We start from the raw sequence: 71,826 nt of genomic DNA, 5'->3' as shown, positions 1-71,826 counted from the left end.
CACAGGGCGCAGAAGCTCTTCTTACAATCACAGCAGATGTGCTGCAGAGGGGAGAGGAGCACAAAAGACACATGTGATCTGCAAATCTTCTCCTTCTGACAGAAACAATCAAACTTGTTCATGAAGTTATGTTTTAAGAAGCTATATTCTCTTTCTAAATAAGAGATAATGACTGACTTCTGTTAGCATAGTAAACTGTTTACCCTTCACTTTTGATAAGTAAAGGAACCATCTGGAAAGGATTTGTATGATTGGAGCTCTGAAAAATGGGACGACTGATGGAAGAGAAGCTGTTTTAATTTGTAAAACATAAGTAGGTTTATAAATACAGATATTGAGATCAGTCATATCCTTAGGATCTATTGTTAATTAAAATGCATTCGTCATAGAAATTCACCCAGAGTCACAAAGTAAAATCTCATAAACAAGCAACAAAACATTTCTTCTGAGACAGTCCTCCTTCATGTCGAGGATACAGTAAAGAGAAGAGAATTAAACCATCTCTAGCTCCTAGTGATGTTTGACATTTTAAAGGCTTCACGCCGTCTCCTGATACAGAGCAGCCGAGTAGATTGACACTTCAAATGGTTAGGAAAGCAGGTCGGCCACGGCTGTAAACATTTCCTTATCGCGTGCGCGCAAACGTGCTCCCGGTCCACCAGAAGCACACTTCCACCGTAACAGACACTTTTCTTCAATCGCTTGTCGTTCATTTCCCCCGGCGGGGCCCTTTTTCACGCTACGAAAATATCACGCTGACACTCAAATGGGAGTCGACCCGCCGTCGGAAAAAAAGGCTACTGGTGTGTGTGTGGATGACGACGGAGAGATCTGAAGCTTCGGCGGCGTTTTCATCCCTGCGTCTCACTGCCGGGCAGATGTACTCTGGCGCTAAACCGTGCGGAGACACGCCGCCGTGAAATAGCGTGTATGATGGGGAAACCTATCCTGTAAAAATACAGGCTGGATGAATAGACATCTGGTTGACCTTCAGGTTGTCCTTCATGATTGGCATGTTCACCAGCACACAATTTAGAGACCTTCCAGAAACAAATAAACTCTTAAGTTGTCCATTTAAAAAAAGCAAAATATAACCTTTAGAGCTGAGAAAAGAATCCCACCAATTTAATACTGCACTGGTGGATGATATCACATCGACATTTTGCTTTAAAAAGGTCTCTATGCGGAAAGAGACTCTGTGACTTTGGATGTCAGTGTATCTTTGGATGCATCATGAAGGAAAAGTCGCTGCTCACAACTGCACGCAATGATTACATAATTCTGACCAATAGAAAAAGCTGACTAAATGTTGTCCGCGGAGGATTACTTAAGTCCCAAGCACAGCTCCTGCTTTTGTACATGCCTGCTTCACTGTCATGTCTTACTGGGACAGCCACCTACGGCAAAATAAAACAAAAAGGTCTGCTTCTTCATGCTCACCTTGCGCCTGAAGACGGAGAAGGCCAGTCCGCAGGCCTTGCACAGCTGCCCGGCACTCCCTGAGCTGGTGGGGGGGTACGTGGAGTACCCGGCGCTGGGGGCAAAGCGGAAAGGCCCCGCCCCTGCTCCGAACCCTGGCTGCTGCGCCCGCACCGTGCCAGTGCCCATCACCTCGTTCAGCAGCCCACAGCATGACGCCCACATGGACGATGCCCCCGCCTGTGGAGAGGAACAGAAAAACACATCATATTAAAGTTATTAACTCTATTGTGGCTGCACATCTCCATCACATCTTTTTATACACATTACCCCTAAATTCAGCCGACATGCATCGATCAGGCATAACATTATGACCACCTTCCTAATATTGTGTAGGTCTACCTTGTGCCTCCAACTGTTGTGACTCATCAGGGAATGGACATGGGTCTTCTGAGGGTGTCCTGTGGTGTCTGGCAACAGGATGTTGTTAGTGGGGGCCTTTGGGTCCTATGGGTTGAGGGGAGGGTCCTCTGTGGATCATCCCACAGATACTTGATTAGTTTGGGATCTAGTGAATTTGGAGGCCAGGTCAACACCTTTTGTTGCTGTTTTTCAAGTTTCATGTCAGGCTGCATCCTGCTGGGGATGGCTGCTGCCATCAAGGAGTGTCATTGCTATGGGGTGGGGGTGCCTGGTCTGGTCTAGGTGGGTGCTACATGTCTAAGTAACATCCACATGAATGCCAGGTCCAAACGTTTCCCAGCAGAACAATGAACTGTCACAAGATGGTCTGTGTTATTCACTTCTCCTGTCAGTGGTTTTAATGTTGTGGCTGAGCGGTGTGTGTGTGTATATATATACATATATATATATATATATAATAGACATGTTGATCAACTTCCACTGTAGGAGGGTCTCTTAAAGAGCAGACTTCCTGTGTTTAAACCACTGACTGTATCTAAAGATGGACGTCACCCTGTAGGATATCTGAAGAGTGGTTTTGAAGCTCAGTGTGGTTGGCTCGGGCCGGTGCCATCTTGGCAGCACCTAACTCCTCCTAACAACAAGCTAATTAAACAAAAAGGTAAAAGATTTGGAGCGTGAGCGGAGCCATGACAGGCGGGTGATGCCTAGGCATACACATAACCTGTGACAGCACCCACCTGTTACCTCAAAGTACCCACACTTCCATCCCTTAAAGCCATGATATAATTTAAACATGTTATAGAAAACTCCACCTCCTTATAGCTGAACCGAACAGAGAAATTAACTAGAGTTATTCCACAGGCTTACTCTTTAACTCTAAAACAATATTTGAGTTATGGAGAATAAGTATAGGAACTAATATAATGAAACTACCCAAATAAAGAAGGATACTTGAGTAAATGCACTCACTTAAGTAGATAGTTTCCCTTGGTACGGGTTAAGGGAGAAAAATGAGAACGATCAATGGATGGGAGAGAGACACTGGGCAGTACATTATTGAGAGTGCTCTTGGAGGTTAGAGATAATTAGACAGAAAGAAGTCGACTCTAAAATCTCTAATTAATGACGTCTTCCAAAGAGCACTGTGGGTTGAATTTCACAATCGCTGCATTATTTTAAGCCACGATGAGTTTTGCAAGATAATGTCCTCTCCGAATGTCCCGAGGAAAACATCCTAAGTAGCCGGAGCCACCGCACGAGAGCCCACGCAGAAAGTCGGAGGGAGTTTATTCATGACAAGACGGCCCGGGAGCAAAGATGGCGTGATGGGAGCCACGGCTCCTTGGAGCATACTGATGAGAGGAAGAGGGAGGGGGAGGACGAGCGAGGAGAGAATATGTCTTCTGTTGTTCCCCGGGCCTGCAGAATCAATAGCTGACATGAGCATAATGTAAGCCCTCTGTGGTTCCCGGCTCCACGCGGGGAACAATGGAATTCACGGGGTCCTGCCACCTCCCTTCTTTTAAGGCGGCGCTCTCCTCCGACTTGTCACAAACACCCTGTGATCTGACCTCGCCCATCTGCTTAGGGATTCGTTATGTAATCTTAGAAAGGAGGCACTATATGTGGAGTCAGGCCGAGGAGGAGAAAGCCACACAGTCGGGACTGATCTCCAAAGTTCAAACGGCTAATTTCATTAACTTAATAGTTTCTAGTAGAATCTATTGATCTTTCCGCCTTGAGGCCCGTCTGTCGATGCATCTATCATCACACTGATGAACTCAAATTTGGACGATTTCAGTTTATATTTTGAGCTAATTTCACAATCCATTAATCCCATAATTATTTTCCAGCGAACTGATCAATTGTTTAGTCTGTAAAATGGAGAGTCTATTGCAATTACTCACAGCCCAAGGTGATATAATTTAAATAGCCTAATTTGTCAGTCTAATAACTGAAAACAATCAGTTTGCGGTGATGTAAAACTGAGAAAAGCAGCACCTGAGACGCAGTGAAGGTTTGGGATTAATGGCTTTATCAGGACCGTCAGTCCACTAATATCTCGTGAATTATCCATGTTGTCCTCGGCGAAATCCTCAGCCGACTTTGTCAAGATATACTCCTGATGCATAACAACATTACTTGCCCGTGGCATAAACTTGACCTGGTGTTCAGCCGCTAAAAAGTCTCCCTGGTTAGATGCAGCCTCCCTCGTATAAAAGAAGAGCCACTAAAAAAATAAATAAATAAAAAATGGTATATTTACCGCCGCAGCCTGGCCGTGAAATCAGTGTTATTTGGCTTTGAGCCAGCAGAGCGAGATCCCTCTGTCACTTCAATTAGCACACTGTAAGCTCTGCACACGGGGAGTCCCGCACGAAAGAGTGACAAACAAAAAGTGCAATCATCGCACGTAGTGTATCGTATCATTTTTTTGCTTGTTTGTTTTAGCGTCTGAATCACCTCTGGGAATACTGCATTGTAATAATGTATTTCCGGACACTCTGAATCTAATTTCCTGGGTGAGTTATTGAAATATTCCTCACACAGCTGCCAGAATACGATCGGAGAACAATCTATCCAGAGCGTGCAGGCAAACGTAAAGCAGCAGTAGATGCACAGATTTAAGGCCCAGAAGAGACGCGTGGATGAACAGTGATCTGACCTCATAAGACAAGCTTTTCCTGATCAAAACTAAAAAAAAAAAAAACTAAAAAAATATTGCATCAACCAGTGCAACCATATGGGATGGAAATCTGGATGAAGGCTAAATGGGTCAGACACAGACTGGAGAGTTTAACAAGAACTGATATGAGCCAGATACCAATAGAAGAGGGCTTTGACCTTAATTTAAACTACGTGAAGCAACTAATGTGAATAATTATTTTATTTAATAGCTAATTTAAATTTTGAAAGAATACACCTAATGACAACAGAACGTGTTTAAGTTGCATTAAGGATAAAAGTAGGTGTATTTTTGGAAGTTAACCCATACCAGAGATTCAAAGTCACAACATTCTAGCTGACTTTTTAAATCCGTCTCATTTTGTCTCGCAGTTTTATTGAAGTTCAGTGCAAAAACTTCTGGATAACCCCTTTTAAAAAGTAAAAAGAAATATCATTAATGCCACAGATATATTGTGTATTGTTCTGTTTTCTGTTTTTGCACGTCATGCGGCTCACACGTGCCTTAAATTACCACCCGGGGACAAACACACTTTTCTGAATCTGAGAATACACTGTATATATTTTTAGATGCATGCGTGCAAATGCAATGAATTTTAAACAGCGAGCGCCTCTCTGCACAACAGCAAAATTCGCAATAGGTTTACTCTGCTGCAAGACATAACCCCATCTCTCTACCTCCATGTTTCCTGTCTCTCCACACCATCACGCTCAGATAAAGCAATAACGCAAAAAAAAAGTAAATGGTACTTTAAATTGCATTAGACTGATGGAAGCCTTGTAAAATAGCAGCATAAATCAGTCCTGCGCAGTGATTTGCCACGCAGACATTAAAGAGATTACATCAAAGTGTGTTTACAGGTCCACTGCTGCATATGTGATAAAAGCCCCGAATAAAGCCTTGAGTTGCTCCAAAGGGAGCCCGCAAAGCCTCCCTCCACGGTCCGATAAATTCCTCGTCTGGGCCCGAAAAAATACACAGAGCTACATTAGCCGCTGCAAGCGTCACACAACCTGACTCTAAGAACTAAAAGAGGGTGACGCAGGTGGACGATGGAGAACGTAGGCTCCAGGATTGACTGTTATGTGGAGTTGGAAAATGTTAACAAAGATCCACGGCTCCATAAACGTTACAAATTTCAGGTGAAAATTATTGCATGCCGTCACGTCTTTGAGAATATTATAGCCATCAGTTTACAGATATGTACCAATCAGAAAGATGGCTTTCAGAATAAACTGTGCACCGTCCTGCACATTGCAGACAGGGCATCACTCTATTTCCATCATCCACCATCTCTCTCTCTCTCCCTCTCTCGCTTTTCATTTCCTCTTTCTCATTTTTTCCCCTCTTGCATCAACTGGAAATGTCACTCACACTGTGAAAAGTGAATGCAGCTGGCTGACTGTTTACACCAGCGATAATACCGTCAGAGAAAACAAACTGATCAATTTAATGCCTTTCTGCATTTGTCTGAAAACCCCGTAATGTTTCATTTAAATTACGCATTACCAAAACAGATTCAGTAATGTCTGCCTGCTGGAGCCTGCAGATGTCAAATCTGCTCAAGACTGGAGGGATATGCACATAAATCTCAAGCTGCTACCAGCAAAGTTTGCAAAACAGCAGACTTTCTAGCCTTTGGTGCAGCAATATATAAATGGACACTGGTCGTCCTGCAATATTAAAATAAGCCTGGACTGGTTTGCAACCATCAGCAGAAATCTGCCGTGCCCCCTGGACTCTTTGTCTACTTTAGAGGTCAGCCCTAAGTGAGTTTAACCTGATTTGGAATAAACTGTGATCCACTGTGCTACATCAGCGTCACATCTTATCATTTCAGCAGAGATTAGTGAATATCTGCTGCCATAATGTCCGGTGAGAGGATTTTGAATGGAAACCGAACATAAATAAAACATGGCTGTCGAAATATCGCAGATCCAGCCCAAAAATGGCCGTGGTGGCACATACTGTACTGTCCCCGCTTTGATGTACGCTTTAACATTCCAGCCAGAGGCGTCCCTTCCACAGGGGCAGAAAAGCTGCTTTTCAATTTAAACCAGATTAGTCAATAAAACATCACATCCATTTTGTTTGCCTGGGACACAGTGAGCGATGACGTGCCTTAGGAAAATTAACTTCACAGAGTTAAGCCCTCTGTTCTCTTATCTTCTAACACATTTTGATAAACAGGGGTGAAGGAAAGTATTGATAAAATGTACTAAAAGTAGCAGAAAATCTTAGATACTGGTTGTGAGGAACAGGTCCTATCAATAATATATTGATTATTGATGCAATGTGTTTTGACTGAGCAACACAATATCATGTCCTCTGACTTCACTCAACCTATAAATCACTATAGTAACTCTAAAAGCTCAGTTTCATTGCTTTCTTTGCTTATTTTCTAGCAACATCATATATTTTATGAGCTCAGGTTTTGCATGCAAGCCCGTGCAATTTAAAAGTAACAGGTAATGAATTTTTATGCAGTGCATTTGGGCGAGTCCCCCAGATCTGTGCACACACAAATGAGAGGATTAGTTGGCGGGAGGATGTTTATTTTCTGCTGCTGTCATTTTTAACCTATTAAAGGCAACTAAATAAATGCCAAACGGCGAACGGAGACCTCGGCGCTACCAAAAATGAGCATCTCATGCGTTGCACTGCTAAGCCGGCGATCTTTTGGGACTTTTCCAGCCGTGCAAGTCCAGAAGTTGGGATTGATGATGCACACCCGAGCTGCGAAGCTGTGTGGCTGCTGCTAGGGCAGCCTATAGCGGGTGGCCGTGCAGAGCTCAGTGCACTGAAAGGCAAATACAGACAAAACACGAGCAATGGAGACGTCTTCTATAGCCCTTATAAACTCTTTTAAAGCAAAGCTTACAAAGTGAGAAATACAGGAATATTCCAAGCTAAATGTACGTTGGTTTATGTCTACATGTTTCCATTGCACGATTATTTTATTTCATAGTTCGCTTTAGACTGTTAGTTTGCAGGTTTCTGTATCTGTAAGCAGCAGTGTCGTGGCCTCTCAGGGTCATAATGGAGACCATCGATCCTGCAAGCAACATACAGTATTGGATTTGACTATATTTCAGAAAACGACACACTACTTGTTATTCAGAGGTATGTTCATGTGAAATCTTGTTATTTTGCCCCTCTATCAACAACACAGACATAGGACATTCACCCTTTAAAGTCACCCTGATTCATGCTGTGAGATAGAACTGAAAAACCCTCCACTCAGCTACAGTATAAACGCAATAACATGTGGTAAACTGCCAGCAGCCTCCAGCAGCAGCAGCAGCTCATTAGTCATGTTGTGTGTTTTCACAGTACTGTCTGATGCTGCTGCTGATGGTAATGAAGAAGATGACTGCTTGTAGTGTCAGTCCTGCCTCCGCTTCACCTTTCACCGCGGCTGTCACCAGAAACCTGCCGCCACCGGAGCACCAATGACATCATCGCCATCATCTTCATCATTATCAGTCCAGCGCTCCGGCTGCCAGACAGCATCATCACCTTTCCTTCCTGTGCTGCAGCCCGATCGCCGCAACAGCAAACACATACACATATACACACACACGCTCCAGAGAGGAAGGAGACTCCTGGCACAGCTTGGACCTGAGAGGTGTTCCTCTGTCCTCTCTCGGCATCCCGAGACGTCTCCGAAACATCCCCGCACCGACTCCCTCGCTGACCGCATCTCTATCTCATTAGAGCGGATTAAAGCCTGACGATGAATGGACGTCGCAGCGGACGCTTTAGTCCACTGAACTATCACACCGGGGTCAAAGCAGGCTCATTAAAAGGCTGCACACTGTTCCCACTGTTTGTGGGGACGACTGGACGCGCAGGGGACGCGAATCCAGGCTTGCACTTTAGACCGGAAAAATTAAAAATTAAAAAAAAAAATTAAAAAATAAAAACAGACCGGCAGCGGCGAGCTGCAACTAAACAGTGAACGCTGCATTTAGAAGCCTGGTGACTATAAATGCATCTAAGTGCACACGAACGAAATTAATTAACGTTAAGACGGGGGTATTCCCTGTCACTCGGTGCAGCATCGTGAGCAAACCGCACAGAAAACAATCGGCCTCGCGAATGCATCCACGTCCTAAACTAGTCCCAGGTGAGATCACGTACCTTCATTGCACCTCCCGTTTGAGGAAATTGCCGAGTAATGTCAGGACGACGACCATTGCAAGTGCACAGGGAATCAAACCATTACGTCTTCCCTCTCTCCAGCTGCCAGTGTGTGTGGAGTAAGCATAACGTAATGGCCAAGAGGAGCGCGGCCAATCACAGAGCGCGCACAGGCGCTGGTATCTTTAGCAGCCAATCCGCCTTAACACGTCGCCAGTGGGCGTCCTGTGCCGTGCGTAAAGACGCATGTGAGAGTCTGACAGACGCATCATGCTATTTTCACAGGATTGGTTTATTCCAGTGAATTTGCTTCACCCCCCCTCTCACCATAAACAAATAGGATACTCAGATCTAATACCCCCTCCCCCTTACAAATTTTGCACATTTTTATTTTTTTTAAATCACAAAATAACCTGCATTATTAGTTTCGAACGAAAAAATACAAAAACATAAAGGTTATAGTTGTTTTTTTTGTTTTTGTTTGAAAAAAAATGAGTTAATATTATGCACTGGCACATGCTGTGCTATTTCTGATTGTTTTGTACCCAAACTAAACGCGGCTACAATCTTATTTACCGCCATATTTAGCCAGTGTGCATGTGTGTGCATGTGTGTGTGTGTGTGTGTCCGTGTGTGTGTGTGCTTGTCTGTGCCTGGCTCGGATGCGTGCACACGCCAGGCTGCTGTCTGCAGTAAGGTGATTAGCGAGGTTCTTCTTGCATCACCCAGTACCCACCGAGAGCCCGCAGGGGGCAGCAGATAGCTCTGCCACTTCATTAATATCATTCAGCACGTCCATGCTGTTCTTACTGTATGATGCTCCCAAATCATGCTGGAATGATAAGTTGTGCAGCAGTGGAGACACAACAGTGAGTCTACATTGGAAACGTCGCTATGCACAGTGTGTGCAGTGCTGAGTCTCTTGAAATTCCCTGCCATCCTCAGCACGTCAAGCTGTGACCCTATGTTGATTTCGTTTCATTTCACACAACCGCATTAAAAGATATGTGGAGGCCTTCGGGCCAGCGGTGACACACTTTAGAGCTTCAGACTTGGCCTAAATATTCTTGCACTTCGAAGTTTAAACAGGAAACGGCGCAACTCTTCCTCACAAACTATACCGCAAAGTAGGGGCAGATGTGGATGTGAGTCTAAAAAGTCGATTAATCTAAATGATGGCAGTGTTTTTATTTTTTTTAGATACTTTTTGGGCGTATCTGTTAGAATCATTACTCATAAAGATTAATGAGATTATGCACTGGTATTGACAGACGTCCAACAACAACTTTCAGCAGCTGTATTTACCACTGTCTGTTTAAGCCACAGGGCTTCATGATGACTACTTCAGTAGTTCTAAAGAAAAGAATGAGACATTTCTCCTTATTTATTTAGTGACATAACAAAACGTAATGTCTCCTGTTTCCAGCACAGTTGTGACACACCACAGTGTGGGAGTTTTGTTTGCTTCATCTCATGTTTGCTTATTGAGAGTTTCAGTTTCCTCTCAGGCTGCTCAGAAGATGAAGTCTTCTTCCATGTCACTGGCTTATTAACATCTGATGAGCACGCTGATTTTATGTGACAACGAAGGCCCCAAAGAAAAGTGAAAGGATTTTGGTTGGAGTAATAATTTGGTTATTTCACAACAGCAAAAGCAGTAGGACGGTTATGATGCTACAATGTCCTCCTTATGTGCTCAGAGAAACTTTCTACCTCTCTCCTCTTCTGATAGCAAAGACTTGTTGGCATTTTTCCTCAATCAGTTACTTAAACACTTGCTTAAAGTGTCAAGACTGTCATTGATTCATGTTTTTAACATAATCAATCATGTGGAGTTTCAGCTCACTGAACTCTATACTCACACATTAAGCTTAAATACTCTTCCGCCCACTCTTCTCTCAGCTGCATACCGTGTTCATCCAGTTGCACAACAGTTTATACAAGCATTCACTCTGGTAACACTTTTGCAGGTCATGATTTAGATGACCAGGATGATCAAACTGATAAAAAAATCATGTTTACCAGAATACATGTCTTCTAAGGAATGTCTAACTTCTTTTTCTTTTAACTGTGCAACAAACAAAAATGGACATAACATCTCAGTGGAGGTTCATTTTAAAGCCTGGTTTTTGGTCAGTTATTTTATAGCTTTGGATATGAACCAGAAAACAAGTTCAAACTCTGCATGAGGTTTTCCTGAAACTCTGGGAGTTTTGCCAATTGGCAAAAAAAGAAAAAAGAAAAACTCTCTAGGATTGTGAAATCTGTGAAACAAAGTGAGACTAAATGATCACATGATCAATCATCTCAGAAAGCCCTTCTATCTCACACACACACAAGCACACACAAGATGTATTGACTGTAATCAAACTCATGAACAAACATGATCTCAATCAGTGTTTCAGACCTAAGTCCTTCTCATGCTACGGCTTATTTATATGACTTCATTTAAAACTCCTCGAAACTGAACTGAATCATCCTTCCAGTGAAGAACTCCTCATGTGTGTTCAATTTATTCAAGAGAGGAGATAAGAAAAGAAAAGCAGCTCATTGTTTCTCAAGATTCCCGCAAACATGGTCAGAGCATTTCCTGTCAACATCTACCATAATTAAGGATAATTAAGTTTACTCAGCTGAGATGAATCAAGCTGAATTTAAGTCCACTTGAAAACAAAACAACCCTCAGATGCTTTTTGTACAATACACAACAAGCCACACATTGAGCAGAGCTCCTGAGCTGCTCTGTGCAGCCAACAAGTGCCACTAGATGGAGCATGTACGCTGCTCAAAAGAGAGCGAGCCCCAGGTCGTTGCAAGTTTTCACTGGAAATGTGCATTTCTGGAGAAGTTAAACCGAGTTCAACTAGGATTGGGAAAATCCTTAGCAGTGTAATCTCTTATCTGTGCATCATTGCAGCACCATCTATTTCCACTTTATAATAGACCTTTGCTTACCAGAAACCGTTATCTTTTCCAAAGCAGTTTGAGATGTAAGTAGCTTTTGAACTGCCATGCAGAGCTACTGCAAACTGCAATACATTTACTTTAGTGTGTCTTTATTTCTATTATTTCTAAATCTGTGTATGTTTCATCTGATAACCCTACATCTTTAAATAAAATACACTTTCATATTGCGTTAGAAAAAAGCTCTGTTCTGAGCTTCATATCCCATTTTTTTTTTATTAAAAGCCTGAGTTGATTGCATATCTGCCAGAGACAACCTTCTCTTAACTTCTCAGAGATGTTCTTCTATGTCCATAATCCATGAAAAGCAAACATCTGGGACAGTTTTAGTTATTGACATAGTCAGGTTTTTGCCATACGTTCTTAAACTTCAAACTATGTGTAAAGAAGATAAAACTAGCTCCACTACAAACAGCAGCATCAATTATCTATTAATTTTCTATCCACTAAGATACATTTGAACTTGTATTGGAGTATTTTAGCAATGTGGAATTCAGTTGCTTGTACTTTCACTTCAGTAGTACTACTTCAGCTATCGTGCAGATGACAAGACACAGACTCTACTGTCTGCTGAGCCACCAAGAGAGCTCCTATCATAAGAGGGAAAATGTCAGATAGCGCGTTCTGGGGTGAAACCACAGGAAGTATGAAACAGAGGGAGGAATGAATAAAAACATCCCCTCTGCCTCCTACATGTTTGTAGTTCAGCGTGTGCTAACCTATGGCCTGTTGCTACAAACAAAGCCATGGCTGAGAAGAGCCAGTGCCATGAATAATTAGCTGGACTGTTGGCTTAGGAAACAGGGAGTGTTATCTGTCTAAAAAAATGTGTGCAAAAACTTTGCGAAGCCGGTACGTAACGACACGGTGTCAGTAGTCGTGCGTTCAAAAGCTCAAAAGTTGAATTATTCATAAAGCAGCATTTTAATGTTACTGCTCATGCAGATGGTTGAGTTATTCATTACTGTTTGTTAGTTTACACTCAGGCAATCCACCGATTTACATAGAGAGCCACATTAATGTCGTTTTGGGGATTAAATCAAATCAGTTCACTTGTAGAATCACATGCTCAGAGGAGCTTCCTGCAGAAAATATCACCTTTAACATGTCACAATATACACCAAGCAGACGTGATACACGATTGACTTCTATTTTGAAAGTACTTCCCTGTTTCTGAAGTTGATGTTTATGTTTCACAAAGTGTACGGACATGAATCATGTCTGCATCCGCAGTGTTTTAGTGTCCACCACAAGCCAGAACACTATCTTCTGTTATTTGACACTCCTCCGTTTCCTTCAGCGGTACGAACAGGGATCAGAGATGGATGGCCTCGGGCTCTGCCCCTGCGAACATGAAAATGCCTTGCAAGCAGAGCAGGATGTTGTTGCCATTCTGCCTCTGACAGGCTCATGCAGGGAGTCGCTCCCATCCACACATAAAATGCTGACATGGAAACCAGCTGCTGAAACCTGAGCCACCAGAGTATGTGTAAAGCGTCCCTGAGGCAAGAGAGCAATTTTCATGACTTTATATATTGTCCAGAGAGTGTAATTGACTTACATGTACCTATAGGGAATAATATTATCTTTGTCAATATTTAATGTAAGCTCAAGCTGCAGTTGTCTTAGATTTGATTCTGATCTTTTCAGGCAGCATGCTCATTTTCAGAAAGAATACCGTCCAAACCAAAGTACAGAGTAAATCTGAAAAACTCAGTAGGCTTCTATAAAGCGTTAAACTAAATTTACCAATTCTTGCGAGCCTAAATTATTAAAGCTTCACTATTGATATTGTAATATTAACAATAATCTAACAAAGCAAGTTGCCAAAGAGCAGACAGACAAAGCTGGCGACTATACAGCTTAAGACACTATATTTACATCACTAGCTGGTGGAGACCAAAAACGGAACAAAAAGACAGTAAATATAGACTAATGCTGCCTTTGTGTTCACCATGTTCACTAGAAAAAGTCAAAAGGTCCACTCGTGTGGTATTCACAACCACATAAGTGGACGTTTTAGGTGAGGGCCAAGTTCAGGAGTTGTGAAGTTGACATTTACAGAGTTAGGGAAAGTGGATGGTGAGTTAAAAGGGAACTACCGTTTTTTACAACCTGGACCTTATTTCTGGCATAAAATACAATTGTTTACTCACTCATATAACTTTGGTGTCATTTGTAGTCGTTTGGGAGATATTTAGATTTGCATATATCCATACAGTGGGAGTGACTGGGGCACCGAAACGCAGCCTCTAAATAACACATTATCTGCGGCGAAACTCGTACATTTCACCAATATTTCGTTATGATACGCTAGTGCTATTCCCCGTTGAGTCTGGACATACCTCTGTTGTCATAGACGAACAATGCATTATTTAGGGGGTGGGTTTCGGTGCCCCAGTCACTCCCACTATATGGATATATGCGGAGCTCCGCTGGAGCTAAATATCTTCCAAAGGACTAAAAATGACACCAAACTATATGGGTGAGTAAACGATCGTATTTTATGCCAGAAATAAGGTCCAGGTTGTAAAAAACAGTAGTTCCCCTTTAATATTTTGTAATTTAGTCGCATAAAGAGTTTCACTCCTTATTCTATGTCTGAGGAAAACGTTGATATTCACAACGACCTCAAGTTTTCATTGTGTCTTCACATGTCCTACAATCAGTTACCCGCTAGTTGGCTTGTGAAACTTAGCTAGTCTCGCTGGCATGCTAACAGTTGCCTAGCAGCGTCAGTCACTGTTATTATTTAAATGCCAAACATCCTGTGTGAACACACCTTGCCATGTTGAAACCAGGAGCTCAGTAGTTCCATTTGAATGCACAATGTTTGTCTTTAAAGATGCTAATATGCCAGGTTTATTATCACAGCTTGTTGAGCTGCTGCTAATACAAATTTAAAAACTTTATCAGTTCGTTAAGTAACACAATCTTTCGTTTAATAAATACAAAAGTGATTATTGAATTCATCTCCATCTGCTGTTTACCATTACTTTACTTCAGTGCCACTGTTGGTGGAAAATTGTGTCTCAGTTATTACAAAAGGTCACAAAGGGGCAAGTGTTATTCAAATTATGTTTATTACTGAAGCAACCGCAGGCAAACATCACTTTCACCTTAAAAACGAGGGAGGATTTCATGAGCAAAAATCAAAAATGAGGAAATATACAAATGAGTTTAACCCAACCGTGATTTGCATGGTGGCTGATGATTTATCCATCAAATCAAAAAGCCAACGTACAGCGTTTATTTTAGGATGTGTGTCTTTCAGTTGCTGCTTTTCTGTGTTAGCAACAAACCAGAGCTTGTGTATTCGGGGACCGACTCGTCCTTAAAGTGCAAATGAGTAAACATTTCATTTCTGCGATCAAAGGTAGTAATTTTCTCTGCATGTCCGCAACACACACTGGAACACGCTGTAATTATCCTCACATAAACACACACACACACACACAAACCTAGCATCCTGTTCATTAATATGCCCGTAAACACAAAATAAACAGATTTTCCTGAATAACACCAAGGATAGACAGCATTAATGTCTGTAGGCAGGATAAAGTGGGGGCTGTTGTAGAGTCGTGTTCGCCGGCAGCAATTTTTATCTTCAATTTCCTCCCAAAGAAATCTCAAATTTACAGGAAAACGAAAGCACATGTAAACGCGCTCGCCGTCTGTGGGATCATATGTGGCGCTACAATAAACAGTCATGCCCATTAGTTATAACCAATACAAAAGGGTGACATATACACATATAAAAAGTAAATTTGCTCATGCCACAACAAAGTCTTGGTGGTTTCAGTGGGAATTCTGCAAACACACTTGTAGTCTGGTCTGACAGAAGCAGTTCATCAGCACCTTGCGTGTTGTCCGCGTGTACATGAACACCTGCGGCATCAGTCTATCAAGACTCATTGAAGCGTCTTTGCTGGAAATGTGAATGAATACGGATTCAGCATGTGTTACTGGCGTACCACGGCAGACCATTTATTTTTAAATAATTCCTGAATTAATGCCGCGTCCCTGCTGGAAAAGCTGGAAGCATATTTCATGTGAACAGACATTACTTTAATTGAGTTGGCTGAAGACTTATATATCATAGCAAAAACACCAGTGGAAATTAAACTGATCAATCTCTTACTTACACTGACATATTTTCACAGAAACGGGGCAGCAGGAGTGAAGCCAAAGAGGCCAAACCTGCTAGAAAAACAAAAAAAAGTGCAAATTTGTAACAATCCTCCCTTCCTCAGCAGCTACTGATGAGGTGCCCTTGTGCAAGGCACTTAATCCCCCAGTAGCTCTAGATAATGGGAAGCTTCTGGGTGAGAAAGCACAGAAACACTGTTAAACTGTGGACGTCTGTGCAGCTAAAATTCCTCTAAATAAATGAATCCCCCCTCTCCTCCCCCCCGCAAATATATTCTTACTGACTGTACAACCACAGAGCCGTCTGCATCACATTGAGTTTCCGTAGTCAGGATCAGCATCCAGAGGGACACACAACACAGCTACTTGTTTTGAAGTTATTTTCAGATACGTGTGGGTCACAGTAAGCATCTTCTGCCACGCTGACACCAGCTAACACGGGAGGCTAGACTTAGGGTGAGGTGATACCAGGGGGGGATATAAGAGGCTGCCGGTCTAGAAGAAAGAAGCGCTGGGCGATCACCTCCCACAGAAGTGGAGTGGCAAATTTTTTGACACGTTTTCTTCTCCAAAGCCCCACGCTTGAAGCTCCAGTCTGTCCTCCTCCTCCTCTCTGCCATCTTCCTCTATGTCTCCCTCTTCGTAGAGACTGGGCTCCTCCACAGAAGTCTCCAAGTTTGGGTTGTAGCTACTGAATGCCTGCGCCTCCCTGTACTCATAAATGGTGGGGAGGCTGCTGCGTAAGCCAAAGCGTCGCCGCAGGGCCACGAGCAGCGGCTGCGGGACGGTGAAGATGTCGACGTTGTTGCCCAGGTCGATCCAGGCCAGGCTGGGGAACTTCTTGGGGTCCTTCACCGCGTCTGATAGGTCTTTCAGGATGGCCACTGTCAGGCGGTTGCCGTTGACTGCTAGTATGGTGAGTTTTGGCAGGGAGCTGAGGTAGGGCAGGAGCAGCCGTAAGCTCTCATCCTGGAGCTCGGTGAAGCTCAGGTCCACCGTCGACACCGCGTCGCTGCTGCTCTGAAGGTAGAAGGCCACGCGGTGGACGTCCCGGCCAGACAGAGGGATTCCTGACAGGTTCACCACGTCACCTGACAGTTTCTTCTTCAGGGTGGTCTTCAGACTGAAAGATAACAACAAAGAAAGTTTATCATTTTGTTTACAAGTTGGATCTGTAAGCCCCAAAATGGCCGCTTGCTGCAGACTGTATTAAACAGGCCAAACTGGCAGTCAATTATCCAAAGACAATCAATCTTTACTTAATGATACCGAGGTCACTGATTTAAAAAAGGCTCCGTAATGTTGTACCACGCCGTCCCGAAAGTAGAGGGGAACTGCAAAGTGCGCAAAAAAGAAACAAGCATCCGCCGGTGTAGAGTTTAGCAATCAATAACGTGGAAGAAGAGAATTTGCATTTAAATGCGTCTCGGTCCCTCAAGCAACAAATTCTGTCTCCTGGGCTGAATGTTATCTATGGACAGGCACCAGCTGTTTTGGGTGTCATTTTTTTCCCCCCATATCTCTAATTTAAAAGCATCCATCAGCGACAATGAATAAATAAATTTATGATTAGAAAACCAAGTGAATAAAGCAAAGTTGTAGGGCTTCCGTCGCCAGATAGAAACAAAAGCGTCCCCTTGTTCTGAGCGGGGGATGTAGTTTCAAGGGTACGGTCACGGGTTAACAAGGCACTTAATCTTTTTGGTCTAATATTGAAGCATTCAAAACAAAACAATTGAACTTGCTTGAGTTTCTTGAAGGCATTTCGCCACTTATCCGAAAGACTTCTTTTTTTCCTTCTTTCTAATGCTGCAGCCAGTCAGCGGGGAGTAGAACAATCAAAAAGGAGCATTAACATGCATCACTCTCTTGCAGCAGGTTTCGTAAGAAAGCATAAAAAAAATACTTATAGCGAGTGTCCTCAGTTTACAGGCCCTGCTAAGCAGACTTTATTACCTTTGGACAGAGGCAGGAAAGCTGAATCCCCATTTCTTGAAAGTTAACAACCATGCGCTGGCAGTAGATTTATGTTTAGCATACACACTTGAGAGTTGTAGCAGTCTTCTTGTGTAACTCTCAGCAAGAAGTCAAATAGGTGTCCCGGAACTTTCTCTTTGTGTTTAGTCAAGATCTGATAAAGGTCTATTGAGCAGAACGGACATAAGAAACAGTCGATGAATGTTCTGTAGAGGCGAACGGACAAAAACTGCTAAAGGCAAGGCCTCGCCATCTATTTCAGTCTGAATTACTTCAGACAACAGGTATTAGGTGAATCTGCTATAAGTTTCCAAGTGTCAGATCGGGTCGTTGTATCCCTGAGTGCCTCTGCTCGCACTGGGCAACAAAATGTTCTCTCTATATCCGAATGTGTTTAAATATGCATAGGAGAGCTATATGGCGGCGACATGCATGGCAGGGCAGAAGCGTTGAGAGGGAGCCCTGCTGCAGTGCGTTACACTTCTTTGTTTTTACTGGCATTTGGACTTGGAAGAAGTCAGAGGAAAGACGTCTGCCAAACGAACGACACTGCGGCAGAAGCGTGGGAGAGCTGCTTTTAAAAAAAGCCGACAAACATGTTCTGTTTAAGTGGCCTAAGGTTTATTCCCTCTTTGTCTTAGTGCTGTTTGCCTTTCCTCGTCCTCCCCTGCCTCCTCAGGCACAGCGAGGATTATTCCAACATGTCTCTCTCTCTCTCTCTCTCTGCTCCCTGCTCTGTCTGGAAGCCTCATAAATCGGCAGGCTGTGCTCTTTACATCTGTCACCCTCTCTGCTCGGTTAAGGGAAAGAAAAAGATCTGTAGCACACCGGGGCTGTGATTCGCAAGATTATTGATTCCAGGAGCAGAGTATAATTCATCTCTCCCTCCCTCATATCCTCACTCCTGCTCTCTGCCTCTCACTTTCTGTTTTCTTGGCCTCTTTTTCGCTTTCTTTCGCGTGCATTCTCGGCGTCTCTCTTGTTCTAAATTTGAAGCAAATGTATGCAGGCTTTCATTTTGTTCTCTCTTGAATGGCTTACGTCAAAGTTTAAGGAATTCAAATTCTCATCTGGCCACCCACAACTCGTTTGATTGTTGGCAGACTGAAATATCAGGAGATCAAGACATCATGGGAAAATGCTTCTTGTATTTATTATAGACAGAGTTTTTATATTGGTTATATTATTGTTGTAATCTTTACCACATGCTTGTGAACACAATTTACTCAAACACTAAAAAGCATTTAAATGAAACAAGCTGCACCACTTGTCCATACACTGTTCTACCTTTATAGAGAGCAGCTGTAAAGCTATTCCATTTAAAAGTGTATAAACAGACAATATTTACACGTTTGGCTTTTGTTGCTTGGAAAATTCATTGAACTGTTAAACTGGTATTGATTCGTTTAATCTCATTTTGACTAATAGATGTATTGAATAATGGTTTCAGCATCTGGCGTCTTAAAAAGCAGGGAAAGCTGAATGCATCTTCTTGGCACACTCCGGAGCCTATGTGCTTTATTGTAATGCATCCGACTATTGTTTGCTCTGACTTATTTATAGGAAGGTTTCCCTGCCTCGGCTGGGGCTCTTCCCTCTCACCTGCCCATGTTTATGTAGGAAGAGCTACTCTGGGAGACGGGCAGGGTACACTTTAGTCGTGCGGAGAGAGGGCATTAATGCGCTTTTAATGAGACAGAGTAAAGACGACTTCCTTCCAGATCTGCTGCCTCCGGCTCCGTGGGCACAGATGCACCCACAGGCTGCTCGGCTGGCCCCTGGCCCAGGGGCGCAGCTAGCATTTCCCAAGCCGCGGTGTACACCCGAGTCCATCAGCGTGAAGCGATAACAACATAAACAGCAAAATGCCTCGTCTCGCTCTCTCTGATGCGGCTGCCACGCTCGTAGGCAGCAGTGCACATCCTCCCGGACCGGCGCAGACAGAAACATCTTCAAAGGATAGTCTGCCCGCACAAACATAACGCGAGCAAGTGCGTCCCCCCGCTCCGAGACTGATTTAAAAGCAAATAACTGAGGGAAATCCATTTATTGACATCCACGGGAGCAACTGATACAACGGCAGTGTGGGAATCTAATAAGAGCTCCAGTCTCATGTGTCAAACTATCGGCTGCTTAAATGAGGGTTCAGGCAGACTGTCTAATTGCTTTTCATAGCATGTCTTTCCTCGGGGATGTTGTTAACTTTTACGCACTGAACAAGGGTCCTTGGTGTTCTGTAGTTATGTAAACCCCAGAGGTGGAAAGTAAAACATCTGGGGTTTGTGATGTTGAAATCGAGTGCAGGCAAAGAAAATCGAGCGCACGAAGAAGGTCAGAACAAAATGAGAGACAGTGTCTTGTAATGAAACGCTGGATTCAAGCTGTCTTTAAACTTCAATGGACAGAGCTAATATTGGATAACAGCTTGATCTATTGCCACAGTCGGCTGAAAGATTTCCTCAGACAGCCTCAGCTGCCCAGAGATAACTGTAGCGAGCGCGTGCACGTCTGCTCCAGCTGGCTTTTTACATAAAACGACGTGTTTCATCATCTTATATTTGAAACCCTGATTTTGAAATTTCTAAAACTGTGACTCTACGTTCCCCGTATCACGTTGAAGTGTCTCCATCGAGGGTCATGGAAGATGCATTGATTTCTCTATTGACACCATTTTTCTAGCCCCCATTTGCTTCCACTCAATACCAGGTTAGTCTCCGCTCAGTCTAGCTGCCTCTACTGACGTAACAAAAGTTAAGTGCTTGTCATTAGTCCACAGCTCCCCTCCCCTGGCCCTGCCTCGCTATCCCGTTAATCAATTTCCGCTCGAACGCAACCAAAACGCTCTCACTACACTGAACCCGAAAGAGACCTGGGGGGCTGGAGGGAGGAACATTTTAAAAAAACGACCCCAAAGGTTTGTCCTAAATTTAAAAAAAAACTACAAGGAAAACTCAACAGTCTGCCACTGGGGTTGCAGTTAAAAGCAAATAGCAGCAGAAACTTGTTATTTGTCTTCCCACATAGAATACACGTTCCCCTTCATTGACTCTCATGAATCAGTAATACATCAGGGGACGGGGTGGGGGGGGATTTAATATAACAAATGGGTGGTGAGCGTTTTACTGCTGTACTGGGTGAAATAAATATGTTATTGTCAATTGTATAACTTAGTAACTCTGCTTTCATGTTCCTTTTCTGCAGCGTGAGGCTTCACTGGTGCTGCCGTTTAGATGAAACCTCCCTCTAATCAGACACACTTTCTAATCAGCTGTGTTCACATTTATAAATGGCATAATATTGCTTAATACAGCAGATGAGCAATAAGCCAACAAGCCTAACGGACGAAGCAAATTAAGGGAACAGTTTCACGGGGGCCCTCGCCTAATTTGTTCTCTTATTTGCTTTGTTGCCGACAGTTAAATGAGAATGATAAATACCACGCTTTCAAGTATGCGTGTAAACTATAAAGGCAGCACTGGTAGTTATTACTGCACAGATGGAACTCGTGAGCTCGTGCTCAGCAAATGTGGACATAGTGCACGCCAGGTGGTAGCATCCTGGTAACATCCGTGAGAGTCGTGAGAACACCACTGCTACGCAACTGGTGGCGATTAGGCTAATAGGTCAGCAAGCAAACGGCCGGGTAACCATCTTTGAAGACGTCAGCAAACACGTCACAGGTTGTGATCTCAGACCTGATCGAAAATTTCCACCTATGAGGTTGTGACAAAGATAAAGCGTTTGAATGGAGCTATCTTGTGGAAAAGGTTAACACAACCATTTAAAGGCAGCCTTTGTCTAAAGATAAAGCAGTCTTATTATTGAGATTGACAAACAACCAGATAAGTAAGCTATATTAACCCCAGCATCATAAAACTACAACTTGTTTTTAATCTTTACTTTTTATGAGACTAAAGTTCTCAGTTCTAAACCCCCACCCTCCATATCCCCCCTTTCTTCCATCTTTCATTACAGGAACCAGGGTCACAAGCAGCCAAAGCTTTCGGAGATGTGGTCCCCCTTGAGTCTCACTCCCATCATCCATCTATGCATCCCACCCCCCATCCCTCCCCTCGACCCCTCTCATCCCTCCCCTCAACTCCTCTCATCCCTCCATACATTTCCCTTATGAAAAGCTGCCGACACGGGCCGGTCTAGTGGTAACTGTGCAAGAAACCTTGCAAAACCCAGGGGTCAAAAGCATTCACAAATAGCCCGACCCTTGCCAACGGCTATCCATCGACTTGGTGTGCCATGACCTTGTACACTGATCAGCCACCACATTAAAACCACTGACAGGAGAAGTAAATAACATTGATCATCATGTGACAATTCAATGTTCTGCTGGGAAACATTTGGACCTGGCATTCATTTGGATGTTACTTAGACATGTAGCGCCCACCTACACCAGACCAGACACCCCCACCCTATAGCAATGGCCCTCAACCCGGCAGCAAGGAAAAACTCCCTTTTAACAGGAAGAAACCTTGAGCAGGAAATTCAGTTGCCAGACACCACAGGACACCCTCACAAGGTCCATGTCCATTCTCTGATGAGTCAAAGCTGTTTTGGAGGCACAAGGGAGACCTACACAATATTAGGAAGGTGGTCATAATGTTATGGGTGATCGGTGTAGCTTCATATTGTTTCGCAGTCATGAGCGAGGTATCCAGTGTTTTACTACTGACCTAGCTAAGTACATATACTCGCCTGGGAACTCCCCCAGAATGAAGTTTTTCCACTAATTACTTGTTATTCGTCTTCCCATGTAGGCTATTACTACATTCAAACCACTACTAAATTATTTATTAATATTTTATTCTGCATTAATAAAACATAACCTCATAAATTTCACCTTTGCCCTTGAAATAGTTTCAACAGGCTGCTACGTGTGCTGTACATAGTACTATTTTTCCCTTTTCCGAACTCTGCAGCACATTTGTTAAAAAACTGCAGAGATCTTACCAAATTCAGCGCGTCAGCGATAAAATCAGAGATAGTATCCCACAGCATTTAAGCCGAGAGGGTGAACTCTGTGTAACACTAATTCAAATTTATTTCCCGCTGAGCATGCAGAGAGACACTTGACTTATTTCAGGGGAATGAAATAAAAGCGCTGGAGAATCGCTGGATGTGGACGCTGTTCCGCGGGCCCGTTGGGACGACCAGATCAATGTCTGCTTCATCAACGCTTTACTCTTGACTTGTTTATTCCTCAGATCGATCTGAGCGGTTTCGCCTCCAGGCATCTGTATAATACATGCGCGGTAGCCCGGCTGAGTCGTGGGAGAGCCTGCGTCGGTATGATGTACAAACTCATCCATGAAACGTGAGCCAGTAAAGGACTCATTCTTCATTTCTGCACTTCTGTTTTATCTGAACGTTCCTTCGGGGCTGCGACTGCAGGCTACAGCGCTGAACATTTCCTACCTTTTGTTTAACTTAGTTTTAGAATCAAATATGTGTCTCTTATCCCTTAATGCAGCTTGGCCTGTGTTAATGAGAATCCTTTACAGGAACTCAGAGCAAAGAAACAAAAAATAAAAATTTCATTTCCTCGACTTGAAAACGTGCTAGGAAACATGAAAGTGATTGCCTGCACCATGCACTGTCCTCCGGTTTCATGGGGATAATGGCACATTTTCTGTGAAGGAAAAAATAGCCTCAAAGCTCATTTGGATTTGGATTAAATTTCAGTGAAACATTTAGCGCATGGGCTGATTAAGGCTGCCTCCATTGTGCGTCGTCAATGGAGCAGCTTCGGGCTGCGCAGTGTTTTGACATCTCAGATCAGTCAGTTAGTTCTCGGAAACTTCTGTGGAGTGTGGAAAATGGGGGATGTCAACGCGGAGCGAGCTGACAGTGCATGCGCCTTTAACAGGAAAACGAAGCAAGTAGTGTGTGTGTGTGTGGGGGGGGGGATCATCAAAAACACGGGTCAGATTCCCGAAATGCTCCAAACAGCTCGCTCAGTAAAATCCTTGAAGATGTGACACCATTAGTCCTCATCAGTCTCTTCCAGGTCTGACGGTGGAGTTTTAATTAGTGCAAAAAAAGAACAGAAAAGGACTCAAGTGTCTGTCAAGTGCAGTAAACCCTCCACAGCTATAAGCTACTCCATCATACAACTCTCATGGGCTCTTTCCACATGGATGCAAAACAACATTTCATCCCAGTGTCAGTTTGTACAATGATCAAAGAGGTGAGAAGGACGGCATGGAAAGAAAGAGGGAACATACGGTATAATATATAAAAAGAAATAAGGAAGAATTATATTTTTTTGTAAGTATTCTGCAAAAATGACAGCCTAACACTGATGTGACATGGGGTTTTCCAATAATCTGTGACTCCCAGGCAAAGATAAGAGCACATTTTCGTTTTTGTGCCAACGCAAAGATTAAAACCTCTCAGTACAGAACGTACCGTAAACCAACTATGAGGCATGTAAAATGCAATACGTTCTCCTCGGCTGAGCTATAAATTCACCCACGACTTGATTTGACGTGACAAACTGGATGCTTAGGAGAAGGGGAACACTGCGACAGAACTAACAGAAAACAGTTTGCATTACATAACTGTATATCATGGAGGAGTGCGCCTGTGTCTGCTATACTATGTCAAGGCTCAGTTATGAAACCGGCATTAAAATGCAGGGCTCCGAAACGCAGACCGAGGGGCTTGATGGTGGGGAGTGATCTGTGTCGGCGCTAAAGTCCCACAGACCCTCGCTCCTTATTTCTGTCATGCCCAAGCAACGGCAACCAGCGCAAATCAGGATGGTTAATTTCTGTTCATTTAAAAAAACAATCTTGAGTTTGCTGATCCAGACGTTCAATCATTTTAATTATTTCATTATGGTGTTACGCCTTGGAGATGAGAGCAGTGGATACTGGAGTACCTATCCTCTATCCTCCCCCTCATCCTGCAGGATCTCAGTTTGTAGCACGGGAAGCCCTCAATTATTCATAGACGAGGATGGTGGCTGGATCTTTAAGTCTCTATTAAAAGTGGAGGTCAAACAGAAAACAGATTGAGCAGACTGAGTGCAGCAGACAGTCAAGTGAAATACTCTATCTCTGAATGGATACATGACTAGAGAAAGTAAAACCTTTAAAAAAAACATACACATATGAATGTGTGCTAAAAGTTTTCACAAATTATCTCCCCGAGTCAGATTTTTGCCCTCGCCTCAGGAGTTGACTTGGTGGGTTGGTCAGAGGTCAGACGTGCTGTGTCAGAGGCTGTTCGTTCGCCAGTGCACACCTCGGGGGGGGGGGGGGGGATAATCTGGCTCCAGATAAATAGGTCATACTTCTACTGAAAGCAGATGACACATCAGTGTACAGATGCCACGTGTACGGCAAATACATGTAGCAGTTCATTTTAGCTGCACAGCTGCGTTCTTTCATTGCAATCTATATATTATCATTATCTTTGCAAATGAGTAAAGCAGCTAATGTTCGATGGTATTTCGCTGGCATTCTAGACCATGGTTGTGTCCTCCAGCTGCGTTCACATTTTGACCCGACAAAAGCTACAACATTGTCAGGGTGGAGCTTCGACAAAAAGCTGAAGCTAGGTGAACTTATTGATATGTAACGCATGCAGTGTCGGGCATCAGTTTGACACATTAGCTTTCAGTGGAAATGCATCATCTCTATCGCTACTCGTGTCAACGTAAGATCAGAGTGTGATGCATTGTTGGGGCATTTCGGTCCAGACCTACAAGGGTGACCCTTAAGGCTCTTTTAGAGTACCGTGGGACATAGAGTACTGTGGGACATGACGTAACTTACGCCAGTGCGAGCCATTTATGCTTGTGCGCTCGTCACCTAAACGCTAGTTGGCGCTGTGTCTTTTTTGCCAGTCGGGTTCATTTTTTTTTCTATTTCCTGGTTCACTTTCAACAATGGCGACTGAAACTTTTCGCCAGATTTTGCTGAATTTCTGGATCTCCAAACCTCCTCAGCTAAACATATCGATTCCTTATTGCTCATACTAAAGTGGAAACACGCTAATACCGAGCGGACCAATCACAGCTCTTGCGCTCTGCGTCGCCAAGGCGCGTAGTCACATTTCTGGGGAGGTGCACATCAGTTACGCCGCTAGGGTCTGCGCTGTCGCTGTAGCTTCTGCGTCTCTTTCCCGCAAATGATTATTTTTTTCTCTCGTTCTCATCATTAAAATTTTTCTACACTTCCCAGACAGCAAAGATTGTCTGTGACATTACATCAATGGCAACACCTTGAATTTATTAGAAAGAAGAAAATGATTCAGTTTGTAGGTGACCAATGCATACTATGGTGAAGTTTGCAAAGGGGAGAGTTGTAACGAAAATACTGCTGTGGCCCTGGAAGGATCACATAAGAGGGAAAGGCTCAACATAACAGCAACGAAGGGAGGAAGAAGGGATTTCTTAAAGATTAGAGCAAATTAGGCTGAGCAGAGCATTGAGGGAACTGGTGAGAGAAATCGCAGAGACTTTTCTGGTGATTAGTGAAAAGCCGTCAAGGAAATCTGGGCTGGAAGTACAGTCGCTGAAATGAAGCCGAAAAAGTGGTCATGACTACCGGCCTATTAAAAAAAAACGTCTAAAGATTATTCTCTGCTCAAGCAAATGACTACAGCTGTTGTCAAGATGCCTAGACGGCTTTTCACCGGCTCTTGCTTGCCGAGGTATGACGTGAGGTGATGGGATGATGCGAGGTGTCACTTCAGGAAATGAGGTTCAAGAGATGAGCAAAGGCAGCGAAAAGGTGATCTTGTTAAAGTGGGAAGGACACAGCGACACTGGTGACATTTGTAAGTAGAAGGAAGGACTCAGTAGATTTAAGTCAATGGCAGGCAATGGCTAGCGACTTCAGCAGCCTTGTGGAAGCCTTGTGGAGACTCAACTCACTTCCTTTATTCCTTGACGCTTTCCTCAACAGGTCTAAGGCCCTAACAGGTACTAAAAGCTAAAATATTGAACATTCAATAATTTAGGTTATTCAAATATTACACTGCCACCATCCACAAGCTGGTAGATGTTGTTTGACTATTAAGTCAGCTTGCTTGGAGAACGCTGATGCCCAGTACGGTATTACTGGGTTTGACTGGGTGGAATTGAGAGAGAGCACTGCAACAGACTGGTGACCTGTCCAGGGTGTACATTGCCTCTCGACCAGTGACAGCTAGGATAGGCTCAAGGCCCCCACGTGGCCCTCCAGAGGACAAGCGGTTATAGAAAATGAATGAATGAATTGAGGGAGTCAAAGGGGAATTACCGTTTTTTACAAACTGGACCTTATTTCTGGCATAAGATACGGTAGTTTACTCACCCATATAACTTTTGTGTCATTTGGAGTCGTTCGGACGATATTTAGATCTGCGTATGTCCATATAGTGGTAGTGACTGGGGCACCGAAGAGCAGCCTCTAAATAACGCATTATCTGCCGCAAAACTCGCTCATTTCACCAATATTTTGTTATGATACACTAGTGCTATTCCCCGTTGAGTCCAGAGTTACCTATTATCTATTCGCGGACGTGCAGCGGTTTGTTGTTCTTTGGCCAGCTGTTCCTCTCTCTGCCTCTGCATCCTCCTTTCAACGAGCTCCTCATCCGTACACTCTGGCTCAAAACGGCAAGGACATCCATCATAAACAAAGTCATCGTCCACAACCTCAGAATTGGAAAAATATTCAGCCATGTTGCAAAAAACTAGCAGTAGCAAATTACAGGTTAACAAGCTGACATTCACGGGTGCTGGTGGCGCTCAGAGATGACATCATCCAGGTCAGAAGTTAGTAGGTCAATCTACAGACCCTGGAAGATGATAACAGGTAACTCTGGACTCAACGGGGAGTAGCACTAGCGTATCATAACAAAATATTGGTGAAATGAACAAGTTTCATGGCAGATAATGCGTTATTTAAAGGTTGCGTTTCGGTGCCCCAGTCACTCCCACTATATGGATATACGCAGATCTAAATATCGTCCGAATGACTCCAAATGACGCCAAAGTTATATGAGTGAGTAAACGATCGTATTTTATGTCATCTCTTTTAATGTTTCTCATGTTCTTAGCTACCAAAGTCTTTTCCTTATCATTATTTAGTCATTAAACTTGCAAGGCAGCTTGATTCTCGCAAGATTTGTGAAATGACAAGATCACACAACAGTCTATCTCGCCAGGCCTCAAGGATGCAACAAACAAACAAACAAACATGCTGAACAGATCAGTATCCTGTGAGGACCTACTGTTTTATGGTCACCCCTAGGACAGCCTTTGTACCGAATTTTCTGTTTTTTTCTTCTGCTTGTTGTGTTTCCTCTTCGGCACGCTCCTACGTATGGTTGGGCGATCTGATTGGTTGAAGCTGACTGTGATAGACGGCGATAGACAGATGGTTTTCCAGTGCCCTGCCAAGATTTTTTTGAGAGTGTCTGCCCTTTTCCAAACTGTTTCCAAGGACGACTTCCCAGATGGTTCTCTGTAACAAACCATCTGCCGCGTCAAGTTATTTAGACATAGGGAAATTGCTGATAAGTAAAACACGTGGTGTGTTTCATCTTCTTTAAGAGGAGGCCTGTTTGAAACATTACGCATTATGTGGTCAAGTGTTTTTGAATATTAAATCTTTCCAGATGTCGATTTTAATAACAGTAGAGCACTGACCATTATTGTTTGTGGCTTGAATGTGAATTATTTGTTATTTTACCATGCAGAGCACTTGAACTTTCTGTTAGGCAAACATTAGCTAGTGACATACTGAGTTTAATATCTATCAGGCTTCATATAAACCCAGACAAAAGTGATGAAATGACTTTTGCACAGCTTTCACGCTGTGAGGTGTGGGACGAAAAGGCACTTTAGTCTGAGCTGCGTGAAGTCTGGGTCAAATATCAGGACTCAGACTATCAACACTCACCCGCAGCTCGCGACACCTGCTCAAAACAGCTGTCACGGCCACGACTCGTTTCCCTCTCATCAATAGCCTGCACGACCAGCGAGGCTGAAGATTAGTATTTAACTAGATCCAGTTAACAATGTCGACTCAAATACAGCAAAAAAAAAATTAAAAGGCAGATATGCATAGATTCCCTTTAATTCCTTGGATTGTTTTCACTCTCCAAAGCTTAACATCACACACAAGAACTAGAGCAACTGAAGATTTATATAATAGCTGCTGTAAGAGCATCAGATCAATTATTGGCTGGCACTAAAGGCAAGTAATAAGCCAGCATCTGCAATTGAAGTCTTCGAAATGTGCTGGAGGGGCAATTTTGGTATAATAATAATAAAAAAGAGCTTGACTAATCTCAAATTCGATACCAATTACAGTGACATTAAAAACTCTTCAATATTGTACATCTCAGAAACCTGGCACGTGCAGCTGCGGAGAAAAATGAAATTGCTTTGATAATATATTAAGCGTGACGCACTTGCTTTGCACTTAAAGTGTTAGAGAAGCCAACCAGGCAGCAGTGGCAAAGCTTTAACTATCATTTATTAGTTATCTCTTGAATATTTGCGATCCAGAGAGGAGGTCGCAGAACATTTATACATATATCAGACGGTCTTCATGGAGAAAATCAGAAACTAAGAGTGCAAATATAGGTTATGAAATAGCTAATTCCTTAATGTGAAAAGATCATGATCGATTCAAAGCGAGGCAGGGAGAAAGAGGGAAAAACGAGACTTCTAATCTACAATCTTGCTGTGATTCCTGCCTCCTGCTTTTCTCTCTCTCTCTCTCTCTCTCTCACTCTCTCTCTCTCTGTCAGACAGAGCCTTTCCCTGGAGCGTTTCCCCAGAGCCTCGGCTCAAACTGCAGAACTGCTCTGTGTGGCAACTGTTGAACAAAATGGACTCTCACAAGAAGGAGAGAAAAATCCCACAGGGGAAGAGGAGAAAGAAAATCAATGCACGGAGGGGGTTTTAAAACAGGAAGAAACTAAGAGCATGGGAGTGAAAAGACAAAAAGGAAAGCAGAAAGAGAGAGGAAGAGAAGCTGGGAAAAGAGACAGGTTTAGGATATGCAATGGATAGATCGGGAACTGAAAATTATTTGAAACTTGACGTCTTGATGCCTTAGTTTCAATCCAGATGCATCCCCGTGTTCTGCAGGTTTCTGCACACGTCATTTTCACAGAGAAAGGAAACAGTCGGGTTTGACTCCCACTGTAAGCGCTGCTGTCTGGATGAGGCTGCGAGAGAAAGACCGAGGTTGCTAATGAGCACACTGGGAGAGTCTGCCTTGTTGTTTTGTTGAGTGTTATTTTGAAACATTGCAACCAAGAGACTGGGGCGGGAAGTTAACTCCAGCTGTCAAAAAATCTTTCAATCTGGGCTAATTGCTCAGGGAGAGAGCCTCATGATTATAATTAGAGATGTTGTTTTGTTTTTTTTGCGTAGTGTTTCCTCAAATGTACCTGTTACTTAATTTGACTTGAGTTCTTTTTAGCTCATAATTTCTACAGTTGCTCAAATCAACATCATGGATGCATGGATGATCAGTACCTGACCTGTGATGGCCTGCTGTTCCTTGGCAGTTAATCCGATCTCACTCACACTGTTCAGTCATGCACATTAAGCCAGCTTCTTCTCGTTTCAGGAGGCTCCATATCATCCCTGGAGATAGTTCAGCACAAGTAGATGGGGAGGAATGATGGGGAAACTAATAATATGGGTTGTTAAAACTTCCATAAACATATCACACTTGTCATGGGTGGCGTTTAAGGTGGTGGGAGGATGTTTTTGTCACAGTAGTATCAGTCGGAAAGAAGCTTTGCTGGTGAGAGGTAGGTGTGAAAATGGACACGTGCTAGTAAGAACACATTGGGAGGTGTTATTTTAAAATTGAGTACTGTATATGGAGCAATTACAAGGAAAAATCCCCTATTGAAAAAAATATATATACTGTATATACACTGATCTGCCACAACATTATGACTACTGACAGGAGAATAACATTGACCATCTTGTGACAATTCAATGTTCCGCTGGGAAACTTTTGGACCTGGCATTCATGTGGATGTTACTTAGACATGTACCACCCACCTAGACCAGACCATGCACCCCCACCCCATAGCAATGACACTCCTTGATGGCAGCAGCCATCCCCAGCAGGATGCAGCCTGACACAGGCACACACACAAAAACGGTTTAGGAACAACTAAAAAAAACATGAAGAACCGTACAAGGTGTTGACCTGGCCTCCAAATTCACTAGATCCCAAACTGATCTGTGGGATGATTCACAGAGGCCCCTCCCCTCAACCCATCGGACCCAAAGGCCCCCACTAACAACATCCTGTTGCCAGACACCACAGGACACCCTCAGAAGGCCCATGTCCATTCTCTGATGAGTCGCAACTGTTTTGGAGGCACAAAGGAGACCTACACAATATTAGGAAGGTGGTCATAATGTTATGCCTGATCGGTATATAAGGCAACTAACGTAGTCACAACCCAAATAAGTAAATCAACTGCAATAAAAGAGCTCATTAAACCAAAAGGCCCCTTTTACAGTGTAACATTATGGATCCATCAATTATTTTTTTTCTGCTGTTCAAAAAGCATATTTCAAACTTTTTCAAATCTCCACCAACTAAGTTTTTAAAAAGCGTGAACAAAACAAGGACGTTTTTGATGCTGGAATCATCAATTACTTGCTGAAATAAAAAAAAAGAAACGCACAAACAAACAAGCTCTTTAAGTTTCAGTTTCAGGCTAAAATGCATTGCTAAGAAGAAGGAGGAAAAGTCTTCCTATCTCAGGGTTGCGGACTGACTTATTTAATTTTTAATTTTACAAATGAATGCACAGCTGAATTTGCCACAGTTGGTAATTTCACCAAAGCTTGGTGTTTTCACAGAACTGAACAGTATGCTAATGCACCCTGACTGGCTGGTGCAAGCTTGATGAAAATAATATTTTTAAGAATAAAAGCACAGGAAAGCAGAACGTAGCATTCGTCAAATGACAGCTAAAGTGGAAAGAGTGCAGTTTCTCAAGCGGCGGCTTGAGGAAGACCACCTCTCGAAGACTGGTACGTCAAAAATTGCAAAACTTTTAAGCGACAAAACTTTATCTGTTGCTGTAAACTGAACATTTGCTGTGAGAGGCGAAAATCTCAGCAGGCATAGCAACAGTAGCTAAGAAGAGCGTGGCTTAGTAAATGATCAAATGTAGGAACATCTTCCCAAACATCCTCCATTTCAAAGAGGCTCCAGAGGTTTATGACTCGCACTGATGATTGGGTGAGGATGTGTTCCCTGTGGCATGATGAAGATTGATGGCACAGAGTCGGGGCAGCAGCAGCAGAGGAGGACGCACTCACCAGGCCTGAGACTTCCTCCTGGGCACGCTCTGTCTCGTCCACTTGGAGTGAGGGGTCAGGTGATAAATCAGCTGGCGGCATATCTTGTTGGTGGACTTGTACGACTCAGTCTCCTGCAACACACGCGAAGGGAGGATAATGAGCAACACATTACAATTCTAGTTCAATGGACCGGTCAAAAACAATCAGCGTGTTTCATCTCCACGCCGTTTATTTCCACGGATGTGCTGACTTTCACACAGGGTTTCTTTCTTCACACTTGTTCACCGTCCATGTCTCCTCCCTCCCCCATTAAAGACTTTAAATGGAATGAGTTGCGCTGAGCGGGCTAAATCTAATTAATGGTACAACACACGACAACAAGAAAGAGGCAATGTGGCGTGAGGGAAAAAAAAAAGAAAAAAGACAGGGGCAATTTGCCTTAAGGCGATTAACCATTCCGGCTGCCACTTCTTTTCTTGGACGACAAACAAAACATGCCTCATGCTTCAAAACATTCAATGCTGCTGTTTCGGCCGCTCGGATGACTGAACAGGAAGTCACAGCAGAGCGTACTGATTTAAAATGTGCATGTATTCTTGGAAAATACATAGCGCGGAGGATTCAACACGGTCCCTAAACGTGTAATTATATAAGTTACTCGTAGTCATTAATCACGGCTCTTTAAACCTGAGTGTTTAAACCAAATCAACTGCCCTGAACCTATGACCCAAGCTTCAAAACACTCAGAAATTAGGTTTATTCTACCCAACAGTGTGTCCTCCAATGTATAATAGCAGTAACTCTCAGCGTGGTGGAAAATACTGGACACAGAAGCAGCTGGCGGGGCCTAAATCCAGCACAGTGCCTCTCTACATCCTCGTCACGTCTGACACACAGTATCCCGCCACGGGTCGCCAGCCAGCCAGGAGAACATTGCTGCCAGCTCACCCTCACTTTCCCTCCCTTCCTCCCGGGCTTTCCTCACTAAAGCACACAGAGATAAGATTAGAGTTTCTTACAGGTGATTATCATCTGGTGTCGGTAAGTAGAGACTGGACCACAGCGACTTTATCTTAAGGCAAACCTATCTATTCCGCGAAGAGATAACGGCAGATTTTAAATAACTGTAATGGCTGCCGGGTCAAGGCTTTACTGCCACTCTGAGCAGCTTCTGCAGAGTCTTCACCCTCATACCTGAGATTGAAATGTACTTTGAATTTCAAGGTGTCCCATTTGTATGCCGCGCTGCGAGCAAATGAGCCGACTGCCAGTCTGGATAAAGCGTGATTTATTCCTTAAAGGGCCAGTACTTGTTTATTTCACTGACCATAATTTGTACACGTAATTATGGAAAATCTGAATTGTGTAAATTCGGCACAGTTATACTGCCGTGTCTGGGGTTTATTTAACGATACAAATTAAACTTTTAAAGCAATTTACTTTCATTGCCTACTCAACGTTTATCTGTCAGTCTGAGACGCCGATCACCGTACTTTTAGGGGCTGTAACGAAAGTATTTTGGTGGTGAGCTCGGCTGAATCTTCCTTGTGTTCTCTCTGACAACGTGTCAACGTAATGTGACAGTACTGAATTGCTGAATCTTGTTTAATTATCTACGCCAGTTTAAAGCTTTTTGTCCTAACTGAACTTTCAATGTGCGCCTCCGTGCATGTGCTAATAAAATACAGAGATAACTACGACCTTTTGCATACGGCGAAGACCCATGGCACAAACTGACCAATTAACTAATACATAGGCTACATATAAGTTGTACGTATGAGACTAAAAATCCTAACTGATTTTGAAATAAAGCTGCATGACACACTTAAAGAGAATCCTCACAGATATTTATAATCCTTTTGCAGTGAGAGAAAAAGGATAAAGGAGTGCAAATAAGGAAATAGCTGGGGCGTTCAGCGAGAACTGGAGGTTTTGATATACATGAGTGCTAGCAGGCTAGCTAATGTTAGCCTCTAAGACAGGGGTCTTCAATGTTTTCCAGACCAAAGACCCCCAAACTGATGGAGAAATGGAGCGGGGACCCCTTACTTATGTATATGTGTATTTAAAGAGATAAAGAGATTTAAATTTGGGGTTAAAAAAATGTCTAATCAACCAAAAGTTTCGCGACCCCCCTGCTGTATTTCTGCGGACCCTCTAGGGGTCGCGGACCCCCTGTTGAAGACCTCTGCTCTACGGGTATAATGTCTACATTTGCAGCACCAGATGCTTGTTTATTCAATTTTCTTATTTTATTTCCTTTGAAATCGCCGGATCATTCCAATTTTAAATCCTACTTATCAATTACAATCAGATTTATAGGCACATATTCTCACACGTACAAGGAATTTGTTGCAATAAAAATCAACTCTTTTGAGCCTGTATTTGGGTGGTTTGGTAACTTCACATTACCAGATAACTTTGGCCAAACCTCTGTACTGTGTGAGGAGCCGGTTTCTCCTCAGGTTGTTTGGTATGGTGAACTGGGGGATAAACTGACTGAAAAATCCTGTTGTAGTCTGAGGCCGGCGTTTGGACGATGAGAAAGTACAGTCTGAACATTCAGCCGAAAGCAAGCTGTCCTCCCCTCAGATTGTTTTCATACAAACAGTGAGAGGCATCTGCAGCCAGGAGCACAACAGACTTCACAGCACCAGGTGGACTCCAGCGGCATCACCTTCTCCAGTTTGATCCCACTGGCCACCAGCCACTTTCAGAGCCCTCAAAGCGGCCTCTCTGTTGGTGCCAAAGCTACGCTTACCCCATAAGCTTCTTTGCCATTTACCATGGGCACCAGCCCTATTGACCTCATCGTGGAGGCTTTTGGTCACCTGCCGTTGCTCTCTGGCATGAAGCAACCAAAGCAGATAATCTAATATAGTACCTGCTGATCCTGGAGCACAGCTGCTACCCATTTTCCACTGTGTTAACGTAGCACAGAATCAACAAGGAGGACAGGCCACAGAGTACTGCTGCAGAGTCAAACCATAACCCCGTATCTCCATTTAGGCCAACATTCATCCCTAACAACAGATGCTTATGTTTACACTGCTAAAATATCAGTTTCCATTCGGCCTAGCTCCTGTACTTGTGTTTGTACAAAGCAAACCGACAGTTCATTGCTGGAACAACAGCATGACAATAAATATGACACATGCACTTGGGCATGGCTAATACATGCAGACGTGTCGCAGCTTGCCTCCGCATGAATTTCAGCCCTTGTCGTGTTATGATTCGAACCAAGAGCTGCATTTTAATGAAGAGTCCTGCGAATTAATTCAGCAGTTATGACAAACTGGATTCATACCCTTTTTGGACACTGCAGGTCCCGGGCGAGACTGAGCAGCAGCTCGTGCGAGATGGGGTCCACCAGGTTGAGAAAAGCCGCATTCTTGTACAAAATGTCATTGAGTGATGTTCCCTGAAGTCCCAGATCCTGAAAGAAAGGAAATTGAAGTGATTTTGTCAACTCTTTGTAGGTGTAACACGTGCTGCAGAGAGTCAGAAATGTGTTTGATTAGAGCGGCCACATCCACGACACACTTTTAATATTCACCTGACATTTCATAGTTTAATGAAAATAGATTGTCAGTATTTATAAGCTTTGTTCATGACCCCCCTTTTTAATCTTTCCCTCATATCATGCTGAGAGCTGATAAGCGTTTGCCATTACAGTTATGCGTTACGCCCACATACACCCACAGTTAATTAGGAGTCGGGCTGGTGTGTACATAAAGGTACGGCACATGAAGAAAAATGGTGTTGTCTTCTTTCAAATCTGGCTGCTCTTATCTCATCTCCGGGTTATATTAGCTTCCGCAAGATGTTCGCAAAACTTTAAACCATCTGATGGAAACACTTTTTGATCCCAGTTAAACGCGCTTCACCTCTCTGCCTTCGATCTTCAAAGTTTCTTTGTAAAAGACCGTGTGATGTGCAGAAGAGTTCAATGAAACCGGGAACCAGGACAGGTCCCCGCGGGCTGACGATATTTATACCGTCTTCACACTGTTTCTATTCGCAGTGACAATGTAAATACACCGAGGCGGCGTCTTCGGGTGACGCCCCGAGTGCCGACGTGTCATTAACGGCCTGCGTTTGAGACGTGATGATTTCAGACACATCAAATAGCCTCACCCGCGCGTGGCATCCACCGCCTTTTCCAGAGAAGACGCCGGCACGGACACGACGAGCTAGATTAAAACAGGCAACAACAAACTGCAGGGAACACATGAGCAGATGATCAGAGAGATGAAAGGTTAGGATGAAGAGAAATGAAGGTCAAAGGAAATCTCCCTTTAGATGTAAATGTTCTTGAACGTATGTTGTTTCTTGTCAATTTAAAATACAGAGTTGCGCATATGGATTTTACCATCTGAAAAGGACAGAAAATTATGTTTCCCTGGACTATGATCTTCTTATTTATAAAGTGATGACAGTATTTTATGATAGGCGCAAATAGAAACTGCAGAGCCGAGGAATAAACACTGTCAGCTCAATATGAGCTGAAAAGCTTCTCAAATAGCAGGCTGGAGGTTGAAGCCGTGTAAAACATGCTCTATATGCGCTGACAGCTCACAACACTTTGGGGCACAGTGGAAGCAGAGAGGAAATCTCCCATCAGCACTTTCTCCTCCTCCAGCTTTTGAGTTGATTTATTACAGCCGAGATCTGTGGGATTCCCTGACGCTGGGCTATCCTCCAGACCATCTCTCCCTTCAATAAACCTCATCGAGTGCAGGCTGAGGATGTACCACGTGTGTCCAAAAAGTGGGAGCGTGCAGGATTTTGAAGATTATCTCACGATTATGATGCGTGTTAACCATTTAGTGAGGCTCCTGCATCAGAAAGCTTTGTGAGGGATTCAGGGCTGAACCACGTGTTTTAAATACATAAAGAAAAACCATCTGATCCCGTGGATTAATTTGACTGATTCCTAATCATGAAAGCATGAAATGTTTTGCTGTCTGCCACTGAACGGATGCCTGTTTACATGCCTGCGCGCCTACTACAAACGCAAAAGCGTGCACATCTAATCTGACGTCTGCTTCGTCACAAAAAAAAAAGTCTGAATAAAGCAACGAGCGCCGAACCGCAGAACATCATCCCACGCAGGCAGTTCATTAGAATTCAATTAAATATATTGCAGAGTGCGACAAATCCAGTCCCACAGTTTTTCTGCTTCAGCGGAGGAAACATGTCACAGCTGTCAGGTGAGGGACTTTCAAACTCCAGTTTTGTTTACTTACTCTCTTCCTCGCCTGACTGAAGGATTAATTGCTCACTAACGGACAGCGTGTTATGAAATCACATCCATATTCAGCGTAAAGAATCTAAACTGCACGACTGTCGGAAAGTGAGGTTTAAAAGACACAAATGCAGAGTTGGTAGCGACCACGTCTCGGTACGGGCATCCGCTCTGTTCATTCACCTTTAATCCATTTATCCTATTTAAATAAGTGAAGATTTTATTGAAATATAATTCACCGGCTACTCTCCAGCGTCTACTCTTTGACTTTTAAATGAACACTTAGGCCCAGCACATGAATTTCCATCATATTTATGCTCAACCTCAGACCTCAAGTGTGAAAAATCATTAAGGTTTTATCTCGTTTAAAAGCATTACATATTGGAAAATACAATTATTCGTCTTCTTCGAGAGCAGTAGGCCAGAAGATCGATACCAGTCTCATATTTATACTTTAGGGTAGCAGCCACAGTGAGGAAGGGGGAAACCATAGACATGGGACATAGGATCAGAAGACACCAATATGTTATAAATAAATTGCCACCATCTTACTCAGGGAATACTACACGCAGCACTAGTCCAGAAGCCGATAGGAAAAGAAAAAAAATATATCTCAACCGTCAAATTCTTCATTAAAGAGATAGTCAAGATAAGTGAATCTTGGTTTTGATAGAACTTAAATGATGTGGAGATAAAAACAGCTATGACATAATATCAGAATTTACCTTGTTTAGAGTTGCTTACGGGTCTTTTTTACTTTTACAACCTTCTTCCGGTTCAAGTTATAGGAATAAGTAAGATTCTTAAGCAAATTCAAATTCAATTTTAGCTTGGATAATAATAATTATTATTATATTAGAATTTTATTATTTTGTAGCCTGCTAATGTGTTTGTTATTGTCATACTGTAGGCCAACTACAGCTTTTAAAATACATTACTACAGAAATATGTTGATAGCTATATAATAATACATATAGTTTAATGTATAATAGGTTACTAAGATCACTAAGTGGCTAGGCTAGGCTAACAGTTAATATAGCCGAGACTGTAGATTGACCTACAGACCCCGGATGATGTCTTCTGACCTGGACGATGCCCTCTCTGAGCGGCGTGCGCACCTGCGACGGTCAGCAAAGACAAATTATAGGTAAACAAGCCGACCGTCGCGAGTATGCGCGGTGCTCAGAGATGACGTTAGAAGGTCAATCTACAGACCCCGGATGATGATAACAGGTAACTCTGGACTCAACGTGGAATAGAACTAGAGTATCATAACAAAATATTGGTGAAATTAACGAGTTTCGAGGCAGATAATGCGTAATTTAGAGGCTGCGTTTCGGTGCCCCAGTCACTCCCACTATATGGATATACGCTGATCTAATTATTTCCTAAACGAGTGCAAATGACACAAACATTATTTGGGTGAGTAAATTACCGTATTTTGTGCTAGAAATAAGGTCCAGGTTGTAAAAAACAGTAGTTCCCCTTTAAAACATACTGTAGTCTTAGTTACATGTACCTAGCATGTAGCTGCATTACATTCAGTAACCAGTCAGAGATCTAGTCCTTAGTAAGATGACAGCCATATCCAAACTGCGACTACAGAAAGTTAAGGAAAAGTCTGGTGTATAGCTCTGGTAAAACAGCAAATTAATGAAAATGTGGTAACTTAGTGAGTTTTAGAGGTGCTGATATGGTAGGTGGTGGAGTTTGTTTCTTTCAGACACAGCCAAAGTAGCCGTTTCCTCAGTTGTTCCTCAGCTTTACTTAAGCTGGGGTCGAGTTCTGGCTTCTCATTTACCATGACGGACATATCTGTCTTTTTATTTAATTCTTGGCAAATAACGTAATGCGACAAACTGTTATCGATTCACTTATTTTAAGGCGTTCTAGTGTTATTTGGGATGCTGCAGCTACGTGTTGCAATCATTCATCAGTGGGAATTCGGACACTTTTCCATATAAATACAATATATAAACAAAATCTGACGTTAACCCTGAAAGGATTTAGCTGTATTGAATTTCTAGCCTAGCAATAAATTATGATAGTATCACAAAACCTAAAGCTATACAGTTTTATTTAGGTATTTGAACTTGAATTAAAAATAAAAGGCTAATCTTAAACTCCAGAAAGGTCTTTATATCGAACAAAGAGTGCTTTTATTGCTGTTTCCTCCACTGCTTGTCTTGGGTAACTGTGTGTACATGTCGTGGGGCGTAATTGATATGAGTATTTGCTGATTCTTTGTTTACTAATGAATATCTAGAAGATCCCAAACTAATTAACTTAATGGCCGTGAGGCAGATCTGTGGTGGAGATACAGCGTGGGGGCCGGTGTTATTGGTTCCTCTTTGTAATGACTTCCTCGGTGTGAAAGAAACATGTTCCAGCATCCATCATCTCAAGGTGATTATCTCCAAATCCATCCATCCCTGAGAGGAAAAGATGCTGCTTTCCAACAACAGGAGATCCACTGCCAGTTATTTTTTTTCCCCCCTTCCTTCCAGTCTTGAAGTATTATTAGTCAGACACTTGGCTTCAGCTCCAACAATGTAGCAGGGCTCTGGCTTCACCTCACTGAGCGATGGAGGGAGTATTCGTGCTTTGTGAGGAGTGTAAATGCGGAGCTGTGGAGAAAGCTGTCCCTGCTCACGACGAACAAATCTACATGTGGATCTTTACAGTCCTTTTTAAATAGCCTATATATATAATATGGCTGACTGCGGGACTACTTTAATAAACATATGAGGATGCCATGAGTCACATCCCTACAGCTTCGTATGAATATGAGGCTTTGCAGTGATGAAATAATTCAGTCGTTCTATGCTCGGTTATTGGTTTTAGTAGAAGGGATGCCTACAAATCTGCCTTTAATTCAGACTTTTCAGCTTCCCATCAGCATTATTTCCTGCTTTAATCTGCCGAGATCTGTATAATTTATTCTACAGTGCCCGTACAGATGGGCAGGGAGCTTTCCTGACAGGGGGGGCCTCTTTATCAAAACTGCTTTTGTCTGAACTCCAGGACTGTTCTCCTTTGATCAATGCACAGCTACCAGAAGGCAGTGGGAAAGCTTGGACAAAGATTTCCCTTTTTTTTTTTTTCCTTCTTCCTCATTTCTCTATATAGTTCGAATAAACCTTCACAAAGTGAGGATTAAACTAGAGAAGGTGTTACACCGGAACATGTAGGAGATAAGGCGGGAGAACCTCACCTTAGCTGTGGTTCGTAGCCATGGAGCTGGGACGGATTAGAGCTCTCCAACAATGCCGCATTAAGGAGTCATTTGAGTTTGGATAAACTGCTCCTTCATGCGTGGACACTGAATATTTTACACTCTTTCTTATGCATATTGTAAACGTCATTCGTGCAGGAGGAAGATATACCTTAATTTACTTACAGCTTAAGCCTGAAACCGGCACATTTAAGATCATAAAGTTTGCACATTAATTCACGTTAAACTCTTCACTTTAATGATTTTGTTAATTTTTTTACAGTCTAAGATAACCGATCGTGATCATTCACACTAAGCAGGTGGCTGATTTAGACCAACATTGCACAAAGGGAATAATCTCAGGCTCAAAGTGCTACTTTTTTCCTCGGAAACATGAAACAAAGTTGGCAGCGTGCAGAGCCTTTGGCACACTAGCATTCCTCGCTGAGATTTATGAGAAGCGGTGGAAAGTAGTAGTAGATGATTAAAAGAATGTAACTTTTTTTAAAAAAAAAACGTGATCAACACACTGACACCTACAGATGACTGCTCTGAGAGTGGGAGTGTGATCATTATGCCACTAGCTGGGCTTTTGCAATGTCATTTAATTGATGCACTAAAACAATCAGAGAGTGCACATTTGATAAGGACCAAAACAGGTGAACTGTTGCACGTGAACAGAGCTATGTGACTCTTGTGTGCAGTTCAAACACATGCAGACTGATTCCACACACGCATGTTTGGTTAATATCTAAATAAAATGCGTTTTAAGTTGAGAATTAAAGATTGTTTTTGTCCAGGTTTCTTCCTTCAATAACAAAGTTTTAAGAACGATGAGAAAGTGCAGAGACAATCAAAAAATAATGACCTTTCTCAGCAGTTTGAGCACTTCGGCTGCTTGCTCCATCTTCTTCTCCCGGAGAAGCCTCTGGATCTCCCGGACCCACGCCACCCGTCTGACATATGGGCTGCGGTTGGTTTTCCGCAGCATCCCTGGAAGCTTGTCGGATCTCAGCATCAAGGAGGTAAACAAGAAGTCCCCGCCGCCACTTCTCTCGCCCTCCCCGGCCGCGTCATTCCGCTGGCGTCTCCTCTTTGACAATTTGCTGTCAAAATCGAGACTTCTCTGCCTGGTCAACTTAGAACCCATCACTCCTCAGAGGATGTGTCGGCTGTGGCGGTGCTGGTGTTGGTGAGAGGGGTTTCACAACGCGGAGCCAAAACATCACACTGAACTTGCAGAGAGGTGTGCCCAAAAAAAAAAAAAACCCAAAACAAACGCGTAAAATAGTAAAAGTTTCAAGGCCGCTCGGAACCGGAACGCATCACCACGAGAAGAAGAGGAATGTGCGCCCGGTCTCGCCGTCGTACCCCGCCTGCATCAGTCCATGCACTGCCTGAGCACTCTGGCATCCTTTGCTTCACTCAGAGCTGGTGTTCTTCTCAGCCAATCAGATTTGCTGCGCAGCTTGAGAGTGTGAGTCGTGCAGGAAACTGTTGTCAGTTTAGTTTGACTCCACATCATTAACACAGGTTGTTTAGTTTAATTCTCTTTTTTGAGACAGATCATGTGTCAGTATATCACATTTCAGATGGGTGTGGTTACAGGTGCAAGACCAGACTAGACCACACATCACAGAGAGAATAAAACAGTTTCTGAGTACGTGCATGCTTGTTCATGCAGACTTCATGTTACATGATAATGGGGTTTTAATAAGATCCTGCAGAAGACTTCACAAAAAAGGCATCTTTATGTTCGTGTACTGCTGTCTATTCACTGCATCTTAGCAAGAAGTCTTTGCTGTCCGCTGAATTTGACTAAATCAGACAGCCTTGTGTAATATTTAAATAAATAATTGTGTTTCTCACAATGTGCACAGAGAATCAGCAAGGCTCCTTTAACAGGATTGAATTCATTCACAGAAGAATAGAAAGGGTTTGCTCCATGCGGGAAGAAGAATGACAGCAACAAGTGAGACAATTTGCACAGTGAGATGACACACTTGTTCCTTTCTCCAACCTATGGACCGACTTCCCAGTCACATCTTGTCGACAGTAAGTACGAGGGCCCAGCCTTTCAGATCCGAACCCACTGTCAGTCCTATAACAGTGAGTTGGAGGCTTGCAATCGCTTTCCATCACCGACTAATGACAACCCGTTGTGTGTAATAAGTTGTATCCCCTCACAAGCCACATCCCAAGTCAGAGGTGAACTCTATGCTGGAGATAATAGTCTCACTGTGCGACTGTGGTTAAAGTCCAATTGATCTGTCAGGATTTCGTGGCACATCTTATCCTCAGGGTCTTTTGGTTCGTCTTTGTTCTTGCTTTTTCTCGACAGTGGATTTGAGCAGTGATTTGAATAACAGAGAATGATTGTAGCAATTTATCCTCTTTTCTTTTTGGTTGTATGGAGCCCCAGCCTCTGTCGAGCAAGAGTTATTCGTACCCCCACCCGGGATGTGATTCTGCCTTGACAGCATCATTGTGGCTAATGGCAGCAGGCGGGAGCCGCTTTTTTGGAGTCTCCAAAACTGTCAGACAGAATCATTTTTTTTTTTTCCATTTTTTGTTTTTGTGTTTGTTGTGTGTGTGTGTGTGTGTGTGTGTGTGTGTTTATCTGACTCACGAAGTCGGTCTAAAACTGATAAAGTGATGCTGGAAACCTACTTGATTGCTGACTCACTGTAGCAGGCCATAATCGTTTTATTAGGTGGGGTGATTCAGATCAAGCCCAGATAAAAGAAAGAGACACGCGAGGGCATTAAAGAAGTTTAGAGCAACTCAGCGTGAGCAGCCACACTGTACCATGAGTGTGCCAAGCAGATCAGGATGTGTCAGCGCTCACAGAAATCCAGGAGCAGGTGCTCTGCATGGTAGAGAACTAATGTGTAATGATCTTCAGTTTTATCTCCTCACTGTGCAGGTTTATGAGAAGTTTACCAACATTTAAATTCAAGGAGAATTCCTGTGCATCTAGCGTAGGAACTAATTCACAGACCAGCGTAGTCTGTTCATCGCCTGAGCGCTACCACTGCACAGATGGACGTGTCTGGTTCTGTTATGTATTCTTCGTATGCCTTATGTTGGAGAAAAACAGCAATAAAAAAAAAAGAGAAATAAGATATATTCATGTGAAAAAGCCGATTTGTTAGTGGTTCTGTATTATGCACAGAAAATACAAGCAGAACAGTACGCATGTATATGTTGTCCTGTCACCAGATCTATGGAGAAAGAAGAAGAGTGAAGCCTGGTGCAGCAGATAGTAGATACAGTCCACTACACAGGACTGAATGTTCAGGTCTAGATGTGGCTTATATAATTAATAAATTATGCATACGGACTCTCCGTTCTGTCGTCAAATCTTTTATTTCACGAATGCATTAAAGCAAACTTTTCCCCAGCTGCAGTCAGACAGACTGAGCCTGAGTAGGAGTTGCATTGTTCATATGAAACAGAAGCTGATAATCTCCATCTACTCTGTGATGGTTAGTCATTTTTTTTTTTTTTTTTTGTCACATGCACAGATGAGTGCACTATCTTCCTGCAGTGCCCTCCTATACATTTTTTTTTTTTTTTTCATTCGAAATGGAGCAATGTCGCTAACTGGGGATATTTAGTTCAGCTCAAGGCTTCCAGCTGTGAAAACACAAACATTTAACTGTTGGTGTTGTCACAGCTGGAACCAAGCGAGGGAACAAACAGAGACTGCATTTGTGGATGGTGCAATCACTTTCAATTAGAGTTAAAGCCAAAATTGCGTAATGATCCGCATTCGACGTCTGGTTTTGGAAGTGGCAGAACGTGATCTCGCGGCGCCGTGGCTAATCTAAACATTTCACTCAAATTCAAGGCCAGTTGTCGGGCACTCCTCGTCTCAGCTTCACGACTCGGGGGCTTTTTTCTCTGATTGCATACGAACCACTCCTCTTTAAACACCTTCAGGCCATCTGGAGCTGAAACAAATTAGATTTTCGAGCACTTTGTTTTTGTCCCCAGCATCTGATAGGTGGAGCTTCACTGGGAGCACAGAGTTAAAGCATTAAAGGATCAATTTAAAAGGGACTTTAATAGGTGGGAGTAGGGTTTCTATTACTGGTGTGGGGTCCTCATGTCAAAGTTAAGAAAGTCATCTGTCCTGTCCTTGTTTCTCTCCACCTATTGGCCTGGCTGCTTATTTAACTGACCCTTCTCATGTGGCTCTGCGCACACTGTTCCCCTGCAGTTTGTTCTTAGTGTTCTTTCGTCCCCTCATGGCAGATGTGATCTTCTCCCTCGCAGCCCTGAAAGCCTTCATTTCCTGGTGAGGAGGCACTTTATTTAAAGCTTATCAAAAGTTTTGTCATACAAAACAAAAGCAACATTAATGCTTGCGCTGCGTTGCATTAGAGCTGTAAAACAGGGCCCTACTTTATCATTTTGCCTACCTATAGTTATATGTCATCTATTTAAAATGAACCACCACCAAACAGCAGCTTCTGCTAGTTAATGTTTTTCACAGATAAGTTTAGGTATCAGTGCAGATAAAGAACCTTTTATCAGGCAGATTGTTTTTTTACTCTCAGTTTCAGGGTCATGTAATTGTTCGGCTTTCTGGACATAAAACGTTCATATGGGCAGATTGAGTGCAGATGACAAATGATTCGAGAATGACTGTCGCTTCTAGCACTTTCTTCTCGCTCTGTCTGCATTTTGCACCTGCACTGGTAACAGGGGTTAGGTGTTTTATTGTGGGGTGGGTTAAAGTTTAATGACTTTGTGATGGTTACATATTGAAAAACACAGTAAGCCTATTACCCATCAACCGCTGCAGATCGTGGCAAACGCACACAGCGAACAGTCTGCTGCCGAGGCCCCGAGAGGAATCAAGGTAAGACAGAAAATCGTTCTGCAAGTCTGGGAAGGTAAATCTCAGTCACCCGAGTGGTAAAATTATAGAATCTAAATCTGAGACTAGGGATTGGATTCAAATTCTTCCACTTTGCTGTTTTACTTCATAAATTGTCCTTTTTACATTTTTAATTATTTATGTAATTTAGTAGCAGATGACAATTTTGTACAAATAGTATTTGAAATGACTGTGCAGTTAAATCATTCAACTTTCCTGTTACGTAATCTGGTCTCCCTCCTTTGACGGACTACAGAATGGAGGACAGTATTAGGCTTTAGGGTTTGGAGGTATTATTAAGCTAAAATACACCCTTTTTCTTTCCTGTGTGTTACTGGCTGCAGAAAACACAGCCAGGAGGCTGCACTGACTTCCTCACAGTCAGATCCTCTCGCATATACAAAACTGCCCTGCAGTGTTAATTCATGCTGATTCAGACAACTTCACTTTGTCAGATCTGCCATGTAGAGGTTTAACGGTTAAAAGAGACACCAACACACAGCCATTTCAGATTTCTGTCATTTTTGATGATCATATTATCGGCATACAAGGAAATGTAGACAGTAATAAAAAGATAATGTTTGATAGAGTAGCCTTGATGTTTAGGCACGCGGTGGGCGACGGTTGTCAAGGTAGTGTTTGCTCTTTAGACAAAAGGGTTTTAAATCAACCCAAAATTTGCATAACATATTTGTCTGCCTTATTCTATTTTTTTTTGTATCTTTTTTGTGTCTTGCACTGTTGTTTCCTGCCGCTGTAACACCCTAATTTCCCCACGGGGATGAATAAAGTCCTATCTTATCTTATCTTATTTTAACAAAGGTGAAGAGGAGTAACTTTCAGCCTGTTGGAAACAACATGGCTTGATTCCAGTGAGCCTTAGGGCACTTACTGTGGCTACAGTGCCGCTTAAAAGAAGTTGTGCCCTTCAGACTTTTCTACCTTTTTCCATAAAAATCACTCAAAGCATTCATGGATTATCACACAAGTCTTGAAAGTAGACAAAAAAAGACCCTAGTCAAACAAATGAAACAAAAATATTACTCTTTTCTATTTGTTTATTCAGGAAAATGAACCAATATTACATATCTGTGCGTCGCAAAAGTAAGCGCACTTCTTGGGAGTTAATTTCAAGGTCAAGTTAGAGTCCATCCGTTTAGAAATATTTCCTCTCAGCGCAATGGGACTCGTGCCTCGTTCAGTCCTTTGTCTACTTTCAGGAGTTGGGTGAAAATCCAGTGCTTTGAGTAATTTTTAGACATTTCTGAAGGGCGCAAATATTTCAGTGTTAATCATGGTTACTGTACATCTCTTGGAGACGTTGTCCCTCAAGACGTTTGGCTGGAGCTGGGACAGTTTATTTCGGTTTGATTTTCTCCAAATTGACCTCAGTGGATGCTGCATGGCCTACTATGGACCAAACAGATTATGACCACACAAATTTCTAATATTATATAACTGGAGTGTCTATTTGCACCCAAGTGAAATTAGCCTAACAGAGCTATTCTACATTGAGAGTCACAGAGCTGCCCGATTATCCCCTCTCTCTCTAGCAGCAAGGCTTTAAGAAGTAAGGTGAAGCTGTATAAAGAGCAATAGAGCCTGTAAATGTAAGCAATGTGGTAGAAGAATGGGTCAGTCAGAGGTCTTAGAGCTGGATAACTGGGGTTAACATCCAAGTTGGGAAACAGTTTGGTCAGGTTTAAGAAACAGTTTGGTCAAGGTTAAGAAAAAGTCCCGGTTTGTGTTGAAACAGACCCTTTCACCATGTGTTACCCATCCACTTGAAAGCCTCTAGCCAGACAGTCTTTTGGCCATGTGCAAACATCACTGTTACCTGTGGTTAAACATCACTGCTATCTGTGGCGTGCAAGTGCAAATAGTCTGCTCCCAATTAGCATCTGTAGATGTTTACGCAAGTCACTTGATATGTTTTCACTGAGAGGTTTTCAAACCGTGCGGCTGAAAGGACAATCAGTGAGCCACATGTTGTGACAGTGCGTTCTCACATTTATTGTTGTGACATAACTGAGCCGTTGGCACATGCTGTGAGAGAGGTTTCTAGGAAGTACAGACAACCTCATAACACGAGGCGCTAAGGCTGAGACACTGATGTTTCAGCATGCGGATGTCATCAGTGTACTTTGAAAACTTTAGCACAAAAAAACACTTGGGTTTAATATGTATGCACTGTATAAATGTGCTCGTTCTAGTAATTGGTAATCACTAGTAAAGTGAGGTTAAGAAATGTAACATACTATATTTAAACGTGCATTATATGACATTTATTGTATGCCATAATATTTTAGTAATTTCTTTTAAAATGCAAATGACTCTTTCTTTCTTTTCCAGACATTAAATTAAGTTATTTGTGGTTACTGAGCTACAAAAATGGTCAAAAAGACAGTAATTGTGGCATTGGTGATGCTGCTTTTGGCAGCTGTTGCTACCTTTCTGGGTGTCTTCTATGGTGTGGGGAGAAGGACCCAATCGGGCTTTAAGGCAGCTGTTGCAGCAGACGCAGGGCCATGTTCAGAGATTGGCAGGTGAGAGCTTGTTTGAAGATGCTGCGAACACGTAAAGACAGAAGAAACACTGATTTAACCTCAATTTGTGCCTTTAAATTCTGTTTTTTTTTTTATCACAGAGACATACTGTTAAAAGGCGGGTCTGCAGTAGATGCCTCCATAGCTGCTTTACTGTGTGTTGGGTTAATGAACGCTCACAGTATGGGCATAGGAGGAGGGCTTTTCTTGACCATCTACAATGCAGCAACCGGTATGCCTTCTCTCTGACGTGCATCTCCGCCAGAAACCCATACCATTACCTGATAATCAGCCCCCTAAATAAATTTCCTGGTGTGTCCCCGTACGTCTACACAGGGACAGTGGAGACCATTGATGCCAGGGAGACGGCACCACGCAATGCATCCGAGAACATGTTTGGGAACAGCACAGATTTATCCCAGACAGGTAATGTTTAACCAGTGTTATCAAGCATGGAAATGAGCCGAGGGTGGCTGACCTTAGTGACAGGAAAAAACAGAAAGTGTTAGAGTGTGCAGTGTTTTTTGTTTCATAGGCAACCAGCTCCCCTCCCCCGCGACCCTTCACAGGACACGCGGTTACAGGAGATGAATGAATGAATGAATGAGCTAATTCTAAGCTGAGAAAACTAAAAGCCATTTGTAGCCGTGAAAATCAGATTCTGCAGAAAACCTAAAGTAATGCCTGAAAAACATATGAGGCAATAACTTTCCATGGATTACAGGAGGATTGGCCATTGCCGTACCAGGGGAGATCAGAGGTTATGAGATGGCGCACCAACGACATGGAAAACTGCCTTGGAAAGACTTGTTTACACCAAGCATTGAACTTGCAAGAAAAGGATTTCCCTTGGGCAGGGCCCTGGCCAATGCAATTAACAGTAAAAGGAATATTATCGTGAATGATCCGGCTTTGTGGTGAGAGCCAACGACCAAACAAAACCCTCATCCAACACTAACTTAAAACATCCACCATCCCCATTTTAAATTATCTTTTTTTTCACTCTCCTCTTTCAGTGAAGTGTTTTGTGGGAAAGACAAAACTCAAGTCCTTAAAGAAAATGAAACAATCACATTCACTAAGCTGGCAGAAACCTATGAGAAAATAGCCGAAGGGGGTCCAGATGTTTTCTACAAGGGTCAACTGGCTCAGGACCTCGTGAGGGACATTCAGGCAGCAGGTTTGTATTTTTTTTTTAATCATCCACAAAACCACAGTCGTCACCATATAAACTAATTATTTAAATTTCCCATTCATCACCAGGTCTCGGCATAATTCATTAAACAAACCTTCTTTTGACAGTAGAAAAAAAAATTAGAACTATTTCTGCACATTTACATCTTCTTTCAACACCCACAGAGCAAATGGGATGTTATTATTCTTTTGACTGCCGCTGCCATTTGCACTAAAAGTGATTTGCTGAAAGACTGCAGGCTACACACTCTAGACATATTTATATGCACACATGCATCTAACCTATAAGAGGATTTGTATTACGAGTTCTGTCCAAGTGTGCATTCAGAGTGTTTGTCAATCCCTGTTTAGGCAGTATCATCACAATGGAGGATCTGAGGGATTACGTGCCTGTCTTGGACGAGAACCCTCTGAGGGTGAATGTGGGGGAGTACACCATGGCTGTGCCCAATGCCCCCGCCAGCGGCCCTGTGCTATCTCTGATTTTAAACATCTTGAACGGTAAGCCTTGATGCTCTGTCAAAAAAAACAAAAAAACATCCCGTGTGGGAGAGAATGTGCTTTAACGTGAGCTGCCTCCACTTCGCCAGTCACAGGCACAGACACAGACTGTAACCGCACCATGAGCCACTGTACGGTGAAGCTACTCTAAAAATAAATGCTTTTTAACCTAAGGAGCAGCTTTAATGGCACCATAACACAGAGCTACATTTAGAAGATTATAAGATCCACACTAACATTGGCAATAAAGCGTTTGCCGATCAGAAAAAGCCGGTATGGGTAAGATTACTAACAGATGGTTCCTCAAAAAGACATAAAGCTTAAAACAACTAAAGCAACATGAGTTTTACTTTAATCCAATTTATTTTGAAGTCAAAACCATGAGGGAACCACTCTGTAACCCTGACTGAAGGGCTTTTGTTGAACTAATTAAAATCCACAGATGATCGCCGTCTGTGTTTTCACACTTGAAACGCTTTGAGCCTGATCAGCAATGTTTGTGAAGGTGTTGCTCATCAGATCGTTACCTTTATTCATTATTTTTATCCCATAATCATACATGATTTCTGTCGCCATCATTATCGGTCTGATTTAACTTTCTGCAGGCTGATCGTAGACTTGAACTGCCGGTCTGTGGAGACACCGTCTCCCTGCTTTGGCTGCTTTTCAGCACAGTGACGGTTTAGATGAGAAAGTTTCTTCCAAAGTAATTAATCTCCCCAAACCTTTCCTTCTCCCTGCCTGGCCACCCACTCGCCGTGGCCCCCTGCCTCACACACTAACACTAATCTCACCAATTTACCTCTAATTGGACACAGTTGAGTGGTTGAAGCTTCACGCACACATTTCAGTCAGTGGCCAAAACTTTCATCCTGCTGATTTACCGTGACTCCTGCCTCCGTCTGCAGCTGAAACCCATCAAACCAAAGCTCTCCGGTTCCCTTCAGCCGTCCTCCTGTTTCCTTGTGTGGCTGTCAGGTCAGCCTAATACCCAAGGTCTGGTCACAGCAGCTTTAAGACTAAATAGAAACCCAGGAAGAGTCGAGGCCATTTCGTCTGTCTCCTTTTCTACCTCAGCCTGAATGAATGAAGACTGATGGGTGAGCCTGTGGTTTAAAATGACTTCTGACAATTGCTGTATTTTCTGCAGGGTACAGCTTCACCGCAGATAGCATGTCAAGCACTGAGAAGAAGATCCTAACCTACCATCGAATTGTGGAGGCCTTTCGTTTTGCGTATGCAAAGAGAACTTTGCTCGGAGATCCCAAGTTCCTCAACATCACAGATGTAAGGGCACTCCCTCTCCTCAAAACACATTTAACACAGGCCTTGTTAAGGTAGAATCACAAAAAAAAAAAATTCCTGAAGCTTTAAAGAGGAAGTACTGTTTTTTACAACCTGGACCTTATTTCTGGCATAAAATACGACCGTTTACTCACTCCATATAACTTTGGTGTCATTTGTAGTCGTTCGGGAGATAATTAGATCTGCGTATATCCATATAGTGGGAGTGACTGGGGCACCGAAACGCAACCTCTAAATAACACATTATCTGCCTCGAAACTCGTTCATTTCACCAATATTTTGTTATAATACGCTAGTGCTGTTCCCCGTTGAGTCCGGAGTTACCTGTTATCATCATCCGGGGTCTGTTGATTGACCTACAGACCCCGGATGATGTCTTCTGACCTGGATGATGTCATCTCTGAGCCTGTAATTTGCTACTGCAAGTTTTTTGCAACATGGCTGAATATTTTTCCGATTCTGAGATTGTGGACGAACCATAGTAGCATAGCAGTTAATATGTTTTAATGGTGTATTAGTGTGCAGCCACAGGGGACGCCAAAGTGACACATGCTCAAATTTTACTACGCATAAGCCTATCTTGTCCTACAACATATATTATTATTCAATTCAAATTTTAATATTTAAATGATAAATTAAATTCAGTCTGGGTGACCTGTGTGATTTATAGGTTTGGCATGTGTAGGCCTATGTTCAAAAATGTCCAGATTTTAATTACTCAAATCTTTCTCCCCCTAAAGCTCATCCAGAATATGACTTCAAACTCCTACGCCGACATCCTCCATAAAAAGATTACAGATGACACCACGCACCACATGGACTACTACGAGCCAGAGTTTTACCTGCCCGATAACCACGGCACCGCACACATCTCTGTCGTAGCGGAGGATGGAAGCGCTGTGGCTGCCACCAGCACCATCAATCAATAGTATGACCTCCAAGCTGACCAAGAGACGTACCAGCAGACATACTGTATGTTATTAGTCGTGTGCATACAACTCTACCCTGATATCGTCGTGGTTCTTGTTTTCTTGCAGTTTGGGTTCCAAAGTCATGTCAGCATCAACAGGGATAATTCTCAATAATGAGATGGACGACTTCAGCTCCCCACTCATCACAAATGGCTTTGGTGTGCCTCCTTCACCAAACAACTTTATCAGACCAGGTAAGATGTTCACATAAACACACATACAAACTGAAAAACACACACAAAGGGTTGTCAAAACCCCATAAGCACCAATACGTAGATTAACTTTGCAACAGTAGACTGAAGATTCAAGGTCACCTGTTCTTTTTGGATGACTTTGATTCACAGGAACAGGATGTTTGTCTTTATTTGACCCTGGTAACTTAATTAATCATTCAATTCTGTTAAAAGGGAAAAGGCCGATGTCTTCCATGTGTCCAACCATCCTCTTTGACAAAAACAACAAAGTTAAGATGGTGGTCGGAGCCTCCGGTGGAACAAAAATCACCACCTCCATTGCTGAGGTAAGACACATGTCAGTACAGTAACTGGATTATTAACACATTTTATACTTCAACTCATCATTGTTTGATACGTTTGTTGTTTTTTCAGGTGATTCTGAAAGCGCTGTTCTTCGACTTTGACCTCAACAGAGCCGTGTCAGAGCCGAGGGTCCATAACCAACTGAGTCCCAACACCACTGTAGCAGAGCCTGACTTTGACAGAGTGAGTGTCACAAACAGCAAACAGCACTGATATATGTAACTAATAGCCGAATGGTGTGGAACGCAGGGAGACAATCCTTCATCCCTAACCCCAACAAACACTGAATCCTAATGCCTCAGCCACGACTGGCACCAGAGACACTGCTCATTATATTTACCTTCAGGGATCAATACCAAGTAAAAACACAGAGGAAAAACGTTTCAGTACTAATGTGCCAGTAGTCTAAATTGTGGCCTAGAAATAGGCATGCCATCCTAATTTTGCCTCTGCTCACAGATTTGTTTTACGATTTTTTAAAACTTTCAGAGAGGAAACTATTGCACAAGACAACTAATCCTCATAGAATGTCTTTCAAATGCGTACATTTGCTTCTCTAATGAATTAGCTCTGAACGTTGCTCTGGCAAATAAAAAAAAAAAAAGGAAGAAAAAGAAATCCTCCTCTACAGCATTTTAGGAAAGGCCGATTATAAAGGGTAAAAATTTTCAGAAATATTCCTTTATACCAGGATAGTTCTGTCTATGCGTTTAAATATGCTCTTTCCTAAAGTTAAACACTGAGATGTAGAATAACTGGTTGCTCCGATGAAAACACATTAGATCTTAAATACTCTGTCTACACAAAATTGGTTTTAAATTCTTTTTTGTATCCGCTAGAAACAAACTGGTTCTCCATGCAGCGATTTAGCATTTAAAAAGCTCATCATAACTTATTTTCACTGATTTTCTTTTGCTTTTCACAAGTTAACTTAAGTCAGCATGCACGCTTTAAATGGGTTTCATTCCTTATTTATCAAGGCAATCACAGCGTTGATGGGCTATGTTTTATGAGAAAAAAATTTTCACATGCCCCTGGTTTTGCGTATAGTCTTGATATATGCCTCTGTTTGCAGAGCGTCCTAGAGGGCTTGGCAAAGAAGAACCATGAGACAGAGGTCCTCAAATCAACAGGAGCCGTGGTGCAGGCGGTGGTTCGTCACAGCGACGGACTGCATGCTAAGTCAGACCCTCGCAAGTTTGCGTACGCAGCAGGATACTGAGGTCATTAACACACCCCCGATTATCACTAATGGTATGACCGTACAGATTAGAAACTTCATAAAGAACCAGCAGCCAGGGTCAGCCAGATGTTCAGGACTTAAGCTCAAATAATGTACACACTGCACACAGTGCCTCGGCTGATTCCAGTGCCTACAGTATTCGTCATTCAATGTGATCAACAAACATGCAAAAGAAAACATTGCATGGTATTTTGAAGGGCGGCTTTACTGTTTTTTTTTTGTTTTTTTTTTAAAAAACATGAAAACAAAGATTCCTGTAAATGTTTAAATCTCTATTTACCATTGAAACACCATGTTCCCTAAACACAGCCATAAAATTATATAATTCCTATACCTATTTATGAAGCACTTTTGTAAATCATTAGCTGTGTATGTACATTGTTTTCCAGTAAAGATCTGGCATGTGACACCTTAATGATAGCCACAGAACTCTAAATAAAGGGGCATATTAAAAGGAAAAAAATAAATTAACAAATACAAAGGCAGAACTCAGCTCTAATTTTCAGTCATTTTAAAACTTTGACATATCATACCAGAGTTGTTCATATGAGATGATGGAGATATCGGAGAGGAGCTGCTGTTAAAATGAAGGACTTTAACACCTCAGGGACAATCAGTCCTATAGACTATACATTAATGACTTACAGTAATTTCCCAAACCCCAGAGTGCAATGACCGGCGGTGACCTCATAAGAACAGAACAGCTGTTGCTGCCCCTCCTCACTCTGCTCATCTGGAATGTAAACGTGTTACATAATTATTGAAATGTATAAAAGTGTAAAATATCAGATTTTTGCTATGGATGACTGGTTCATATGTTATTATACAATGTGGTTTAATATTCACGACACTTACCATATATTTATTAAAATATACAGTATATAAATTAAACTCCCAGTGTGATTTGACTTCATTTTCAGCAGTGATGTCTTATTAATTTTTTAGCAAATGTGTACAATAGGCACTGTACCGTCGATGCTGTTTTTTTGTAATTTTCTACTGTGTCAGACAGAAGCTTTTTTAAGTTTGTCATTAGTTGCTCCTCATGTCAGGTTCTCACGTCAACCTAGGTTAATGGTTAACAAGACTGAAAGTCTACAACCATGCCAACGGCTCTGTAGAAGGACTTCTAGTTAAATGCTAACACTCAACATTCAAAGTGCAATGTTAATCCTTATGCTAAGCAGATAAACTGGTCTTTTATTACATTGTAATACTGCCGCCATCATACTGGGGACTTGACCTCAGAGTCATTGCTGATTGTGCGACAGCTACGATCAATATAAATTAGCTGGAATTACCTGTCGTTTAAGTGTTGCTGCTTTCATCTGGAACTGGTGTGGTTAACACTAAGGGTGGGACTTTAACGCGTTAATTACGATTAATTAATTCCAAAATAATAATAATAATAATAATAACACGTTAAAACAACGCGGAACTTTTGTCGGTGCACGATTTCCTGGTACACCGATTACACCGATGCACACGTCAGAGCTCGGTTAACGTTAACGGCTACCAAAATGGAGGAATCGTTGCTAGGACTCATAGATATATATCTATGGTTAGGACTGAGGGAAGGCAAATAAATTTATTTAAAAAAAAACAAAAAAACTACCTGATGGAAGCCTTGATAAAAGCGGAGTTTTGTGAAAATTGTGCCAAAAACTAAAAACAAACAAAAAAAACAAGCACAACTGATATTAAGGAGCCATCTAAATGCAAAGCATGTTGCAGTGAGCACAGAAACTGCAGTCCCGGTCCGAGTACAGACAAGACGTGTCAGCAGCACAAACTTTTCTTTCTTTCTTTTTTTTTTTTTTTTAACCATTCAAAGTCAATACCGTTCTGAAAAAGTACTTAAAGTACTTAAAATGGCACTTTAACTTTGGTTCTGTTTTAGTTTAGTTTTGGCCAGGGATATTTTCTTTCTTTTTCTACTGAATTGAAATACAATTAAATGCATTTTCCCAAACATTAAAAGAGCTTGAGTTTACAATATTCATGTCTGTGTCTATTATTTGATTCAGTCGTCCATTAAAATCCATTTAAATTGAAAAATGTTGCTTTTTTAGGCAAATATGCAATTAAAATGTGATTAATCTAGATTAATTAATTACAAAGCCTCTAATTAATTAGTTGTCAAGTAGTAATGTTGACCATAAGTCATATGAACACCACTTCTAGGCAACTTTTTGCGTCCAGAAGCCACTGCAGCTAGCAGTTTAGCAAGCTAACAACCTAGCTAACGATCTAGGCACACTGAAAGGTTGAGGACGTTGGAAATATCAATATTTTCCAACATATTGCTATATTTATTAAGAAACTCTATATGAGGAGGCCATTTTCTTGTGAACACGTTATACACGACCCCATTTGAAGGCAGCATAATGCATATCTATCTATCTATCTATCTATCTAAGTCAACAGTAGGCCTACTACATTTTCTACACAGACACTGTGGTCAGTTTTCCTCTGCGTCCTCAGTCACTATTCACAAAGTAATTGAATTTTCAAAAATGTCAATGGAAACAAAACTTTAAGTTATAATCTGCACCAATCATGCAAGAATCCTAGTCATTCCACTGCACCAAACAAGACGCAGCGGTCTTCATTACGGTCTTACCACATTCAAATCATGCATGTCCGTATTACCTTGAATGTGCCTTATCCCACTGGTTTACCAAAAGTAGTTTTAAAATGTGCTCAGTCATGTTGTGGTTACAATTATTTCTGAGAGGATGGAGTATGAAAAAAAAAAAAAAAAAAAAAATGACCAAGTCACATAATTTCCCTTTAAGGCCCAATTAAACACAGTCTCACTTCCACTTCCTTATTATTAACTTCAGAGTTGTGCGACTGAGACAGGCCAATTTACTAACCCTCTAGGCAAAATAAAAAACCTCAAGTCTCTGTGTGTATCAAAGTCTGTGTGTAATTTTAATCTGACTCATTGCCTTGGATGGCATTGTGACGGACGCAAATAACGACACAGACGTACAAAAAAAATCAGATATAAAAACGGTGAATAACTGCTGTTGGGATAATTCGCTTCATCAAGGGTCTTTGTGGTTAAAACTGTAGGTAGTCATCGCAGGATCATTCCACTGCCTCTGCTCTGAGTCGAAGGCCATTAACGGAGAGAGGCATTTTCCGCACACTGTAAAACGATGCCTGCTTTAAATGGCTGTTATTTATACAAAGAGGGTAATATCATGACACTGAAGCTATGGAGTCACAACTTATCCAGATTAACTCATTTGTCATACAACAAAGACAGTGGTGCTTCACACAGACTGAAATTTGCATGCTCTTATAACTCCCATCTAGTGCCTCAAAGGAGAAGGAAGCAGAATCCACTTAAGAAATCATTACTAATTCATAAGTTTCTCTACTGAAATGTATCTCATTACTGCTTTCTCTGTCTCGGTGCTACCCTGAAATAAGGCAAATGGGAAAACATGAAGTAGATTATTGCCGATCTGAATGTTTAAAGCAATGTAGTTTGCAGTGAAAAGTGTTTTGTAGTAGTTTGAGCTCAGCTGACTTTCAAGGATCAAGACTAAGAGATTCTTGTATGATGTTTTATTGTGACAAATACAAACATTCACTGTTATTAGTCGTAAAAAAAGTGTCATTATTTTATAAAACATTCAGAAAAAAATACTGAAAATACAAAACTAGATTTTGGTGTTGTAAAAATACTCCTATCTTTTTATTGGGATCACTATATGAATACTGTAACCCGACAAATATTGCTTCACAAGCTGTACAGTAAAATCTTTAAGGTCACAGTCGATGTTCCCTGATTGGGCAGCATGGAGACAGTGTCGGTCAGGATGTCACCTTAAAAGGGTTAAACGGCTCATCTATAGTAAACATGGCTCAGTCAGCATACGTAACATTCACTGATATTAATAATAAAGACACAGTCCACGTTGGTCAGGAGAGGTGTTGCAGCCTTGTGACTGGAATCAAAATGAGTACATCTGCTATGGTCTAATGACCTTAAAAGAAAAATGATTACGGCTTGGGTCCTTCTTTTGAGATCTGGGAACACAGTCAGCACCTGCACTAAAAAGAGTTCTGACAGGACGAGAGACCTGAGAATCGGAAAGTACAGCAGGTTTTAAATTGACCCTGTGGTGGTCAGCCAGATTTATTTGGAGAAGAAAAAAGTAACCCTCCGGATACCCAAAACTTGACAAAATGTTCTTAGAAATTGTCAAGACATTGACTTTCATACTCATTACTCAACTGATGTTATTCTCCATACAAGCGTAGGTCTGTTGTTAGCCAATGTTGCTGTTGGTGAACATTAGTAGTTTTAGTTTTTACATTTTGCCACGTTGTTAGCACTAGTCGGGCCCCGATCTTTGCGGGGCCCAAAGATCTATAAATTCTGTTATTCACAAATATTGTCACGACATGGCTTCTGGAAATAAAATAAAACTGAAGTCAAATCGATCAACGTGATGGTAAGTGCAGGGGTTGCTTTGTTTATGGTTCGTATCTTCAGTCTAAAGTGTTCCTGTTACTGCCACCTTCTGGCATTACTTGGTATCTCCTTCAGTCTGCAGAACATAAGTGCTTGTTGGCCATTACTTTTAGTTTTGTGATGGAATTAAGTGCAACGTTTCAGGCCGGACACAGGCAACACGAGGCTAGTAAGCCTTCATTGTTGCTCTTTCTGTGATGTCGGTTTGGTGCGCCAGAGTCTGCGTATTTTAAGGTTTTTACGAGATTTGTCAACACGCGCATAGAAAGGCACAGTGAAACAGTCAAGAGCTGAAATGTGGCGCTTGCTTCCTTTTTTCTTGCGTCCTTTTTGAGGAAGAAAGTGTACTGGATGTAGTCACATTTAATACTGCATTTTTTTCCTGTAATAGTTTAATGGCTTTATTTTGATGTTCCTAATAATTGCACAGCAGCGTTGTTGGAAATGTGTATTGATTCACTTTTAGTTCTGCTCATTTTTACTCTGGAAAGTTGAGATGAGTGCTTACATTTTAGCCCCTAATAAGATGATTTAAACAATCTGCATTAGATCATCTCAACATCTCCTGTTTCTTGCCCCGTCTGACTGTTTTTATTAGCAGTCGTCAAGAGCTCGGCGCGTATTATGGCGATTGTGTTGCTATCTCATTATAGAAATTATTTTAAAAAACTAATTAGCTTTAATAAAATGAAAGTGCTCTCTGGATTTACCTTCTTAAGGTGTATTGTTTCCTAATTGATTGCGCTGCTCATTTGCTCCACTGGGAAAGAGCCAGAGCACCAGACCTGCATCACATTCATTGTTTTTTAAGGCCAAAGTTTCAGTCAGTCTTAAGGGCAGATATTGCTGGAAAGGTTAGGCATCCTCGTGGTTAGTATCCAGCGGGCATTCCTATCTTCCTTCTGTCTGATACAGCCACAATGCAGTCATGCTCCTTTTCAACGGCATTGACCACGTTGACAAAGTATTTCCAGTCCCCGACTGTGTGTCCAAGAGCTTTGAGGCCATCTATAACAGACTGAGGGTACACAACACACACACACAAATAAATACCACGTATCCTTCTGAAAACAGATTACAGATAAATTAACTTTGTGGGATTATGTCTTGATAATCTCTGTCCAAATCCATTGTTATAAATAGGAACCTTATTCATTAGATAGACAGTCACAGTCTAGTGAATTTGAATGTCATCAAAAGGATGAAAATACCTCACCTTGTCAAAACCACGTTCAAAATTCACATTGTTATTTGATTCAACAAACAATATAGGAGCTTCAATGGCATCTTTTAAGTTCATTCCAAGCCACAGGTGGTTCATTATGGACTGCAAGAAGAAAATAAAATAAATGTGTAAGCAAACAAACAAGGGAGCAAACAAACAAGGAAGCAAACTGAGTTTAATTACTGAGTTACCAAGGCCACCGCTGAGGTAATCAGGCTTCCTCCCGATCCGCCAATTACAAGGATCCCTCCAGACTTTGACTCCAGTATCACCGGAGTCATTGAGGAGGGAGGCCGCTCACCTACGTACGACAACAATTACGCTCGGTATCAGATGGAAAAGAGACAATGTCTACATTAATTCAATTGTCCCATGTTGAAAGGCTATGTACGTGTCTGTGACTTTACCTGCCCTCAGCGCGTCTGCTCTCCCACAAAAGTCAGCCAGCTCATTGTTGAGAATGATTCCTGTTCGTGGGGAGTAAACAGCTCCTCCAAATCTACGGAACACAGCACAAACACACACGCGCGGCCTGCTCAGAGGATGGATGCACGTCACATCATTTCCTATAATGAGGCAGTAGATATTACAAATCGTCTCCGACAAGTCTTCCTGCTCACAATTGGTTTATGGTGCTGGTGGCAGAGACCGCCAGTCCATCTTCATCCAGGACAGACACGTGTGTGGTCCCCATGTGATCCAGAGAGGGCTTGGTGTTGTCGTAGTACGAGTTATTGTGAGTGCGGTTGGAAGAAATCATCTCCCGGATGCGATTAATGAAGGACGGATCAATCAAATGATTTGCATTCTGAAAGAAGAAGAAGAAGAAGACACACAATGAGACTCTGTAATTGCTGTAAACTGTATTTTCTGAGTTATTTTTTTAACATGTGTACTTCTTTTGGGACTGCATTTTTATAATTAATTGAACAGTTTAATCAGGTAAGATAGCTCTTTGGCTGCTAAGTACTCCACTAAGTTCTGTTGAAGAACACCAATGCAGGCTCATCAGTCTCCGTTCCCGTCTAATGAAGAATACACATGCTTTGTTCCACTGTTTCTATTATCCAGAAGGTCACATCCACATGTGACTTTAGTAAATAAGATAACTTAATGATGTCTGGGCTGTCTCTTACCCCCTAGATCTTGTTGTCTTATTATCAGAGTGATAACTGTTGTTATATTTAAACTGTCATCTGTATATTATTTCAGATCACCAACCGTCATCTTATTAAATTCAGGATCATTAACGTTCCTCTTCTGTCCATTAGCAAATTTCGCTGCCTCTATGTAATGATGATACAGCTGAATCTTCTTGTCGCCGTCCAGGGAGTTTGGAGTCAAAGAGAATCCTGCGGAAAAATAAGGCAGCAAGCTTTTAAACTTGCTTTAAATGTTTCCACAAAGTGTTAAACACATGCAAATATCAAAGATTCAAAGATTCATTGGTGTGTAATCAAGCAATGCATGAAACCTTCCATGATCCTGAGAATAAAGGCAAGCAGGGCGCCCCCTGCAGGTGGCGGAGGAAAGTGCATCAGAGAGTCTCCCAGAGGAACAGTCCATGCATCGTCCACTTGCACGAGGAAGGACTGCAGATCCTTCATTGTCATCGTCCCACCTAAGACAAACATATACTGTATAAAAGGCAAGTTTCTATATTTTATTTACCGGTCACCAAGTCAAACACACACCCCCAGCTTGTAGAAGCTGACATTGCACCAACCTGCAGCTTTTATGTCGTGGATTAAGTCTTGTCCTATCTTGCCAGAGTAGAATTCATCTACCCCTTTCACTGCAACGCTCTCCAGGGTGTCTGCAAGTTTGGGGAACTTCAATGTGTCTCCTTTGCTCAGAACAGTTTTGTTCTTGTTGCATAACATTTCACTAGAGAAAAAAAAAAACAGTGAGGGGAGGGAGACCTGTCAAATCAGACGTCAAAACAAACACTGACCTCGGGTTAAAGCAAATCAAAGCATGCCTTCTGAAATATAGCTGAACTGAAGAAGTCCTTGAGGGGAGAACGGGTCATGAACGGGCAATGCGTCATATATGCAGCTACCAGAAATGTTTGTTTGAGTTGAGTGATGGCAACGGAGGCTCAGACAAATATCACATCCAGGGTTCATTTACTTTTTACCAAGACCATTAATTCCAAACGGTTCACATATTTCATTTTGCCACTGCAGCAATAAAGAGAGTACAGTGTATCAAAGAGGTACTCCATCACCCAGTGGTTGTTACGTGACATCTTTGGGATATTTTAGCTTCGTTGATTACGCGTAACAGCTAGATAACCTGAAACGTGTGAGCCCTTGCAGGTCAGAAGTGATTGTTTCTGCTTTGCTTTTTTTTTTTTTTTTTACGTTTGGCTTTTCACTATTGTTTACCATTTTACAAACTGAAGGACTTGATGTTGGTCACTGAAGAGCTGTGCCACTTCACAGGAAGGTTAGAAAATATGACTGCAGAGCAGACGTCATGTCTAAAACAGCCTCTTCTCTGGTTCTGCATTATAAAAGTTTAAATAGCTCTCATCGGCGTACGCACTATAGGATCGCCAAAAAAGCACAAGCTATGCAAACACCAAACTTCAAGGCAGGGCTGACCCCAAACAGGGAGAGAGCAGTGCCTGCATCCGGTGCATCCCACAGATACTTTGGGACAGTTTGGGATCTAGTGAATTTGGAGGCCATGTCAACATCTCGTGCTGTGTTTCATGTTTATCTTGAGTTTCTCCCAAACCGTATTTGTGTGTCTGCCTGTGTCGGGCTGTGCCTGGTCTGGTCTAGGTGGGTGGTACATGTCTAAGTAACATCCACACAAATACCGGGTGCAAAAGTTTCCCAGCAGAACATTTTACTGTCAAGATGGTCAATGTTATTTACTTCTCCTGTCACTGGTCATAATGTTATGCCTGTGTATATTAGAGGCAACCAAGCAACAGATGACCGGGTCAGTTCCTGCCAAGAAACTGACTTCTTAAATGTGATTCAGAATCTTAGTCATGTCAAAAAAACTCACTCAGAACAAGACTCGTTTACTCGTGTTAAAGCTATTTTGTAATGAGCAATAGTTAAATTTAGGCGTTAAATATAATTTTCATCGTCCAGCTCTGTAGTGATTACCCCGTACTGTTTCATAGTTTTACAGCGCACCATTACGCGTGGCCGCAAGTACGCAAAAAGCCCACATCTGTGCACAGACTGTTTGACAAATCAGGCCGCGCATCCAACAACCAAAAATGTACTTTTTTTTTTCACACCACACTAAAACCCCCTGGCAAGTCTCCTTCTAAAATCTCACATCTGGGGAAAGGCAACATTACACGCAAACATTTCTGGGAAAAAAAAAAAAAAAAAAAAAGATGAACACTTCTCTTGTCCCGGGGCCAGTAAACACCGCTCACGCTAAGAACAGCCATGCGCACCAGTGTGCCGAGCTAGAATAATTCACTGAGAGATATGGGCATGGCAGCAAGCTATTATGCAATGTGTAATTCTCAAAGTAAATTTTTAACCAAGATGTTACATAAAGCGAGGGCAAAATTTGTCAAAGCAGGGATTATAGGAGAACCCTTTGCTCCGGGAAGGCCTTCATCAACCTGCCCAGTGTTCATTGCTTACAGCCATACATTCCTACCTGACTGCTATACCTACTTTTCCAAACTAATTATGAAACCTAATTATGCCAGCCTACTCACCTGTAATATAGCACCTACCACCACTGACTTAGTTTTCTGCCTCTGTCCTCCAGTAATGCTAGGCTTCTTCTACATTTAATACTTACATTTCTGGCTCTTTTCATCCTCTTTATCTGTTATAAATCACCAAAGTAACATTTAATAACCTGGATATACACCGATCAGCCACAACATTAAAACCACTGACAGGTGAAGTAAATATCTTGTGACCTGGCCTCCAAATTCACCAGATCCCAAATTGATCAAGAATATGTGGAATGTACTGGAACAAGCCTGATCCACGTTAATTTGAAAGCTTTTTTTTTTTACAGTGAGTGATAATCTGTACCACAGAGGTGAATTTTCCACATAGCGCTTCACAATGTCAAGGCTGAGGAATTTTCCCAGAAAGGCTGGCATGGGGATTCCCTCTCTGGCCAGCTTGATCGTTGGCTCAAACAGCTTGTCCCAGGGCAGCTTCCCGTACTGTCTGTGAACTGCCGCGTAGCCCTTCAGCTCTCCGGGAACGCCGATCCACTTGCTGCCTGCGACATTCAGGCGTGGGGGGAAAAGGTGCAGGCGAGTTAGACGAGCGATGGGAACGCGGAGCCGTTTTAAAGACTCCGGTTGGTGACAGCGTTTGTTTGGGTCAACAAAATGTTTATTGCCAGAGAACAACAAGAGCACTAAAGTTTTCATAAATGGTTAACTGCACACTATAATAAACAAGGAGGTAAAAAGCAGATAAATCAGAAACTATAACCCTCACATGGCCACTTATATGTGACTCACAGGTGGCTGCTAAAGTTCTAACATTAGTCTGTTATACATTACTTAAAAAATGATTTGCAAGTTGGATTATAGTGCTGTTTGTTTATATAGTGATGCTAAATGTGCGTAAAAGTTCATCTCAGAGAACAAAACTAAATAGTCCCTTAAAGCATTTCTCTGTGCCAGTTCGATTTACACTCGCACATCATGAGAAAGAGGGAGGGGACAGGTCTGCTTACCTGTGGAAAAGCTGAACGTAGTGGGGCAGTCATTTAACAGGTCCGTCTTGAACAACTGCGGTACAGTCTCTCTGAAGTTGTAGACTTTAACATGACCTAAGCAAAGGTCAGCAATTTGAATCATTAGCCCGGTCAGTTATTATTTTAGAGGAGACACAATTTCAGGAGACGCAAATAACAAATGGACAACTCACCTGTTTTATTTCTCACAGTTAATATTGACCCTCCTCCGATGCCCATGCTCTGAGGGTTGACCACAGACGTGCACAGGAGAGCTGCAATGGCGCCATCTACTGCTGAACCCCCCTGCTGAAGCATATTCCTGGAAAACATGTTTCACTAGATTTATGGGAAACGCATGAACACAAAGATCAGTCACTAAGTCTCCCGGCTGCTCACCACACACTTGCCCACCTAAGTGCAGACACACACAAAAACTTGGTCTGATAGCTAAATGATACCCCAGGGTTCATTATATCAGAGTGACAAAGTTCTATGAGTGCTGCCAAGTGGCAAGTTTAAACCATGCCCTGATGCTTCAGGTTAAAGTTAGGAAACTTACATTACCAGGAAGCCAACACAAGTTTTCATTTGTTAAAAACTTGAACCATGAGGTTAAGTATTAGAGAAATCACAGTTTAATCATAATTTATTTCAGTCTAATTTAATTATACTACACAAAACATCACGCAAGCTTCTGTCTGAGCCATGTCTGATGTCTGAAAGACCTGAATGGGTCTTTTCACTGAGGGATTGGCATGGCCTCAGACGCGTTCACTGAGCGACAAGAGCAAGCAGTGGTGGGAATGTTGTGGCTCTGTAAGAGGTCTGTCCAGCTCAGAGCCCTGCAACGTGCAACAAAAGGAAAGGCAACGGGACATACAAAATGAATCACATAAGTATTGCGCAAACAGCGTGGCGCAGTTTGGCCCATATTTTGATAAAGGTTAAGTTACTACAGCCTGGTTTTGTTGTTAATTAAGAAAAAAATAAAAAATTTAAAACAATCTGGGTGTTTGAGAGGACAGGTCAGATTGTAATTATGTTTGAATAGTTTTTTCTCCAGTTTAATATTGAGTAACAGAGGCCTAGATGCCTGTTTTGACTAAACCCCTATGTATACACCACTTGCAGACTTTTAATAACCACATAGCTCTTTCACCAGGTGTTTTTTAACGCTTTGTCTCATTAAAGGAATGAACACTGTCAGGAGGTTCACCCGTCAAAAAGTCAAGGTGTGTTCCTAAAACCTCTCTCCCCCTCAGTGGGCTAAAGTGCCTGTTGTCTCAGTTTCATCTTCCCGTAGAACCTGAGCGGTGTCTGTGCAGTGAACTGGGAAATGAGCTTCCTCACAAATCTTGGCAGAGGACATAAACCGCACACAAAAGCCGGAAAAAGCTACACTCACATGGGGAAGAAAACAAAGACAGATCACCTTTTTTTTCTCTCTCTCTCTCCTAGAGTTTCCGTGATGATGGATTGATTGAGTGCACATTATGACTCACTACAAAGAAAATAACCTTCTCTGGAAGAGAGTGCCAACTATATCTTGACACATCATAACAAAGAGGCATATATTTTTTTTTTCCTTTTACAGTTACAGGATACTTAGCAATATATCAACATGTCCTTCTGTTCACAGTTCTGCTGGTGTTATCTCTGCGCTTCAAACAGAGCCTATCAAATCTCTTAAACTGCTTATGCCACGGCTCAGTTCAGCTTTATATCTCACCCATAGGAGCAGGGACATGCAGGCTGATATGACTGATAATAATAATAATTAGAAAAAACCAATAAGACGCTGGATTTCTTATAATAAAACTAAATCAATGTACTTTTATGTTGTCAAAGTATCCTCAATTTGATTGTTTTTGCGTTAAAGTAAACTCAAGCCCGATTTCTCCCCTTTAAAAGTTTTTTTTTTTTTACCCAGAGTAACTTTGTCTCCTACCTGCCAATCTCGGAGCAGCGCTCAGAGTCTGCGGACACGGCCGCATGCTTGAAGCTGCCGCTGGAGCATCCTCCGTCAATAAGCGTGGCGACGCACAGACAAATGAGGGCGACGACGCAAACGAGCCCGCTTAGAATGAAGCAGCACAGCAGCCAGGGTTTAGATTTAGCCATTTCACTTTGCGTGGAGGAAACCTTGCGCTGCTGGTAAACTGTTGCTGTTGCTGCTGCTGCTGCTGCTGCCGCGTCCTGCCTCAGTGGTGCGCACACGCTCAATGAAATCCCTTCTAATCCCAATCGTGGGTTTACCCCTCCTCCTCCTCTCTCCATCCACCACTTTCCAAAAGTGAAAGTAAACACATAAAAGGGGCCCCCATTTGATACAAACTGTGCCAGACACAGTTTGGGGAAATAACCTAAATGTACGTCACGGGAGGCCCTTTTAACTCCCACGAGTCTTTAAGAAGCCCTGTCATTTCCAGTCAGCTTGTCAGAGATTAGCACAAACCATTCCTTTCACTGTTGAGCAATAACGATTTATGTATTTTATTTATACATTTTTTTAATTTCCTCGTTACTCGAGTAGTTCTTCTCACTACCCTCAGTATGTGGGAAACAGTCTGATGACATGTCTGTTAGATGTGAACCATGAGTCAGTGACCTGGTCCACAGAGGAATATTCAAAGTGAGAACTAGCAGATGCTTCAGAAAGAGCCAGGTCTAGCTGCTGTGGTCGTTTGAATGTAAAGTTGATGTATCTGGATTTAATATCTTTGTTTAAATTCAACTTAGAAAGCAAGACACACGGAACACGCTCATACGGACTATGAGCCTGTTGGTTTTATTGGTTTCCAAGGGATTAACCATCAAAACAACCCTCCGGATGCACATGTTTCTTATCAGCAGTATACAGCTTTAATTTGAGATGAATAGCCAAAAAAACTGAAGAACCAAAAAAGCTACTCCGTTGAGTGGTGAAACGTCTTCTCAAAAAACTCTACAAGTCCAGCTGATTTTTTTTAATGCTTTTTTGTATATACCATGACCTGGATGACTGAGAATCTTCACAGGCAACTTGACACGAACTTGAGGATTTTACGGTCCTGACACTGAAGGCCTTGAGCAGCTATACACCGATCAGCCACAATATTAAAACCACTGACAGGAGAAGTAAATAACATTGACCATCTTGTGGCAACACAATGTTCTGCTGGGAAACTTTTGGACCTGGCATTCATGTGGATGTCACTTAGACATGTAGCACCCATCTAGACCAGACCAGACCAGGCATTTCCACCCCATAGCATAGGTTTTATTGATTGCCAAGGGATTAACCATCAAAACAACCCTCCAGAGGCGCATTTTTCTTATCAGCAGCATTCAGCTTTAACTTGAGATGAATATCCAAAAACATTAAGAACTGAAGAAGCTACTCGGATGAGTGATGAAACGTCTTCTCAAAAAACTCTACAAGTCCAGTTGCCTTTTTTAAACTTTTTTTTTTTTTAAATATTTACCATGACCTGGATGACAGTACCTTCACAGACAACTTGAGATGAACTTGAGGATTTTATGGTCCTGACACTGAAGACCTTAATCAGTAAATAACATTGACCACCTTGTGGCAATTCAATGTTCTGCTGGGAAACTTTTGGACCTGGCATTCTTGTGGATGTTACTTAGACATGTACCACCCACCTAGACCAGACCAGGTACCCCCCACCCCATAGCAATGACACTCCTTGATGGCAGCAGTAATCCCCAGCAGGATGCAGCCTGACACAGACACACACACAAAAACAGTTTAGGAATAAGTCAAAAAAACATGATGAACAGCACAAGGTGTTGCCCTGGCCTGTTGCATTCTGTTGCCAGACTCCACAGGACACCCTCAGAAGGCCCATGTCCATTCTCTGATGAGTCAAAAATGTTTTGGAGGCACAAAGGAGACCTACACAATATTAGGAAGTGGTCATAATGTTATGCCTGATCGGTGTATTGACTGCTAATTGTGTGTATAAAGTAATATGTGCCAATTAGTTAGCGTACAACATATGGACATTTAAATATGGACATTGTTGTTCAATTTCTATCACCACAAATTAAAATTTACTTTGATTTCTACTAACTGTTTTATTTGGCTTCTTTGCAGTAATGCTGGCAGTCAATCACAAACCCTGCCGAACCCTACCAGCTTTAAAGCCGGAAACTGGAAAGACAGGTGGGTGCATTTTTCCACAATGTCTGCTTTGTTCAGCAACTTTTGTTTTGGAAAAAAAAAAATAAAAATCAGGTCAAAAAAATTAAATACATTTTTAGAGATAGTTATTAGTCACACAGAGCAGCATTTCCTGTATACGTTTTTAGGACTGTGAGGTCTGTGAATTGAGCCAGAAGCAGTAAACCAAACTGCACCTGGGTCTTTTGTGCCTCTCAGTATACAGCTGTCACAGAAAAGTAGGATTTACAGGCAGTTTGCAGCGTCTCATAAATAGAAAAGCAAATGTTTCTCAAACGAAACCTCATTGCTTGTTGGACTGGGACAGAACTCAAAACAGATTAAAACCAGTGAGCTTTTTCAGATGTTGACTAACTACTTATGTGTGTCATGTAACAGAAAACAGTCTTTCATGCACGTCCAGTTCCTGATAATAGTACAGTTTCCTGGAAGTGAGATGGATGCTTGGTATGCAGTGACATAAATACTCAGAAATCAGATAAGTGTGAAACAGAAAAAGAAACGAAGCAGCAAGTGGGATGAGACAAACTCATCTTTCTTTTATGTTTTTGTTGTCGCGGCACATGTTGAAGAGTCCACATATTCAACTGGCCGGTGTCAAGATGCCAGACTGGGAAACTGGGAAGATGTGATCTCTCTCCCCAACACCTCTGACTTATTTCAGCTGGACATTTATGTAAACAGAAATTAGCACAAAGTTCGATACCCTCTGAATTTCAGTCATGCAGGTGACTGCAGCAAGGCTGAGCATGCGGGTATCTATTAGATGATCAGCCCTGCAAGCCAAGGAGGCGGAAAGACACTTTAATAATCAGTCTGCTAATTGCAAATGAGGATTCGTGGTTAGCCAAATCGGTGCAACAACTTGAGTCATTCTATTAGTAGTAGTGGTGAAAGTGTGTTCATGCAGCGTGCAAATGTGTCAGACACCGCAGCTGTCAGAGCAGTTTGTGAGATTTTTTTTTATTTTCTTTTTGGCCCCGACCCATTGTTTGCTCCGTTACCTTTTTTCTTGCAAAATGACTAATGATAGGCTGTTGCTATGTTGTCACAACCAAGCTGGGAAAAATGGTGGGAAATGTACAAAGATGTAAAATTCAAAGGAACTATGTGTTATCCAAACATATATGCACAAGCATGCATGACCATGACGCGGAACGGAGCTGAAAGTCTTACTGTTGAATAATAACATCTGCTCTCCTCTCCCAGCTGGTCTGGTGAGAGGGTCGCTGGCCGAGGTGCTGAATTAAAAAATCTGGCCGGTGCCTGGGGTGCTGACCTGCAGATGGGGCAGAACCATGACAGTCAAATGCCATGAGAGTGAGTGGCATTGTTTCATTGTTTTTTACAGTAACCTTAACAATCTTGACTCAGTCATAAGCTTAATAACTTATTATGAGCTGCAATGCTAGATTTGGGAGCTTATCCCAGGTGTCGTTGGGAAAGAGGCGGGGTACACCCTGGACAGGTCGCCAGTCCATCGCAGGGCTAACACAGAGAGACAGACAACCATTCACACTCACACCTACGGCCAAGAATCACCAATTAACCGTACCAGCATGTCTTTGGACGGTGGGAGGAAGCTGGAGTACCCGGAGAGAACCCACCCAGACACAGAGAGAACATGCAAACTCCACAAAGAAAGGCCCCAGTCAGCACCCACAGATGTTCCTCTGTGAATCCCAACTCCCCACAGGTCCTTTAGAAGTGAAGGAGCTACTTGGATGAGTGGCAACTTTTAACGGTTTCAGATATGTTCAAGTAAGTGTTTTATTCCTGTCCATATTCTGCAGGATTTTAAATAACATTTTGTTAACATACATATATATTTATATTATAGTCCGATTTATCTTAAAAATGTATTCCTCAAAACGTTTTCTGGCTACCAACATCCTAAATGCTCACGGTAAAAAGAAACTTTGCATGTTTCTGCAAACAGGAGAAATAATTTACAGTAAAGTAGTCAGTCCCGATCTGTCAATGGCCAGTTGAACGTTCAACACAAGGGGGAGATGTGTGTATGTTTTCAGACGTAATAAAGCTCTTGGCTCCTTGTGAGTGAAAGGATGAAAACAGCTTTTGCCAATTTCATGAATGCATCTTTTTTTTTTTTTTGTAATGCTACCTCATTCAGACAGTAATTTATTCAGATAGCCAGTGCATTAAAATTGAAAATCCTATATATTTAACATGATATTATATATTGAAGCATTTAGACAAACCTGACCTTTATGAGTCCTGTAAACAGAAAACACAGCCATGAATAAATATGCATGTTAATGTCACACTAGCTTAGTCACAACCATTATTTTTTTTTAAATTATAACAGGGTGCAAATGCCCATACAGCACTGTGAGGGGTTGGCACGGTGTGTTTTCAGCTATGGAAGTACAGTCATTAATCTTAGTGAAATAGAAGTCAGTGTGTCGTAACTTCAGTTTATGTAAGCACGCAGAGATGGTGTAGGAGAAATATTCTGCAAGGATACCATACTGTAGGTCGCTGTGTTCCTATAAATAGTGCATAGTTATTATTCTGCCCTCCCTGCGTCATACCAGCCCCCCCACTCACCCATGCCAGTCCCCGTTCACTCAAATCCACCATCCTTTGTGAGCACTGCACCTTTACTTAGCTCTTAGACAGTGGCATCTTTCTGCCGTCGCCTTCCTTTGTCATTGTTCTGGAGACGTGTCTTGTCCCTTGCCTTTGTCAACGTGTTACCAGAATGCACTTGGAAGCAGAAAGACGAGGCGCCGAAATAATCCTACCCTCTTGTGCATAAATAGTTCAGAAAGGATTGTAGTCTTGACTGAGTCACTCCCGAAAAGACAAAAAGACGGAATGAAATGTACCGGGGAAAGACGGGAGGCTACGCTCAAGATCATCTGGAGCACACACTGATTCACGGATGATGCATCGTCCCAAAAATACAGCTATGTTTCACTGCAGTACACTCACTACCAATGCAAATTGCAATGATGTTACTCATGGGGTTTCAACGTTTCCCGACCAAGGAAATAACACATTGTAAACACCGCACGTATGAAATGCAAAAACTTGAAAAGTCCCCAGTAAGCCTGAAGTCTTCATTTCACACCTTCCATCCACCACACTCAAAGTGAAACACACCCGCTGCGTCTCGTAACTGAAAAACGGATTGAACAGCATCGGCCCTCCATTTACTTTGATGAAACCATTATTGGAGCGGGTAGAAATTAAGCAGTTTAAGCTCATAAGGAATTAACACCTCCCTTGTACAGCTGTGGCTGATTGGAAACAAGCACATGAGCACATCCCCGTGTCCTTAAATCCACCCACCCAACGAGTAATACAGACACTTATACTCCAGTAAACTATAGACGGCCTATAAAGTGACTATTAACCAGATGCTGGAGCTCAAACTGTCTTCAGGGTTTGACTTTGATGCATGTCCAAGATTTAACTGTCCCAGATGCATATCCAACACTTCTTGTTGCATTAATATGATTGTTACTGCCACACATA

The 71,826-nt window shown here is 42.3% G+C and overlaps 4 protein-coding genes across 4 annotated transcripts in view; 1 reads left to right on the top strand and 3 right to left on the bottom strand.

Moving 5' to 3' along the window:
* Positions 1–1,644, bottom strand: part of rnf34b (ring finger protein 34b) — a gene marked incomplete at both ends in the record, with an annotated part of 7,486 nt that extends 5,842 nt beyond the window's left edge. Inside the window, 2 exons of the mRNA XM_084572581.1 lie at positions 1–41; positions 1,441–1,644. The exon at positions 1–41 is cut by the window's left edge and continues 463 nt beyond it. Of these exons, the coding sequence (XP_084428707.1) occupies positions 1–41; positions 1,441–1,644 (245 nt within the window). The remainder of the gene's footprint in view (positions 42–1,440) is intronic.
* Positions 1,645–16,306: 14,662 nt separating this feature from the next.
* Positions 16,307–41,699, bottom strand: lrrc75bb (leucine rich repeat containing 75Bb; the record flags this gene model as incomplete). Its single annotated transcript, XM_084572587.1, has 4 exons — positions 41,403–41,699; positions 35,380–35,508; positions 32,091–32,203; positions 16,307–16,910 (listed from the first exon to the last, which is right to left on the bottom strand). The coding sequence occupies exons 1-4, from the start codon at positions 41,682–41,684 to the stop codon at positions 16,307–16,309; spliced, it is 1,128 nt and encodes a 375-aa protein (XP_084428713.1). The 5' UTR covers positions 41,685–41,699.
* Positions 41,700–47,753: 6,054 nt separating this feature from the next.
* ggt1b (gamma-glutamyltransferase 1b) lies at positions 47,754–53,729 on the top strand. Its single transcript, XM_084572580.1, has 12 exons — positions 47,754–47,968; positions 48,070–48,200; positions 48,305–48,394; positions 48,693–48,885; positions 48,985–49,152; positions 49,518–49,663; positions 50,814–50,950; positions 51,709–51,896; positions 52,006–52,133; positions 52,347–52,459; positions 52,548–52,661; positions 53,554–53,729. The coding sequence occupies exons 1-12, from the start codon at positions 47,814–47,816 to the stop codon at positions 53,698–53,700; spliced, it is 1,710 nt and encodes a 569-aa protein (XP_084428706.1). The 5' UTR covers positions 47,754–47,813; the 3' UTR covers positions 53,701–53,729.
* A 3,465-nt stretch (positions 53,730–57,194) lies between these two features.
* ggt5b (gamma-glutamyltransferase 5b) lies at positions 57,195–66,434 on the bottom strand. Its single transcript, XM_084571957.1, has 12 exons — positions 66,085–66,434; positions 64,328–64,455; positions 64,134–64,229; positions 63,473–63,668; positions 61,168–61,328; positions 60,916–61,062; positions 60,663–60,793; positions 60,062–60,249; positions 59,849–59,940; positions 59,633–59,742; positions 59,433–59,543; positions 57,195–59,234 (listed from the first exon to the last, which is right to left on the bottom strand). Exons 1-12 carry the CDS (start codon positions 66,411–66,413, stop codon positions 59,088–59,090), a joined length of 1,836 nt encoding a protein of 611 aa, XP_084428083.1. The 5' UTR covers positions 66,414–66,434; the 3' UTR covers positions 57,195–59,087.
* Between the last annotated feature and the right edge of the window lie 5,392 nt (positions 66,435–71,826).

This window comes from Chelon labrosus (genome assembly GCF_963514085.1).
Source record: "Chelon labrosus genome assembly, chromosome: 22".
Classification (NCBI taxonomy): domain Eukaryota; kingdom Metazoa; phylum Chordata; class Actinopteri; order Mugiliformes; family Mugilidae; genus Chelon; species Chelon labrosus.
This window is presented reverse-complemented; position numbering and strand designations above follow the sequence as displayed.

Coding starts and splice junctions, on each gene's coding strand:
- ggt1b (XM_084572580.1), top strand. CDS start 47,814: ATGGTCAAAAAGACAGTAATTGTGGCATTGGTGATGCTGCTTTTGGCA. Junction 47,969..48,069: donor CCATGTTCAGAGATTGGCAG/GTGAGAGCTTGT, acceptor TTTTTATCACAG/AGACATACTGTTAAAAGGCG. Junction 52,134..52,346: donor AAACAACTTTATCAGACCAG/GTAAGATGTTCA, acceptor TTCTGTTAAAAG/GGAAAAGGCCGATGTCTTCC.
- ggt5b (XM_084571957.1), bottom strand. CDS start 66,413: ATGGAGAGAGGAGGAGGAGGGGTAAACCCACGATTGGGATTAGAAGGG. Junction 61,063..61,167: donor CCACGACATAAAAGCTGCAG/GTTGGTGCAATG, acceptor TGTTTGTCTTAG/GTGGGACGATGACAATGAAG. Junction 59,743..59,848: donor AGCAGACGCGCTGAGGGCAG/GTAAAGTCACAG, acceptor TGTCGTACGTAG/GTGAGCGGCCTCCCTCCTCA.